The following is a 72089-nucleotide window of genomic DNA, read 5'->3' as shown; positions in this document are numbered from 1 at the left end:
CAAGTTGTTGCCCTCGATGCCGACTGAATATGCTCTTAAAAATGTATTGGAAGTAGTAAACGGATTAACTTGTCATCCCATAATCGTCCGAAACTCTCTCATCCGAAGCAGATGTCACGTTGTTTACTTGACAGCCGAAAGATCTCGTGACAGCTTACATACCTGTATCGAGACCAAGACGGGGGGAAACCATCCAAGATGATACTGGGACTTGGAACAACTAAATGCTACCCTGTATCATTGATCTTAGTGAAAGAGACAGTGAGGATTATTATATCAACCAACTGCACGAATTTGTGTCGCATTAAAGACTGTCTATGATATTGTGTTTTCCATTTTTTTCGCTGGCTATTCTAATTCTTGTATATGCTTACTGCTTTTTTTAAATTCTAATTACATTTCTTACAAAATATTTTTCATTTGTTTTCGGTGAAATGACGTTATATAAAACACGGGATTTCTACGAGAATGAATTTAATACAATGCAAATTATGGAATTTCGGTAAAGATTGCTATACGATAATTTTATTTTCATTTTTTTATGATTCATTTTCTTTCAGTGTGAAATGGATCACAACGAAACAGTATTGTCTATTAATTTTTTATTGGAGCAGTGGAAAGTGATCCATAAAGATAATTGTTTTCAGAACTGACGACTCATTTTGCGTGAAGGACAGATCAATGCAACATTTCTTGATCGCATGTTTATATGCATTATTTTTGCTTATTATAAATGTAGTATTCTTTTTCCAAATGTCCGTGGCGGCGTATAATCCAGAGATGCCAATTTTGCTACTTTGACAAAATAAATAGCATCGTCTAGTCCGCAATGATGTGTAACCTCCATGTGAGATATCCTTTAATCAATAATGAAATCTCAGCCCTTTAAGCGGCACAGCAGAAATTATTGAACACCCTGTAAATTGCCGTATAGTTTTTAATAGGGGAAACACGTTGAAAGATAGTGGTACAGGGGAAAGTGTTCTATTGAGAAATCTTCTTCACAAAATATGTTGGACCTTCAATACTAAGATAAGAGTCTTTCACGAAGGCGAGATATCTCTTCTGGTGTTTAAAAGGTTAAGGAATGGAAGGGGTAATTTGCTTCATTTTTGTGACACGAGCTTGTTCTTCCAAACACATCTATACTCTATCTATAAATGTTAAAACGATAATTTTATTTCTATTCCAATCTCTTAGAAACCAAAAATAAGCTGTATAATAAGATACAGCGATAAAAAATCGTTAGGATCCAAGATCGAACCCCGGCACAGTGGTGGTCTGCTGAAGTTGGTTTTCTGCGGTTTTCCAATTTCGAGGCATTAATGCTAGCCGATCTCCCATTTGAAAATGTTGTAAAAAGTAAGTCTGATCTGTTCATTGAAATAACGTTAAAAAGAAATGGGATTTCTATCAGAAGAAAGTTTTGCACGTAGGGAATTTTGACATTTAGTTACAAATAGAGCTACCTGAAATGATGATTTAATTATCGATGAAATGACGTTAGAAGGAAATAAAATCTGCGTGAGAATCTCATGCGATAGAAGTGAAACTTAAGGCGGATACACGCTACTATGATGTGACGTGTAACCACGTGACGTCAGATGGTGCGGGGTCATATCAGGCATTATATGGTGTGCACACTGGTGTGATGCATTAAGACCGAAACACACTACGATGTCGAATTTGTGAAATCTTATTCGTGGAAATTCTGTGACGTACATATTATGTGATGTGGAATTCCTACAACACAGAATATCCAAATAGGATAATATGAGTAATATATGTTATAATATATATCTTAAAAATAACGAATATATTGAATAATACATAGCTTTATTTTTGAAAAGAAGTGTAAAAACTACATAACTCAATAAATCTGTAAAGAGTTCTCTATAGAAAAATTCAGTTGAAGACAAATTTGATTGTTTTTCATTAAAAAACAACACGCGATAATTACTTTCGCGAGAAAACACGATAAATAATTTCGTGTGGATTATTTTAATTAATTTTCAATTAATTTTCCCAGCTTTTCTCTATCAATATTGTTATCTCTGCTTTTTGATTATTTCTAGAATTCGAACGACATCGTAAATAAAATATAACAAAACTGCGAAAGATAAAGTAGACGACAGGAGGGGGAAAAAAACACCAGAGACTGCACAAGCGAGCAAGCATGTCGAAGAAGTGAATGCCAAGCGAGTTAATAAATTTACGCAACTTAATGGATTACAGGCTTCTACGGAATGAAATCAGGAAATCAATTGCGAAACTACGTTTTTCCTCTCAGATTGGAAACAAGTGCCTCTCGCGTCTCTTCAATGAACTTCTTCGATGTATGTTGCGGGGGTGGGGGGGGGGAGGGATGGAACACAACAACACATACTCCCCACTCCAACCTTTGCTTAAATTACTTGCATCCAGACATTGGTGAAGTGAAGAGAAAAAAGAGATAGACTACTACTATATACAGCGAGCTATTACACACTACATACTAGGGCTAGCTAGCCCTTTGCTCCGAGAGCAATCAGCTCCCAGCGTCTATTTTCTTCACACCCCCAAACCACTTTCTCAACCAACTCACCTACCCTCTTAAGGTTTTGGTTGCCACGCACAAACTTCCAATCTATCACGAGGAAATAGTAGTAGTAGTGGTTGTGTTGTGTAGGGGCAATGAGAGAATGCTCTAGAAGATAAAAAAACAGAGAGCGAGAGAGAGAGAGAAAGAACTCTCGCTTCCGAACAAAATTTCATCGGCCTCTGAACTTCAAATCTATCGATCAACCGAATGAAGCTTGACAGCACTATCGGTGAAAACCCCACATGTGACCCCCACCCACACGTGAAATTAAGGGATGAAGGGGAGTGAGACTATCGCGTCTATTCCCAGGGTTCCTCGTATAATATACTTTTTTTTCCATGCTTGCTTGCTATATAGGGCTGTGTTTTTACTTCCCATTTTATTTGCGTTTCACAGTTTCCCCAGCTTACCATACACACACACACCCAAAAAAAATCCAGTATAAAGGAAAAGAAACCTTCTTCCATAGAAAGAAGTTCTGCCTTTTTCAATTTTGTTCTCTTTTTAATCTTGTTTCTAGTTTGGAAACAAGAACGCAAATGGGTTAAGGCAGATTGAAAGACAGAGGGCAAGTAAGTAACTGGACTGGATGGACTGTATCGCGAGTGCAAGTTGGCATGAAAATAAGGGAGGAAAATAAAATAAATGGACCGAGTTGAGGGCCTCTAGGGGAATTGGATACGAAGGTTTGGTTAATTGATCACAATCATTTATCAAGTTCAGTTGCCAATAACATCTTGTGGGTAGAAAACAAAAAAAGAGTCAGATCGGGTCAGGACAGGGTTTATTTCACCATTCTTTGCGTATTGTGTGATTACTTTCTCTTCCATCTATCTTTTTCCACCTCTTATATACTTTCAACAAGTCATTTTATTTCATTACCACCGTGAGTTCTTGTTTTACGTCGAATCAGACCTTTTCTTTTTAGATGCTTGAAGGATTGCTCAACTTCCTTGAAGAATGGCGTAAAATAACACAATGCTGTTACTTCTTATGCCCCAAGAGTATTTTTTTTTTCAGGAACAGCTTCACTCCAAATATATGCCGTCTACTTTGGAAGTTTTGGGATGTGAAAAAAATTTCCGGGGGAATCCAATATTATATATATATAGACAAATTTTATTAATTTATCTTCCGTGAGTTTTAATTCCGAAAGATGGCACCATACAGCTTTCTCTTTATTTAAAGAGAGGCTTCTGTATGATATCAGCTTTGCAGATTTCCCGTGCCATAATGCAGCTTTCGTAATAACATTTTCGGTCTACGATATTATATGATGTTAGACCTGGTTTGTCAGAACCACATTGTCTTGAGCGTCTGTGTTTTAATGCAGAGTAGGTCTGAAAGATGGAGCAGCTGACTCCCTCAGTAGTGATCTCACAGACTGTCTTTCATTCAGGAGCTATGGGATGGGGGTTGGGGAGATGGCAACCTTATGACTTACCAAACATAGAAAATGTCGTGAGGCATTGCATCAGAAATGATGAATAGCATTTCCCACTACCGTATTTTTCTACGATGAGTCACGAACTAATGTTTGTCATACTTGTTGATGAATCAGCTAAAAGTGATAAGAGTAGATTGATGCAATACGTGGTGAAAGTACTTGACCATGTGCTTCAGAGGGTGTCAGAGACAATATAGTCAGGTGACGGGACTCTTATATCCATCAGAACTATACACAAAAAAAAACGTGGTCGCAAATAAAGTTTCTTCTTTTTTGCAAATGACAACAAAACTGCATGCAAGTCAAGTGGATTAGCAGTTTGACGTTTTTTCCAAAGTTTGTGAAAGCCATCCGAAGTCCATCCATGGAAATTATTTTGACATAATGACAATACAGCAGCTAACCTTGCCTAAAAAAATCGAGTTTCTGCAAAAGTCAAGTATTCAGCTGGATGTCACATCCATAGTTGAAATGCGGCCTTGTGTTTTTTTATTACTGAAACCAAAGAATCTTAGAAAAGTGATCAATCTACTGTCCCAAAACATGCTGTCAGCACATGTACTATTCTGTTTACAGATCTGAAGAAAATATAGCTCTCTGTTACTGCTTAACCGTAAATGCACCTCGAACGTAATTGCTAACGAATCAGTATACGTCAGAATGTTCGTTCTGGGTGTATATGTGGCCCAAGCGTAGTTATATTGTCAGAATTAGGCATGTCGTGTTTCTCTGGTTCTGCCATCTGTCGTGTATATATCCAGCACGATGCTCACACTACCGAAAAGTGGCACAGCGCACTGCTGCAAGTATTTTCGTCGATGGAAATTAGTATTGAATACTTTAATAAATATCTCGAGAAGATGAAATCAGAGAGAGAGACCAAATCAACTGGCTGCATAGTCGATGTTTTTTTTTTAGAGCGATCCTTATAGAAGTGACCTAAATACTCATTTCTGACCAGATATCACCAAGCAGTGGTGTGGCCATGATATTCATCTTCTTTCAATGGCGTGATTTCTTCGAAATCCCCGTTGACTTCCGCGAGACATTGGATGAGCACTTATCATACTGCGAAAATGTGTATGTATGTTCTTTACACAATCTACGAACATTTTCATCATCCTTTACCCGGGACATCTAATGACGACATGCAGAAAATAAAAGCAAAGATCACTGCTCGTTTACTAATGCTAGCACTCTACTTCTATGTTTTCTATATAAAAAAATTGAGTGTCGAAAGAGCGACAAATGAAGATAATCTGTCTAGGGAAGCACGAGTAGATATGATTTAGGAAATAAGGATAGCTATAGAGACGAAGAGTTGGATTGATCGATAGTTAACTAGCGCTGTATATATGAGAAATTGATTTTTCCTGTAGATTTATACGTTTCGAATGTTAGCACAGAGACTGCATTAGCGATATAGACAGTCTATTCATTGTTGTTTTATCAACAACTACTATGTTGTTTACATGGTCATGCTAAGGTAATGCGGCAAATTTAATAAATTTTGTTCACACACTGATTGTCCTAGAAATTTGGATGCATAGAAAAAAAAACATAAAAAATTCACAGATTGAAGTACCGGGAAGGGGGGACAGCTTGCAGCCCCCCCCCCTTCCCAATTAGACTTGAAAAGAAGTCGCGAATACGAGCCAGTCTCCCATTTGAAAAAGAAAAAGAAGTCTCACCGCAGAGAGCTGGCAGACCTTCATTACCATTAGTACTTAACATGTAAATTTATCCATTGGAGTTTCTCTTCAGGATATCGAAGACAGATGGCAGCGGCAGTATAACAATCGTAACTTTGACAACACAAATATGTGTAAGGGCCACCCATACACTCAGAGCACACATTCTGCATGTACGAATTCGTTTGAAATTCTCCACAGAAATGTTTACGAGGTTCATGTACGATTAAGTAGTAATTCAATTAGCATGCGTGAAGTACTAGTAGTAAAAGTGGCGGACTATATAAGGCAACGTGGAGGCAACGCGTTACTTGCGCTTCCTCAGAATATTGCTCTTGATATTTTTCAAGTGTGGGCGTAGATTATGATGGCGTCACGTCGAATTTCTGCATTTTCATACGCAAGTGTTGGAAGATGTCTCTATAATACGCTCTCGTCTCATTAATTACGCATCGAACTGTCATCTATGTCACGAAAATTTCTCTATGATCATAAGCTAAATATTACTGTTTGTCTGATAATTGATTCCACTCGATGAAATATTTTCCCAGTAGCTGGAATTTTTCACTCTTTGCGAAAAAGGACTTTTTCATTCATTTGACTGCAATTTCATCTGCAGTTTAAAGTCGCTAACAAGTTAATAGTATCAAACTGAGAAAGAAAGACTTGATTTCGAAATTAAAATCTTACTTTCTATAATGTTTTAGATGTCGGAACCATCTTTGAACCTCAGCCCATTCTAACTTACATACACTAGCATAGTTTCCCAAACAATTTTGTCCCATCGCTCCCTTCTTCAGAAATTTTTTCTCCCATCGCTCCCCAACGCAATCTACCCATGGGATCCTCCGTTATACCCGTAGCTTCTACCGCTTCCCCGGAACTTTCCACCACCCCCAGAGAAGACGTTAACACCCACGTTGGGAATCACTGCAATAGAGCATCGTTTCTCAAGCTATGGTTCGTGTACCAGAAGTGGTCCTCCTTTTAGCGTCTTAGTGACGCTATAGTAAGACGCTCGTCTTCCACTATAAAGGGTACCATCAAGATACACGGGCTCTTTACCTACCGAGTCTGGGGCGATCACCGATATATAGACGATGCTTTAATTTCCCACCCAACACCACTGGTTGGAAATTGCCGTATGACGATATATGACCGGAGTTGGTGTGCGGTGAAGTGAAGTACAGGTGGCACACGACAGGGTGGAATAGGTGGTCCGCAGGCAGACTTGATAATTCTAACTGAATGAAAAATAAATTGTTGAATTGTTGCAATTTATATCACTAATATCCATATTGCTTCATACTTAGGTTCACCATATCTCATCAAGGAAAATTGGGGAAATTGTTCGATCCTAAATACGGGATATCACTGATTGTAGCTAAAATATGTAATTTATGACAAATACGCCAAATACTGTCAAAATTAATTAAGGGTGGCAAAAAAAAGAGCTGCTCCAAACAGCAATAAACAAAAATGCATTTGACGAAAAAACATTCAAGTAAATAGGTGACCCTATTTCATTGAGGAAAATAAGGGGAACTGGGATCTTAAATACGGTAAAAATACGGAACGGTGCCAATCGTCATCAGAGAAGTTGCCATAAGTCGGCAAAATCTCTAATTGTAGATGAAATCGTTGAATATTTACGGGAAAAAAAGTTAAACCTGACAAACACGTGAGATGAATATTTGTATTTATAGCCATAATTATTAAAACACTGTTTAGTCACGATTTTCATAAACATTACAAATTTAAATATGCATGAAAAACTGGGCAAAAGTATAAAAACAATTTGGAAAGACTGAATGGAAATAATGGAATGTCACGTAATACGCGGGACACAAGTCGTCCGTTGAACTGTTTCAGATATTTACTAGATTGAGAAACGCTGCGCCAGCGAATTAACAGAAGCACGTTCTGCTTATTTAAGTATTTTAAGTGAAGAAAGCAAGATAATATACCTCATCTAATATATAAGCTGGAGTGAGCATTTCGAAGCGCGTATACGAGAACGTGATGGCTTGTAGTGTAACAAAGATCTTTGGTGTGTGTGTACTCGTCAAAATAACAAAAAAGGAACGATACTTTCTGGAAAATGCTGAAGGAAAAGATGTCAAAGAACCAGGATTTATTTATTTTTTATGATTTTTTTTTAGCGTCCGCCTATCTTTTTTTCTATCCAGATAGATGCTGTTTTTTTTCTGACCTGTCTGTCTGTCCTTTCTTTTCTCTCTCTCCCGGTCAAACAAGAGCTTTCCTGTGAAATGAAGCATTCGTTCATCGGCTGACAGCGTGTGACTGATGCGCGAGCAAATTTCCGCGAGCAACGCTAGCACGATCTTGCACATATATGTTTTTGTATGTGTGTGTGCTTGTGTATATGCGGCCGCCGAAGCGGCTGTGAGAGCCTTTACCTACCACCACCAAAGACGACTACGACTATATACGAATATACGCCCGCGTCACAAAGAACATCGATTGTGGAACTCCAGTGTGGCGTGAAAATTGGGCTGAATTGGGCGACAACCTATCACATTATGGACGCTAGAGAACAACCAGAGAGAAGGGGGACATAACTTTCTCCCTCTTCCATTTCCCAGTGCCTGTTCCTTTCACTTTGCTGCAATGTTTGCTGTCAAAACGAGGGCGGGGAAAAGCATTTAGTATGACGGTTCCATTAGGAGGATGAGACTCTTTTCCCACGCACACATAGACAGAGAGAGAGAATCAGCCGAGACTCTGTTCCCCCCTAAGCTCTTTGTGGATCACGAACTTCTGTAGCATTAGCAAATAACATGTGTACATATTATACGTATGTATGTATGTATAAGCCTTCTACATTTTGAATTTGTTCCTTTCTTCGGCTTTCCTCTGCTTATTCATGTATTCATTCTCTGTCACTGTTGAATCTTGTTTTGGACGATGAGGGTACCACATGCACACATAGGCATGTTGAGACACTTGAGCATCAAGTGTTAATAAATGAGCTGATGGATACGCAACCTATGGGAGATTAACATGTGTGGCAATAGTAAAAATTCTTGCGTTTTCCTCGTTTGTTATTGTTGCTAGTTCCTCGGAAACAATATTTTTTCAAATTTTATTATTTATTACATGGCAATACAGTTTTTGCATTTGCATTAAGAAAATTTGTCTTGAACGGAATCACTTCAGCAGTTTAAGTGGTAACCCAAGAAAACCTCGTCATTACCTCCGTAAACTATTAGAATTCTCTTCGATTTCCACCAACAGTTGTTCTTTCAATTTTTTATTTGTTCATTAATTTATTTATTTTTCATTTCACCCCGCCGAACAATATACAGATTCAAGGAAACAGTTATTTTCCGGATATTATGCTGAGGTGAGCTCGGAAAGAAAAGTCATCACATCTCCGCCGGGACTCGAACTCAGGCCCTCTTGCATACCGGGCAAGCATGCTGAGGGCCTGGGGTCAAGTCCCGGCGGAGACGTGATGACTTTTCTTTCCGAGCTCACCTCAGCATAATATCCGGAAAATAACTGTTTCCTTGATATCTCTGGCTGAGAAAAAAGCCATCTATATCTCAATATACAGATTGATGGCCCTTACCACCTATCGTACAGAGTAGTCCTACCTCCATCTTTCTCAGGAAAGCTATTACCGAAGGAGGCTCATCATAAAGTCATGAAGGCGTGCGCACCCCTGGAGAATTTTAAGACATTAGTTCATTGCTTCATTAGTTCCTCTTGCCGCATTTTACTGGTAAAGAGTTGATCCTAGAAGCATACTTCCAGTTAGGAGAAAGTATCAAAATTCCGTGTAGAACTGCGATACGTCATTGATGTCGCAAAAAGTTGCATAATTATCAAAATATGAAAACTAACTTTTTGAATGCGGGCACTGTACTCGGAAACCTAATACAAAAGTTATTAATCTACCTGCCCTGAGGCCAAAAAAAAAATCCACGTTTCTAAGAGCAATATCTGCTTAGATATTTGAATTCTCTAAATTAGAAGAAACGTTTGGAAAAAACAGCATAAACAAGGAAAAGTGTTTCTTTCCCGCATTTATCCGTTTTTTCCTAACTTTTCTCCAATTGTTTTAATTCAAAAAATATCTCAGTGAATATTGCACGAATATAGAAACGTGGCATTTTTGTTGGTCTCAGTATAGAGACAGAGCAACAACTTTCTAATTCAGTTTTGAAGGGCAGGGTATCCGTATAAGAAAATATAGGCTTTATATTTTGATATCTTTGCAACTTCTTGCAGGGCCAGCCCCAAGAACTTCAGCAGCCTGAATCGAATAAGACCTTTGCCGCCCTTAAGATACCTTAAGATACGCCTACCTGAAAAGAGATTTATATCTTCACCGCTATTACCTTGATACAATGGTTCGTTACGACCCCCTTGGGGGGGGGGGGCAACGTTCATGATTTAAGATGTGGCGAGATAATTTCTTAAATAAAAACGTCTTGATGAGAGTAAATATATCAAATCGATATAATTTTCTTCTTTCAAGGCGGAGCAGGGGTGGGGTGGTCCCATAATGGGCGCACCTGTTTACATTCTCCCCTATGGGTTTTGGAGAAACTCTGTCGTTCTAAGGATTAATTGAACTATTTAGCTCATATACACTGAAGAGCCAAAAAAACTGCTAACCTGCATAATATCGTGTGGGGGCCCCGCGAGCGCGCAGAAGTGGCAACACGACGTGGCATGGACTCGACTAATGTCTGAAGTAGTGCTGGAGGTAATTGACACCTAATGAATCCTGCAGGGCTGTCCATAAATCCGTGGGAGTAAGAGGGGGTGGAGATCTCTTCTGAACAGCACGTTGCAAGGCATCCCAGATATGTTCAATAATGTTCATGTCTGGAGATTTAGGTGGCCAGCGAAAGTGTCTAATGTCAGAAGAGTGTTCCTGTAGCCACTTTGTAGCAATTCTAGACGTGTGGGGTGTCGCATTGGCCTGCTGAAATTGTCCAAGTCCGTCGGAATGCACAATGGACATGAATGGGTGCAGGTGATCAGACAGGATGCTTATGTACCCGTAACCTGTCAGAGTCGTATATAGACGTATCAGGGGTCCCATATCACGCCAACTGCACACGCCCCATACCATCACAGAGCCTCCACCAGCTTCAACAGTCCCCTGTTGACATGTAGGGTCCATGGATTCATGAGGTTGTCTCCATAGCCGTACACGTCCATCAGCTCGAAACAATTGGAACCGAGACTCGTCAGACCAGGCAACGTGTTTCCAGTCCTCAACAGTCCAATGTCGGTGTTGCCGTGCCCAGGCGAGGTGTAAAGCTTTGTGTCGTGCAGTACACGAGCGAGCCTTCCGCTCCGAAAGCCCATATCGATGATGTTTCGTTGAATGGTTCGCACGCTGACACTTGTTGATGGCCCAGCATTGAAATCTGCAGCAATTTGCGAAAGGGTTGCACGTCTGCCACGTTTAATGATTCTCGTCAGTCCCGTTCTTGCATGATCTTTTTCCGGCCGCAGCGATGTCGTAGATTTAATTTTTTACCGGATTCCCGATGTTTACGGTACACTCGTGAAATGGTCGTACGTGAAAATGGTCGTACGTCCCATTTCTCGTGCGCCGACTATAACACCACGTTCAAACTCACTTAAATCTCGATAACCTGCCATTGTAGCAGCAGTAACCGATCTAACAACTTTGCCAGACACTTGTTGTGTTATATAGGCGTTGAGGACCGCAGCGCCTTACTCTGATTGGTTCCATATCTCTTTATTTGCATACGCATGCCTGTACCAGTTTTTTTGGCTCTTCAGTTTATATATCATATGATATAACGCATTATAAATTTCTTCATAAAATTTACTAAAAGTAATTTGAAGAAAAATCTTAATCACAATGAAGTATCACAAATGTGCTTTTCAACTTTTATGAGAAAACATGAAAATTAATAAATTAGTATTTATTCTGAATCCAAGCACAAAATTCAAAGAATCACTCCCCCCAATTTCCTACTTTTTAAAATCGGGATTCTCCGCGTTATGTTGCTTACATGCTGTTATGTTGAGTAACACGAAGATTAGTTTCCCTACTGTTTTATTTATACGTTACTGCGAAATTTGCTAATGAGGTGACATCCCTGAGTCCATACGTCAGTGACCAGAGGCTTAATATGCAGGAAGGAACGTAGGGGTGTTTGTGCCCTCTACAAGGCGATGAAAAATTTAAAAAAATTTCTAATGTTTTGTAAAAAAAAAGTTAAAAATATCGAAAAAAAATACCTTTATACTGTATTATTTTTATAAATTTTTGTTAATTTAAAATGCTTTTTTGTAGGTTGGTAGCTCAAAATTTCTCCGGGAGAGATTTCTTGTACTCCCCCACCCCCAACGCAATGTGCCCCCTCTAAAGGGCAATCTTAAGGCAATCAAGGGGTGCAGAGCACTGCATTGTGGTAGGTTTTCCCATAGTGAAAATAGTGCAAATTATACCATTGCACCGCTTGATCATTATTTGGTGCAGCATGATCTTGATGGTCCTTGCACGTATAAAAAAACAAATTCCAATCCAATCCGAAGGTGCACATGCACCCTCGAATGGTTGATAGCACACATCGCAGCAAATTTGCCCCACGAATTCAGAATCACCCTTTACTTCATGTGAGAAAGATATCAATGAACTAGAACCTCTCTTTTGCCGCATATCAGATAGAACAATTACAATTCTTTGATTGAAATTAGTGACCGGATTTTGATTAATGTCTCGTATGAAAAAATTCAATATGAGTTAATATTCAAAAGCAGCAATAATAGTTGAATTATCAACTTTGCTTCGACATATTAGCAGTTATTATTTGTGTGCGATAAAACAACATTAGTAAAACTTGCGAATTGTAGGCGTCTTTGGCCTTCTTATTGTTTCTGAGTTGTAACTCAGTTGTTTCATAATGTTGTTTTACCACGCATAAATAACAACAGTTAAAATTTCGAAGCAAACTTGATAATTTGATTAATATTATTGCTCATGAACTATTAACTAATATCATATCATAATGTTTTTTTTCATATGGTACATTCAAAATTCGGTCACTAATTTCAATCAAAGAATTGTGACAGTTTTATTTGATACGTGGCGAAAGGGATAGTTCCCGGTAATTTGTGACTGCGAAAATAAGGTGTGTCATAAAATAAGAAATCTATGTCCCCCAGCCCTGTAATTCCCATGATGGATTGTTTTCATAGAATCTATATAGTAATACTTCATAGCTAATTAGTGTAAATTAGCGTGCGCTAAATTTATTTTTTGGTGCATTTATTTTATTATTATTTCATTTCCTCTTACGCTAATCTTGATCGTATCGTGCTCAATGTTTTCTGATGGACTGTTTCCATAGAGTGTATATATCTTTTAACTTTTTGAATAAATAGAAGATGCTCTCCGACACGACCCAGCCTCCTAGGAGGTAAAGAGAGGAGGTTGTCATACTAAACAGTTCTGGGCATGAGCCATCATCGATCAATCAATCTGCAACTTCCAATTATAATGTTTTGTCCTGTCTCTTCTGAGGCAAATAAAAACAATTCACGTTTCTAAGTGCAACATTTGCTGAGACATTTGAATTTCACAACGCATGAAACGGGGGAGGGGGGAGGAGAACTCCATATACCAACGTATTATGCTCTTTTTCCTCATTTACGTATTCTTTCACACTTTCTCTCCGATTTTCAAATTCAAGTATCTCAGTGAATATTACCCTTATCAATACGGGGTTTTTTCTTGTTCTCCTCAGGAGAGTCAGGGCAACAAATTTATAATTGGAAGTTAGAAAACGGGGGGGGGGGTTGGAGAGACCGTATAAAAATTTATATGTTTCACTTTATGAGACTATTTACACTCGAAACTAGTACAATAAATGAATGAACGCCAGGATCTCTGCCACCGGACTTATCCCGTTGCCGGTTGCCGAGATCTCTCACAGCCCAGCTTCGTGACAGAGTCTGGAACAAAGTGAATGCATCTAACAGTCTGAGTGTGTAGCTAGTGTTGTGTCTGATGTTTAAGTGCTGCCATCTATACTTCAAATTGTGAGTGAAGTGTAATGATTGAATATTTGTACTGTTGTAGGCCGGTTGCTCTCTGTGGCGAGACTTTTTAACGGGGAGATAGACTCGTATTCGCGCCCTGAAGTTGGGAACCACAGAAAACCAACTTCAGCCGACCATCACTGAGGCGCTGGTGAGGTTGGAACCCGGATCCTCGCGATGCGAGTCCGTCACTATGACCACTCGACCACCACAGCGGCTCGGAACTGGTACAAAGTGATTCCTGAAAAATCATGCGTTATCGCAGCCGAAATTTCTCTACCGTCACTGACAGAAATGGATTAAGAGAGAAATATAGGAGGAAATGGAAAGATAACATATGACCACACATTATCATATTGACATATTGGATTTTCGTAAATTAGAACCATACTTCTACGGCGCACGGGTGATGAGATAAAGGCCGCATTAGGACTTGCAAGACACCCTCATATGGTACAGTTTAAATAATTCTGATAGCGAAAACCATCATCGGGGCAAAGATTCAGTTGTTCCACGCAATTTGATTTACCAAAAACAGAACAATAGATCTCCACCGGAAAGTGTGTGTTCATGTATAGGCGTTATCGCACTCGAAATTTCTCTACCGTCACTGACAGAAATGGATTAACTCAGAAATATAGGTGGAAATGGAAGAAAAATAACATGTGGCCATCATCCCATTGACAGGAGAAGCAAAAAAAACAAAAAAAAAAAAAACACCGAGTCTCACGAGCTACCAGCGGAATAAACTCCCCTGTTGCCAGAGAGCAACGAGCAACTTTGAGTGGCAGGCACCACATGAACGTGATGTGCAATGGATTACGGTGCGCGTGCGATACTAATTATTGTATTTTTCGTGAGAAATATCCCGTTGAAGTGTGGGGGAGGAGGGAGAGAAAGAGGGTGAAGGAATCCATCATCTTTTCTTTTAATTTTTTTTTCTATCAATTTTGGCAACTGGGAAGCACGCACATGCACGATGCTATTCTGTCAATGCTAAAAATGGCAGTAATAGTTGTTTTTATGGGCAAGCACGAGCTTCTGATATTGCATTTGCGCTTTAATTGGAGGTGGCGAGAGGAATAGAATTGGGTAGCTTTCGGTCTCCATTGTTCGAACTCAATGGCGAAATTGACTGTCTTTTTCTGCAAACGACATGTGCGAGAGGAATTGGTTCCTATATGTATGTTTTTTTGTTTTTTTTGGTTTTTTGTCCATACTCGGGTGAATTAGAGCATTGAGTCTGACGTAATTACTTGATGGTGTTTCCATTCTTTTGATGAATGATGGCTGAAATGTTTGATTCATGGCTACTCTTTTTCTACTTCTCTTCTTCGCTCCAGTTTTTGTCTTCGATATGACGACCGAAAAAGAAATGTCTGTCAATATTTTGTAGGACTATTAGTTATTGTAGATAAATAATATTTTCTTTATCTATGAACTATGATGAGATATGATCGAAGCATTCCAACAAAGACAACAATGCCCTGAATTAGACATTTCAGACGGCTACGGTTTCTGTGAATTCCATGTGATTAGTCGATAGTTCTATTAATTGATTATAAATTGAGGAGCTTGTTTTCAAAATGAAAATTTCCCATTTTTCTTTCGAAATGCACTTTCTAACGGTTTAAGAATCTTTGGCATAGGCTCTACGAGATTATGATAGTAATTGCAATGTAAAGTTAGTCGTTTCTATTGAAACAAATCCATCTTTTTTATACATGTCGGTATATTTCATCTCTCTATAATGAACATCCATAGGATCGAATTTTGTCCGCTAAAGGGGAGTGTTTGTTAATGGATACGTAAGACACATTGTGAGCCCCGTCGATGTAATTAAGAATTGTATCCGTCAATGGAGGTGTGCAACTAACGGGAATGTTCGTCAATGGAGGTGTGAGCTAATGCCAATGCCCGTCACTGGAGTTGTTTGCTAACAGGGCTGTCCGTTGTGAGAGGTTACTCTTTAACATAACGTAAGGCTACCTGTCTGAGCTGGTGAAAACATCCATCTTGAATCGGCAGGTAACGTAGAAATTTCCAGTTGTTCACACACTACCAGCTCAAATTTTAATCAAAAGGTAACATTTTTCAACATTTCCCGTATAATTTTCTTTTAGAACGGAATGTTTCTATAATTTAAATGCGGATAACTCTCTTAAATGATGATAAAAAAAAACCAACAGACATAAAAAATATTTAAATATTCTTCTACCATTCCTATATGCTGCTACCTTTTGGGCTATTTTCTACTTTTGTAAAGGAAAGATTAAGTTACTTCTCTACTGTAAATTTATCAAAACTGGAAATGTTGTTCCCTTTAGAAAATAAGTTTTTCAATTTCAAAAACAATATGAAAATTCTTAATTCAATGTCGGAAGTTATTGATGTGATATATACGTATACATTTTTTTTCGTTTTACTTTTAGTTGCAGCTATTTATTCACTAGACAGTGCATCGCCTTTGATGTACAATAACTACCAACATGCAGTGGTGGTCAGTGTGAATACGAGGCAGTCTCCCAGTACAGGGAGAAAAATCTCTTTGCAGAGCTCAGGCTCACTTTCAACACACTATTTACATAACATGAAAGTTTCGTCCTTTGCCATTTTTCTTTCGAAATATGGGATAAAAAATATTTGCGCAGGTGCACAACACGAGCTCAGTTGGTAGAGCACTCGTCCGGCAAACAAACGATAGACCAGGGTTCGAGTCCCCGTGGAGAAGATTAATTTTCTACCTTGTAATCATCATCTCAAAAAAAAAAAAACCTGTCTTTCGAGAAATCTCGTATTACCACGTTGTCCCACGTCATGCCACATATTTTAAAGTAGGACTTGTACTAAATGTTGAAGTCGGAAATACTCAAACGTGGAACATAAAGTTGACAGATTCCCCGGATGAATGGGCATTTTTGGCTTTTACGCAGGAAGGTAGCATGTGTTGTTTTTATTTCCATTAAATTCAACCCATCTCACAACATTTTATGCACTCACCTTTCTCTCTTTCTCTATGTCCGCGTGCATGTTATACAAATACAAAATACAAACACAAAAGGCCACAACAGGCGAATTGCCTAACGAGTTGGCTGAAAAAGGGTTATGCCCATAAAATATGTGGTGTTCGAATATAATCAATATACAGCAACCCAATATAAAAGCATGTTTCGCAAAAGAAAGAACTGATAATTAATACGACTGATGGTTGGGGGACAGAGTACGGTGATGAAGGCGAATGGTTCGGGATGTCTTCGTTGGTCTCTTGCTCGATGGCAAGGTTCCGGCGGGTGATCCGCCCGTGTTCCTTGGCGGCCGGTGCAGGTTTCCGGGGGCTTTGGGGGTGTGATTGCCGCGAGTCGGAGGCGATGGGGGCCCCGGCGGAGTTGGGTCCTGTGTCTTACGGTCTGGGGGGATGCCTGCCGTGCACGGACATCAAGAGATTTTTTCTAGCATGGCCCAGCCGCTAGGTATTCTGCTTCAGAGCGGGGGTCATGTTAGGTGTTAGTGTTTATGGTCCTTTGCGTGGGTCGGAGGTCCAGTGGCACGATGCCGACCGGCGTTTGGACTGTGGTCTTGGTTTTGGCTGGCGGGGTTTTTTTTTTCAGCATGTCCTAGCCGTAAGGTAGCCTGCTTATATCCCGCAAGGGACAGAGCGGGGGCCATGTTTGGTGTTTGCATAGCTTAAGCCTTGTGTGCTAATGATAGCATGCGTAGCTGTTCTCTGCACCTCCTCTATCAGGTTTGTGTCCCTCTGTAGGCATGCTCTCCAAAACCTTGATTTATCGGTGCAGGGTGGTATGTAACTTTCTTGTCTTCGTGTCATGGAGTTTCTGCTTCAGTGTTGCGACTATTAAAAAAACATTCCTTGGGTTAATATAGTTTTCACGATATTACTAGGTTTCATCACAATTTTTTTCATAATAAATGCATACATAAAATTTGCCTTTCAAATATGCGTTCCCAATAGTTGGAAAATACGACTGTTTTCCCATGTTTAAAGTAAACGGTAAAATCATATTAAGCATGTGGGAGAAATATACATACATAAATACATAAAGAACCACTCCAAAATCCTGGTTGGAATTTTCCCATTTGAAAATATCAAGCGCAACTAGATTATGCTAATTATCGCATGATACGGCTCAATGATCTGAGGAGGGACTGAACAAGAAATGCTCGGTTTTTTTAAAACAATTTTAAGAATTCATAAACAAATCTATAAGCACCGTCCGTGAAATCGAATGGAAATTCATGGTGACGACACAAATAAGCATCTGAAGAAATGGAGGGAAAATTGGAGATTTTCTTTCCTCTATTCGTTTTCCAATTTTCTTCTAAAACTGTTTTTTCTCCTTAAAATAAAAAGAAAAAAAACGTTATGAAAGCGACAAACATGTCATTTGTTTGCAGGATGCAAATGTGAAGCAATAAAGCCTTTAGCTATGAATATGAAAACCTTTGCTAAGACATGCACCGGCGTCATTCATAATCGTCATAAAGCTTGTTTTGACAGTTTTATGGCTAAATTGAATTTATAATTTCCTGTTCCCTCCGATACTTCCGAAAAATTCCAGAGGATGGAGAGTGTTAAGTATCGATAAACGACATTCCCTGAGAGCAATGAGCTTCTGCCATCGCTCCTTCGCGCTTTCTTGATGTTTTTCTCCTCGAGATCCTTTCCGTCGTAAAAGCAATTTTGTTCGTTTTCCTTTACACATGTATGAATATATATATATTTAAGAAGAGAGAGAGAGCATATGTTAAATTCTGAGCAGAAGAACGGCGTATTTCTTCTTTTCTGACGATATTTTTAAAAGGACGTGCAACAGCATACAATTACACGATATAACACGCGGAAATACCCTTTAAAGCACCAAACTTTTCGATCTTGCACGGTGCGTGCATCCCGAACAACCTTGATAGGAAACAACGCGATATCATGACAAATTTCTCCTCATATTATTCTTGACACGTTGCGGTCGTCCATTTATAAAAACTGCTTTGGAATTTCTTTCAACCTTGTCATCTGAGTGAACGGAGTTCTTAGAGGTAACTTCTAGACGAATAAATTTGAAATTATTTTGAAATTGATTTATTTTTTTGGTTTTTAATTTGCTCTGGAATATAATGCCACAAATTATTGAAATTGTTATTATGTCGTAAGATTTGATTATATGAAGGTAAAAGCGCTGAATTTGCCTATCATCTATATTTATGGTTTATGGTAAATCATGTTTTAAAATATGGAATATATTCATGAAACTTCCAAAGGTATCCGATACATTGGAATATATTTTTTTTAATTTATATTAATTTTATGTAAGTGGAAATATGTCGTGATTTAAGTTTTTCTCTTGGTGTAACAAATAATATTTTTCATTGAACACCAAGAAAAGTCTTGGTCATTTGAATGTCTTTTGAACCGTTGGTGAAAGAAACAGTTTCTGAGAAAAAATGCTCAAGTACCATTCCATTCTAGATTTGTTACTCATTTTACTAAGGGCCTAACTTACATATGAATGCTGATATAAAACGTAATTTCTTATGCGGTCCCTCTGTCCTCTAACTACCAAACATGAAGCATACAGGGTGAGCGTGGCATGTTTTGACAAACGAAAGGGTTTGATAGATGAGCCCTAGTAGAACATGAAACACCCTACCAAACCTGTCCTACATGCCATAGCCGATTTACGGTACGGGTTTGGACTTTTGACTGCCGGGGGCCTAGGATAGTGACCAGATCATGCGACTGACAGACCGGGACAAAACCTGATATACAAAACCAATTTTTTTAAGGGGGCATTGTAGAGTCGAATTGTAAGACAATGGATACAATTTCCTGTTGACACTAAAAGCATGACCCCTGGGGTAGTTCAGTGTTCTTTAACCTTTTTCTCATTGCAAACCACTGAAATCAAGTGAAAATTTTCGCGAACCAGCATAATTGAAATAATTTGCGAACCGGTGAAAGAAAAAAAAACGAGGAAAATTTCCTAACCTTCCACCTATAATTTCCACCTATTGAAAAAAATGAAAAATATTTCTTACAATTCTCAAAATAAAATGGTTGTGAATTTTATACCGATGTGCAGTATGAAAATGCGCAACATGTGGTATGAAACTACAATTTATATATTTTTTATTCTGCATACCGTGTACATTTTGTGCACCAAAATACCGGGTATTATGTATTTTCCCCCCAAAAAGTAATGTAACGGCAAACGTAAAAATACTTATTAGCCGATATTTTGGCGCATAAAATTGATTACCAGTATGTAGTGTAGAAACAATTAATTTACAACATCATGACATATTTTGTCTGCTTTTATGCTGCATACCGGTTTCAAACCAACAACTTCGTAAATTATAACAGATGTGTTAGTTAATTTTGATAGTCCTATATTTTTGTGGATAACATTTTTTCCGATATTTTTGAGTAGAAGAAAGGAAGTGCAGAAAGCATAAATATTTTCTGCAATTTTTAGAATCGATAGCAGAATTTTTATCCCTTTCGGACGCTCTGTATACTGTATAACAGTGTCTCGTATTTTATAAAAATTTTTGAAAAAATATATTTTCATGTTTTTGTATATGAAAACTAAGGAGTATTTTATCTTCTTCCGTGATTATCATTGCGATACACGATTTCGCTGGAATGAGGTTTTCCGTTTTCCCCAGAGCAACCCAGTAGTAGTATATGAGAGCTCATGGCCGTTCCGGCTTTGCTAAATATTAGGACCGTGGTAATAGATAAAATAAGGTTGACAACATAATTTTGTCATTGCTACCAAAGAAAGCATTTCTGTGAAATTTTACGCATGTCAACTTTCTTGTGCCCGCAGTGGACATGTTGTAAAACAAAATCCATGCCCTGGTCAAGATTTTTACATGCCCCGGGCATGTTGGTTATAAATTCATCCAGCCTTGTCATATACCAATTTTCAACGAAATATATTCTCCAGAACAGGGATACATAGGTCTGGTAAGTGTCAGTTAGATAAAAAAATGCTCAAAAGGCATTGAAAAAAATTACGCGCTACCAGTTTTGAGAGTATGCCAAAAGTAAAAAAAAATCTAAATTGTTATACGGTCCCCTTGTCCTCGCACTTCCAATTAGAAAGTTTTTGCCCCGTATCTCCAGCAGAAAATTTTTTTATGTTTCTATGTGTACAATATTCGCAAAGATATTCGAATTTAAAATCCGGAAAAAAATTGGGAAAGGACAGCACAAATGAGGGAAAGACGCATTGTCCGTTAGTTTATGCGGTTCTTCCATATCTCTTCTGCGATATTTGAATTAAAATATTTTAGCAAATATTGCACTTAGAAACATGGACATTTTTCTGTTGGCCTCAGGCAATACGGGGCAACAACTTTCTAATTGGAAGTTAGAGGACGAAGGGACCGAATTAAAATTTAGATTTTTTTGGTTTTGTGACACACTGTATTTTCACTCTCACAACTGGTACTACATTGCAATTTTCAAACGCCTTTTCACCAATTTTTAAACTGAAATCATACCTCTATGACGGACGGCTGATGAGATAAAAGACACGTTAAGAATTGCAGGATACCGTGTATATATATACAAAATTCCACTAATACTAAATACACTGATTCAAAGAAAAAAGTGTATACATTTTCCAATTTGCACATAAACAAGTTAAAGTATTATAAAATGCAACGTTTTGTGAACAAAACAGCTTTAAAATCCAAGATTCAGAAATAAGAGAAATAATGGGATACTGTTTTTATTTCTCCCTTTTTTTCCACAAAGAAGAAACTAATGCGGAGGAAAAAAAAAAGAAATAATTTTCTTATAAATCGAAACCGGGAAAGAAAAGAAAGTTAATTGCGGGAGCAAATAAGAAGCCAAAAAAAAAAGGAAAAGAGGAGAAAAAAATTGAATTAACAGGCTAATTAATTACAACGTCTGAAAAATGCGATTCCTGTAAGTGGAAGAGAAAGAGGTCGGATGAGATAGATGGCTAAAAAGAAATTAAGCCTCAGTTCCGTCCTCATGAGAGAGTTAGGAAAAGAAGCTTTCTATCTTCTAATGTAAATAAGATGGGGGAGCAACACCCGAGAAAATAGGACAACGGCTATTAGAAGAGATCCGATCCCGTTAATAGCCACGAATACTCTCATGCATTACACATGTAAATAATTTCAATTTCAATCTAATGAAACAAATAATTGTAACGAACTCATTTATTACATTTCTACAAAATAATGGAAGGGCATGTGCTGGCCGATTGTTCAGCCGAGATGAAGTGTGCCAATTATGAGGAACAGAATAAGGTTAGTAAAAGAAATTGGGATGTAAACCATATGTGCACAGCAGCTATGTGTAGGAGCCTTCAAAAACAGATAACTAGGATACGAAAACTAGCACAAACTACGAATGCAGTTAGAAAATGTTGGATTAACTTTTTGATTGTACAAGTCCCACGAATTGTAGGAGTACCGCTATCATGTAAATATGTAAATAAATATTAAATATTATATTACAGGATATACAAGATCGTGTAACCCTGTAAGATCTTGTACAATAAATAACTCCCAGTCACGAGGTCGAGTGGGAACCCGGGTTGGGACTTCGCGTTAAGTTAGGTTTTAGGACTAATTGCGCTTATTTGAGTTGGGTCCTCCTCGATTAAGCAGGACGGCTTTGTTCCGTCCGATCACCGTAAGACGCATATCCTTCGGGACGGGTCGCTGAGTTCAAGTTAAGCTTCTACAAAATAAACATTCCGTTCCTACTTGCTATATTTCATATCAATAATTTACATAAATACATTTCAGGTTTGTCGTAACTGTTAGTAAATGTGATAAATTAGGTATCAATACATACCGGAATAACCGATTATCATGCATAATACCCAAGCATTTTGGTAAGGTTGATAAATTTCTCTAAATTTATCACTTTTACCGACGAATATACGTAGTACCATGGTACCTGAATGCCATTGGTAAATTTTATAAATTTCACTACTACTTAACCGAACATGCACCTCGTACACATTCCTCTACGGAATTTCTAACGAATCGGCACATGCCGGAATGCGTGTTCTGAGTGTATGCTTGACCCTAACGTATTTATGTTGTCGAGTTGCACTTGTTCAATGTTCAACTTGTTTCAATAATTTGAAAGTATTATATATTTTCTAGCACACTTCTGTTGATATATTTCATATTAAAATTAAAAAAAAGTATAGATTCTATTCCTCTTTCTCATTTTTATTTATCAATTCTTATAATATCATGATAGCTGTTTTACAAATGGGAACAATAACAAAGAATAACCATAGATGGATGTTTACAATATCTTCTTTCACATTCAATATGAACATCATGTAGAGAAAAGAATATTATACGTCTTGGAACTTAATGTACTCAGAGTTGTGACGAAAGTCTACTTGCTTCACTCGAGACCAAAAAGTAGCAACACTGGAGCCGGATGAAGAATTTATAGAACATCAAACGCGAAATCTATTTCTCTGGTGTTGATTGTGGTTCAGAGTCGACCCAGCCTATACTACTTATATGCAGGCTGTCCCCAATTGTTCGTGCTTATTATTTTGTTCGTACTATTACTTTAACAGTCTTTTAAATTTCCCGAGGAGCCATTTTTATGGAGAGAGATGAAAAACACATTATCTTTTTAAACCCTGTGCGTTAAACTTCCAATTGGAGAAATAGGAACCGGGCTATAAAAAGTCAGTTACAAAAAGTTCTATATTTTTAAATGTAATATTTATCGAGATATTGGATGAAAAATTACCATGCATTGGTTGAAAACATTCATTTTTGGAGACTGCAGAAAATTGGAATTTAATTAAATCATTGTTTTTTATTTTATTGCGTATTTTTTTTAAAAGAAAATTGTTTTTTTTATTGCGAGACAATTTAAATACTTAATGGAAAAGTTAATTATTCAAACATTTTGAACACTATGAAGTGAATTAATAATGTAGAAAAAAAAAAACCATTTGTGTAATAAATCTCTTCGGCAGATAGAGGCAAATACAGGAGTAACTGGTGGTTCCTACTTCAAACTATTGGTGAGAAACGTTAATGAAAAGGAGGTTTCGTTGTGAAACAACGTGACTTGAAAGGCTTCATTATTCAAATTATTAAAGTATTTTATTTTTTTAGTCACCATGACAATTACATTTTTAGCAATTGGAGTTTGACATACATTTTCAGTAGTTGGAGTTCAATTTAAATTTCTTAAAATTTGAAGTTTAATTTCAATTTCAAAACTTGTAGTTTAATTTACATTTTTTTAAAACTGGGAGCTTAATTTACATTTCATAAACTCTTAGTTTGATTTACATTTTTAAAACTCGTCGTTCAATTTACATTTTAACAATTTGTGAATCACGCCATCAATCTTTGGCGATAAGTGTTGAAATCTCGAAACTCAAATATTCCAATTGAAAAAATGGAGTTTTTTGTAAATATTGCTTTTCTCGGAGCTGGCTAAATATTCTACTAATCGGAAGTTTTATCACACGGAGCCTTTATAAAAATTTGATTTTTATATGTTTTAATTTATACGAGAGCTCGGGAAACTTAAGACATTTCGAGTAATCGCATGTCATAAGAAAAAACAGTCAATTGGAAGAACACTCTTCTAAAGTGAATGGATGCATATATATCCACTGTGCAAACAATTGGGGACAGCCTATATTGAGACCGGTAATCTTCCGAAGAGACATTTCACATCAACTTCTTGGAATCGACGGGATGAGATTCACCAGCCAGAATTTGTTTAGCAAGTAACCGTGTATAGACATGGAAGAAACGTGAAAGAGTTAAACAGCGTCCTATGTACAGTCTGGTACTGTATAACATTCCCCCTGTGTGCGACCCCGTCTCTTTTTCTTTCCTATTCACAAATCATTACTATTTACGATTCCACATGAATATTCATTTCCGCTGCAAACGAAATATACATAGCTTATCGTTATTTTATCCGTTATCTGGAGTGTTCAGTAACTCACTTCCGATCACTTGGCAATTTTATACGGAAATTCTCCATCCAGAATAGTCGAGTATACTCGATATTCTTGGTGTTTGTCTTGGGAAATTAGATCTATTCCACTGTTTTCGCTAAGGGCTATGCCGTTGTGTGTGTAATTATAGTCTTCTAAGATTAGTAATTCCGAATCGAATTCCAGGAAAAGGATCAACGGATTCAGAGGAGCTGAAGTGTAAAATGTTATGCTCAAAGGAATAAGTTGATACATCTACATACATAGATATTCGATTAAATTAGAAGCTTTGATTTTGAAGTGAGATTTTATTTTGGATCTATTTTTCTTGTGAATCGTGTGTGTACATTATTCCATTACTTTTTTCTAGAAAATTGAATTTTTTTCTCTTTCATTTTAACAAACAATTTGCAGTTTTATGTTGACAAAAAACAGTTTTTCAAGTTAAACTCCGTTATAACGACATAGACGGAACCGCAAAATTGGGTCTCAATAATCAGCATTTATGGTTTTAAGGTACTGCTCTAAAATATGCAGGGCTAACGAAATTTAAATTTTTCCAACTCGGAGGATTATATAGTGCATTCTTCAGGTAACAAACTTACGGGAACAGGCAGTATAATATATTATTAACACCTGAGCCAAAACTGAATATTGAAAAAAAATTATTTTGATTGAGTTGTGTTCTTTATATGTCAAGATGTCCTTTAAAAAGATAAAGATAATAATGACTTGTATCAATATCTTTACTTGGACGTTTGGATTTAAGTGCTTCAGGTCTTAACTTTAAAAAAAAATTAAAACCAATCAAAAGTATTTAAAGCCGTTGAAAATGAGTGTACTTTGGTAGTGAAGAGGTTACGTGTGATGCAACTTACCATTTATTGCATAAGTGCAATCACTGTTTTATTTTAAGCAGAGGTGAAGGTTCGCGGATGAAGTCATTGTCAGAAAAGTTATTACTCCCAAAATTCTTGCCAAAACGAATTGTCACCGAAAACTCTTCCCCGAAAGGGAAGAGTTGACGCCTCCCCATAAAAAGCATTGAATAATTTTTTACAAACATGAATGTAAATCGGTGCTGTTATCACATTTCTAATTGAAACAAAACATCAGCACAACAATGTGATTAATAATAGTCGATTCTTTAATCAGTTCAATTAAGAGGGTAATACAAAGTTTTCCTTTATTTTTAATGTTATCTATATAAACAGATAAAAGTTTACTTGGCAACGTTGAATAGCTTGTTACCGCGAATTTCATTTCTAATTCCCTCAAGTGGTGGTGAACTTTTGCATGTGTCTGAACACGCTCTCAAAAAATAATGCCGACAAGGAATTGACTTTTTCTAGACCAAAAAATAAAGTATCGCACTTATATAGCCGTATTTTTTTACTGAAATGACTATAACATATTTAATTTGCAAAATACTAAAAGAAATTGCTATAATGTGGGCATTTTTAACCATATATTCGCTATGTATATTCAAATATACACACTGGTCGTAGAGCAGGGGTGGCCAACCTGTGGCAAACTTGGTATCGGGAACATCAAGCGAACGCTTTAAAAAAATAAATAAGTAAATAAAATAAAGATATTTTTTCTATTTTTCAATCAAAGAAATTCTCTCCAACTTTTTAAACATTACTTTTCATATGAATGATGGTCTTGTAGGTTGCAAAATCTACATTTAGTATGGCTGGCATGCTTACTTAAAATAATGACTTTGTGATGACTTTCTGTTCGATGCGTTTATGTTTTGTTTGTCATCTCTGAATATGGTTGCTGGAGGTCCCTAATGCACGAGGTTCAGGATCGTCCACACGGGTGACATGGATTTTATAATACAATTCCATTGTATTTCCGTGAGTTGTTGAGGTGGAGAAGCGGACTAAACCCTCTGACAAAGTTTATTGAAGTGAAGTTGCAATCACCCTGAATCCTCATGTTCTTATGTCTATCCTCGAGTCTATGCCCAACATGGTGTAGGTAAGACGAACTTCTACCGATATACGTACATACACAATCTGCCAATCTGCATTGCGATAATCGAATTTATGACTCGAAAATAAAAACAATCTAGCACTCGAAACAGTAGAAAACTGAACATTTTTACGAAAATAAGGAAATAGTGGAACTATATTTTGCAGGATCGGGGACAAAGCTAAAAAAATAAAGGGGTAAATAGGTAATATAAATAGGTAAAATATAAAAAATATAAATAGGTAAAAACGGGACGTATGAACTGCGTGCTAAAATTCGTAGGGCACGCGTATCGAGAATAATCTTGATTGTGGCACGGCTTGGAAGGATTGGACACCCCTGCCGCAGAGGGTTAAGAATGGTTATCAAGCACTTGCATGTGTATCCATGTATTTCTCTTGAGCCCTTATTAAATGCTTTGTTTCCTTTATTTGCATAATAATAAGTAATAAAATACCAAACAATTTGATTTGAATTAGTATTTCCTCGCACAAAATAGGAATTCAACAACATAAATTATTTTTCTCGTGTATACCAGTCATTTACATATCCTTTAAAGATTCAGATTTTTCAGCGACTTTTCCGTTTTCCGCCACCTCATTCTTATTCCAAGATTTTTTTGGGAAATACTTTGAATGTAATGGGATACACTTCGCCAACAACACACATGTGGAAAAAAAAATTTTTTTTTTCCTCCATTGCTTTGAATACGACTATTGTTTGAGGTAACTCAAGCAGACAAAAGATGGCGCTCTATTTCAGTTTCCTGGAAAAGCGAACAGGGAAAAAATTCCAGGAATAAGGAAAAGAAAAGTAGAGAGAGAGCGGTAATCCCCTATGCAAAAGGCGGCATCCTCCGAAACGGATGCGTTTTCTGATGCAAATTTCTCAACAATCGATGGGATTTAAGAGTAAACCCAGGGCTCTTGAATTTTAACGAAGTTTTTCTACGCGTCCATGTATCGCGAGATGAGAGAAAAGTGGTTTTAAGAGGCCTCAAAACTGCAGAGAGGAAAAAGATGTGGTGTCCTGGCGGGTCCCATTTCCCCCCTTGACTTTTAAATTGCGGCCTGGGGGCAAAACAAAGATTAAAATAAGTATCCTTTCAATGCCCTGGGTTTCGAGAGCTTGTGTGACGCGTTACTTTATATCCCACGCTCTGGTGTCATACGGCTGACACGGCGAAAAAAAGATTTAGGTCAAGTATAATTCCATAAAACTCTATTTTCTATTATTTTTAAATGAAAGAGTAAGCAATAATGTATGAATATTTTAAAACGAGTATTCTCGTGCTCTTAAAACGATAGAAATACAAGCACACGGGGATTCGTTCATTCTAAGATTTTTAAAAATAAAAAAAAAAACCCGAAGGGTATCATCAACAATTCCAGAATTCGTCGCAAATGGGTTTAGAGAGGGTTGAATAAAAAAAAATAATAATTCGTTGCAATTATTCTGTCACCGGTGCTTGTAAGTTTTAATGGCAACTTCAAGAATAGCGTGAAGTGTCATTTATTTAGTTTGAGAGTGATCCTCTCTGGTGTCGCGAGTTACATTATCTGAATGGTATAAAAAAGTTTTAAGTACTATTTTTGTTCAGTCGTAGGGATGGGAATTGAGATTGTGATTTTCCTTTATCTGAGCTTCTGTCATGGAGTTTCAACTCAACTTAATCCATGAATTGTCATAGTGGGGTTGTCTGAAAAGCGTGTTAAAATAATTGCACGTTTTTGCTTACATTGGAGTATACAATAACATACAGGACACTTGAATAGCCCCCTATTTATTAATTGAGAGAAGACGGTGTAATTGATTATTTTGAAGTTTTGAGTGCTTGGAAGATCCAACTATAAGTAGAGTAAAATAGAACTCTCTCTCTCTCTCTCTCTCTCTCTCTCTCTTGTAGTCTCCGATACGTATATCACTTGGGATGAGCCCATAAAAAATCATATATTTTACTTGGTGAACGATCGTGAATGAGCAACCCACACTTTCCAACATGAACGTTTTAACAAAAGAGCAGATAAACCTCTTAATTAAAATATTCTCTGTGACAAAAATGAAGCTCTCAGCCCGAAGCAGTCTGATCACTCTTGTTCATGGCAGTGACCAGCAAGCCAGTACACAAAATTTGTATGCACCAAAAAACTACTAACAATTGGAGAATCTGAAACAAGAACCAAATAGCTCTCATGTTTTAATATCAAGTTATATAATATATATACATATATATTTTTTAAATCAATATATAAATAAATATATAAAATTTCAAACACAACTCATGTAAAAACATACAAAAAAATAAAAAGACAAACACTATGCATAGGTTGTAAATATTTATTTCAGTATGCATACGTAGAGCGGTTAAAATTCCAAAATGTTAATTTTTGCAATATAATAATATTCACAAAATAATTAGGACCACATAAAAAAATACATTGCATCAATTTATCAAGCTTCTCAAGCATCTGTATTTATTGCCTAATAGCTTCATAGTTTGTCTCTCTTCCCTGAAACAAGATGGGGAAATGAGAAAGCTGGCATGAAAGCATCTGACACGTAAGGTCTACATCCAGCAGTGGATTGAAAAATATTAGTAGTTATTGACGGCGTCGACATTTGCAAGAAGAGGGTTATCTCAATGTATTTTGAAAATGGTATTGAAAATCGTTCAACTTCAACCAAAAACTTCCTTCCTGGAATAAACGTTACTGCCAATAGATGACCGCATGATTACATGGACGCCAAATGCACGAGCACCGATTGCATGTCCTCGCGGGTTCTGTCTTGCGAGTGAGGAGAGTAATTTACCATCACTTTAATGGGTTTTTCCAATGACTTTCATCCTCGATAGCACTCAGAGGAGATTTCGCGCGTGCATTATTCATTCGATGTTGTAATTATGAAATGTAATATTAGGTTTGAATCTCCGAAATGACGAAGCCACGAGAATCAAAGTCATTAACATGATTCCCAGTCGTGGATGCCTCTGGCAATTCGGAATCAACGACTACTTCTACCACAAGCCATGATCAAATTCTCAGAAAACTTCAAAGTACAATAGACGGAGAAAATTATATTTAAAAAAATTCAGTTACATTCAAACCATTTGTATATATATATAGGTACTTTTAAATAATTATTTGCATCATCATAACATACAGTTACGTGGATAAACGTATAAAGTAATAATATAACTGAATACACTGGTGTTTCCAAAATTAGGAAAAATAATCATATTTATTATTTTATATTTCATAGAAAAAAAACAAAAAACGCAACAACTGGCGGGTATTTTCTAGCAATTGGCTAATTCGAAATATTGATGTTTTTTTGGCCCTCACCGCTCTTGAACGCACCAGTTCAAGTATTTTGGATATAGATTTGGTTTCTCGATATTGCTATGGAACTCCGAGTGCTACTACTACTACTAAACCACACACACACACACAACTCCTCCACATTCCTCTGTAGAACTTCTAAAGAAATGGTGCATGTTGGAATGTGCGTGTATGTGTTGCGGAGCCATTGTCAATTTTTATAACTATGACTGAAGTATAATGATTGAGTAATTGTATGGTTGTAGACCTGGGTATTCCTCCTAATCAGATCATGGCTCGCCGCTTCGTCTCTATGAAGAGATTTTAGCAGGTAGTCGAAGAAACGTAGGTAGTACTGGAAAACGTGTGTATATGCGTTGTGGACCTAACGTAAAGCCATATATCACCATACGGCAATTTCCAACCATTGGAGTTGTGTGTGTGTGCGTGTGTGTGGGTAATAAGGCACTATCTATCGGTGGTCACCGCAGGATCGGTAGGTATATAACATGCTTTTACTGTTCTTTCCCGGATTCGAACCCGTGGATCTGGACGGCAACGTTCATAATTGAAGAAGATCTTCTCACCACTGTGCCACTCGTGCGCTTAGGCCTGGGTACTGTGAGAAGAAGCCGAATGAACTGTAACTTGGCCAGATTTAAAGTATATGCGAGTCCAGATATTGCCTAGATATTTCGCGAAGTGTCCATACTTCAACGGATGTAGCATATATACAAACAGATAATGAAATATCACATGTTATTGTTCAAGCATCTCAAAAATAGATTTCCTACATCAGGTATATATATATTCTATCGTTTTACTACTAAGTTACTTATTACTCTCATAAACCGATTTGTATTGATTCACTCAAATTTTTCATCTTTCCATCCAAACACTAGTTATTATCGATAAGCTATGGATCATTCGTATAGGTCAAGGTTGTTCACGAAAAAAGAGAGAAAAAGGAAGAAAACTAACGCTGACTTAAACCTAATGCAAACAGCAGCGTTTGTTTGCACCATCCGTGCTTACTTAGAGCTTATACCTCTTTCTATCTAACTTAGCCCGGAATATTTTTTTCTCCCCTGTAGATGTTCTCGTATCCTTCCTATGCTTGCATCAATCCGTCAATTTCACAAAACCTTCCTTGCCTTCCATGGTCTTCCACATGGACGCAATTTCTTCTACCAACACACAAGTCCCTTCATATTCTTTTCATTAACGTCGTTGAGGCATTTTTTTGTTCTCCCCCCCTCAGCCCATCTCTCTTATTTCCTTTACTGCCCTTCTGGTTTTAAGGGTTTTTTTTTTATTCTTATTTTGTTCCCTTTAAGGAAATAAGAAGGATCCAGGCAGTTCGTTTTTAAGCAATCAATCACTTTTCCAGCGCTTAATACGTTAACCCTTCAATTCTTGCCGTAAAAAAAAAAAGTGTATGAAAATTTTCTATTTCAGTAATGTATTTTAAAACTGGCTCTTCTTATCTTTTCAGTGCTTTATTGAAACGTGGACTTGGCAGGAGTAGTAGTGTACCTTTCTCTGGCCACCCTTGATGATGATGGCGGTGGTTTTTCTTCACTGGCTAAATTATAACCGAATTAAGGAAGAGCGGCAGGACAGGATAACTATAAGGGCAATAAAATATCTTCTTATAACTTGGTAATTTTTCTTTTTTTTTCTTTGGGTGTGGCTGATGAAGAATTTTCTTTTCATTATGTTTCTTCTCGTTCTATTATTTAATTTTTTTTAAGACCGTACGAAAGATAAGAAGATGTGATTTATGGAGAAGCTAATCATTTCTAATTTCATTTCCTTCTAATTAAAGGCTGTTTTATATTCAGATATGCCACCGATTGCAACTAGTAATGATCTGGTTTGGGTTTTTTTGCTTTTTAAATTATGAAGTATGAGGCAGAAGATGAAATTTGATAAAGAACGATGTGGGCAGAGCCTCTCTCATAAATCCGTGGCTCTGTTTGAAAAATATTATGGTAATTAATTTCGATGTGTATGTGTTTGTATATGGAATATAAAAGGATATAGGGAGATAGGATTTCTGGAGAAATATTATTAAGCAGGATGAATTACAAATATGAAGGGTATGTGATGTTTTTTTCAGAAATCCACGTCAAAACCAAACATTCAAGAAAAGTTATTACAGAACATCAAAGGAGAATCATATTGACATATTTACACGACCGAGAACTTCATATAAGATGATACGAGGTGCTAGTCATCAGTAGTCTTTAAGGAATTCTTTTCCAGGCGAAGATTTTCTAGATAATGAATTTTTAACCTTTCAGACATCCCGTGCCAAACTGAAACTTCCAAAGGAGCCCACGGTCTACCAACTCACACTGAGATATTTAGAGCTTTTAGATGGAATCGAACTTTGCAAGTGCTTATTGTAGTCACATCTGGCCAGATGAGACGGAGGGGCCCTCTAGTTTGGCAGAGGGCCAAAAAATAATAGAAAACTTTGTTTGCTTTTTTTTTGTTCTGAAATTATTTTTTTCATCATCGATGCATCACCGTGGTCACATGCATCACTTCTGGGTAGTGTTTCTGTTCGTGCATTTTATGTAAATACTGTACGCTTCTTTGTCTTAGTCCTTACGAAGTTTCTATACTGGGTTTGAAAGTGTGGCCATAGAAGATGCGTAGACATAACTAGTACAACAGATACCAGCAGTACGTCAAAGTAATATTTATGATGATTCAGAAAGCTACCAAAAATCACTCAACCAATATTTTCGGAAGGAATTCAATGCAAATAGAACTCGTAAAAATCATTGAAAATATTCAATATTTGAAACTAAAAATATTTAAATAATTCACGAAATATTCAGAATTTTTTTTTAGTGCTTGAAAATTTAAATATAGAACAGAATACAAGTGAAATAAAAAAAAAATTGCTCTTCCGAATTCATGGTTAAAAAAAACGGGGGGGGGGGGACAAAGAAAGTCATGAGCAGGCATTCATGGATGTCAACACTTTGCATTTGAATACCAAAGGCTTTTCCTCGAATCACTGAAGAAAGAAAATCATATAAATAAATAAAACCGAGAATTTTCTAGAGTTTTTCATCCTCTCTACCGAATCAGTTCAACCGTGTGCTATAAAAAAAAATCTTACTCCCGTTTTTTTTTTTTTTACGTTTTCGGAAACGGAAACAAGGGTCAAGCAGTTCGTGGAAAATCTGCAAAAGGGCCCCCAAGAGATTTGGTCCATTGCATTGTGTTTGGTCAGCAGCAAAGTCAGTACCGACCGAGCGACCGGACGGCGACAGTTCAATTCAAACGGAGTAGCGATGGTTGGGCGGTAGTATACACTTTGTTCCTATTTTTATATACGGACCGAGACTCGGACCTTATTTATATTTACCTTGCAAAGCTTTCTTAAAGTTTCTTTCCGATTCCTTCTTCTTTTTTTTAGCTTTTTTTATTTTTGTAAGTGCTATCTCTCTTGACACGACACGAAGTTGTTGTACCTCCGCTGTGAATACCAGGGTAAAAAAAGGAATAGGAAAACTTTTCCGAATCACGTAGATACTCTTTCCTATTTCTCTATTTTTTTGCTCCTTCCACTTTTTTTAGTATCTCGTAGGATCTAGAAGTGTACAGAACACTCAACACACGTGTACAATATGTATTTTTTTTTCTCTCTCTGTCCTTTCATTTTAGTTTACTACACTTTTGTGGAGCTTTTTTTTTTTGTATGTATTTTTCTCGTGTATTTTTTTTTGTACGTATGTATGTATACACTGAAAGGAAACTACTCGTAGAGACTGGATTTAGTTAGAGGCCATATAGAGTTGCTGTTTCCTTTACCCCTTCCGTCTCGACAACGAAAGGCCCCGTTGTTACTACTTCCACTAACAAGTTTCGGTTGATGTTGTTGGCAACACGCCGAGTCATCCTCTATAGTTGAACCTTCTGATTGTGATTGCTGTTTTCTTTTTTTTTTTTACCTAGGACAACTTTTTTTTTAGTTGCATGGATAGACGTATATAGAAAAAGAGTTGGTCAAGCTTATATATATGAAAAACCAATAATGCATACCGAGTTTTACGCAAAGGTCTGAACGGAATAAAAGTTCTATGGCCGATATATATATAAACCATAGTTTTTGGTTCTAAGATTTGGAGAAGAATGGAGCGGTGGTAATTTATATAATGCAAAATTATAATTTTTATTAAAAAGAAACAAAAATTTATTTTTTAAAGGCTTCCAATCCAAATGATATAAATATGGAAATTGAACTTTGTCCCCTTTCAAAGAAAATTTTCGTTGAAATACCAATAGTTGAAATTCTTTCCATTTATTGGGAACGCTAAATCAGCGTTTCCTCAACCACCAGTCATCTCTCAATCATACCATATAACATTAGTACTGTCAATAATAAATCTCATGGACTAAGGTACCTGTAATAATTATTTGGTCGTTTTTGATCTGTTACATAATGTGCTGCTAGATACTAATCATATGAATATTTCGTACGTAATTCAACAATTTAATATTCGTTGATTATTTATTACCTCAATTTCAATTCACAGGCCCTTGGTCTCAGAAACGTTTAAAGCTATTATGATAAATGGCAATCTCAGATACTTTGGTCGTAAAAAATCGTCGAAAATCTTAATTTTATTTGTCAATATCTCGATGAGTTTTCATTCAAATTGTACGGGAGTGCATTTTTTTATGAACAGTACAGAATAACGTGCAAATCCGGCCAACTGGCATCCTTTTGATTGGAGGTCTCATAAAAATTTAATTTTCGGTCTCCTGCCCCTTGATAATGCATAATATTACGAGAACGAAAAACTATAACGTTCTATTTTTTCCCAACATTTTTTAATCGACGAGTCAATAGGTTTGGACTTGTTTTGAAAGAAAAAATATTTAAAAAATAGCTACTAAAGACAAATATTCGTCTAAAAGCATTTGGAAGAGAAAATGCCATTTTTTTTAAACTTCCATCCATTTTACTTTCCTTTTTTGTGACATCCATGTTACGAATAACATATCAAAATATGCTTTATAAGCTTGACAACCTCCGCACCACTGAAAGTGCCCATGCAAAAATTTTATATTAATTTAAAAAAACCACAACTTTGAAATACTCTCTCTTCAAGCAGTTTGTCTATATCTTTCAACTTTTTTCATATTTTTTTCCTTCAAAACAGGTCGACACTTGTGGACCAACCTGTACATTTTTCGGGGACTGTCCGTGAAACACTCGGTGTAATTTGCACCTAGTACATACAGCTGATTGGTTTTTGTTTTCTCTTGGTATTCCAGGTATGTGTGTGATTTGTATGTCCTATCACGTTCGAATTGTCATCACGATATTTTTAGTCCTAATGTGGGTCTAATAAAGAAATATTTAATACGAAGTGCGAAGATTATTGGCCATTTTGGAATGTGAATTAATGGCTATCATCAATAAAGTTGATTATATCGAGGACTTTCATGAGTCAGTATAGATTTATTATCATTCCTATCAACTTGATTGAACAAAAAAAAAAGTTCTTGGCAATCGTCACTGATATTATGATGGACTTAACAATATTACAGATTGTGATAATGATATTGGGGGTATGTGTGTGGTTGAATAGAATATTAGTATTTGTTCTTCTGCAGAAATGACGCTCATTTTCGTCGTTGCGTAAAGTATGAGATTTTATCAAAGGTTCTCGTTATGTTTCTTCTGGGACCGTTCATGTAATGGATTAGATGGTAAATTCCTCATTTTTTTTTTTGGCTTCACTTAACGCTAATGCTGAGACTTTTCTATTGTTTAAGGTGATTGAACTGTTATGATGCCTTGAGCCAATTTGTAAATTTCATGCACGTAGTAGCACCTCTGCACTACTTTTATGTATTGACATCCAGGTGAAACACCCCACCGACAATTTAAGGAAAAGCGGTTAATAGGAAGCACTCATTTTCTGGATCAATGCTATTTATATTCGATGCGTTAGAATAACGGTATAAATATTAGGCGAAAACTTATTTTAAACGTTCTCCTGAATTTAATTCTTCAACTTAGTTCTACATATTTTCATCATTAAGAAATCCAGTTTCAGTGCAGTTCATTTCTACCATTCAGTTTTTAACTTTTTTTGTAATTATCAATAATTTTTGCCAAAGAAAATAACATTTATTTTATGTACCTCTTTCATTTCAGAAACAGACTCTGTGATGTCACAAAATCCCTTTCTCACACGATGTCTTATATTTGTAGATTGTGAGTGATATTATATTGCGCTTAAACTCGATAGATGTATGCATAGTTCATTCATACAACTGAACTCCGATATAAATGAATGCGATTTAATTCTTCTTAACGTGTTTTTTAGAAGTCCCTGTGTGTATATTTGTATTTATCTCAATCTCGATATAACAATTTTCCTCGAGTTGATGAAAAAAAAATGTCGATATTATCTGAATGATATGAAGGTGATTCCTTTGTGTATAATGGCCACTTTGCATAGAAGTAGACGGTTGGATATTTAAATATGTACTATACATTCAACTGGTTGGACTTTTGTGCGGTTTTAATATACCTATAATATACAAACTTTTCCTCCTATACTTATTGAATTTAGTGAAATTTCCTAGGTACAAAATAAAATTACCATTCAAGAGATTTATTCCAAAGAAAGACTTGAGATTTACTCCGAAGCAATTATGGATTAAAAACAACCGTTATTTTATCTAACGTTGCGATAGGCAAACTACGGCCCGCTTAGAGGTTTTTTTCCGGTTTTATTAAAATAATAGAAATTTTTAATTTCATTGTTTAAAAAAAATGTATTTAAGGCTATAAAAATATGATTCCCTTTATTGCATATGGAAAATTCAGTTGTGAGAAGGAGGAGAAATAGGAATTGATTTAAAAACTTTTGCATACGAAAAAAATGGAATAAATATGCATAAAGTTGTTAAAATATACTTATTGTAATCATTTCTTCCCAGTTATAAATTTTAACCTACATTGTCTTATTTGTAATTAAACCGTGGTAGTCTTCAAAGTATAAAACGCATTCCGCTGCAAAACGGTGAGAAGGAGAGCACTCCGGAATACCCATATTTTCCGGCATGCCGGTAAATTTGGTTTGAAATCCTTTGAATTGCTAAATGCAAGCTGCGATACGTATCAAACCTCATTTTTCTCGGCATGACGGAAACGGGCCAGAGCCTAACATTAAAAAGTCGATGTTCGTCTAGTTTTACGGTATGCGGCTAACGCGGGGGAATACGGTGTGAATATATCCGGCCTACCAATTTTTTTTCTTGCCAAGTACTGATGGCGAGAAAATCCATATCAGATTTCTTGTCTACATCCTTTACCAATGAAATCAATGGCGATAAAAATGCTTATTTAACTACTCCTGTAAAACCCCAGTAGATGATTCTTTGCAAAGCTATCTCTATTGCAAAGAAGTTGCACAGCAGTATAAACAGGGAAGTACCTTTCCAGTCCGCGTTCTAGGCATGCGATATTTTTGTTGCTCGTGAGCCAGAAACTTGTACATATAGGTGTGACCATAAGAATCAAGAATCGAATTTCGTAATTTTTTCCGCCGAAAGCTTCTTATAACCCCCCCCCCCCCCGTATTTTCAACGAGCCAGGCTTGAATTTTTACTGGTTACTGAGATCAAGATTTAAGATTAAGATAAAAAATTCAAATCTTGTACGTCAAATACGTAAGCGTACACGTGTGTAGGCAGAGCCAGTAGAGAAACAGGCTTTATAAGCGCGCGTAAGTTAAGACGCATTTCGTTCGCTAGCACACCTCGGCGAATTTCTTGGTGTTATTTTGCAGCAATCGGTCAATTTCAAATTGTAACAGTAAAAATGAGTAACCGCCAACGTTTAGATGATGGAATGAGGTGGCGAATTGTGGAGAGGCTAGAAGCAGGCCAATCTCAAGTCCAGATTTGTAGACAGTTCAATTTAACGCCCAGCATCATGTGTAACTTATGGAAACAGTTCCAGGATACCGGATCCATCGAGAGAAAGCCTGGGCAAGGTCGTCCAAGAGCTACGACGGCCAGAGAAGATCGCCATTTGTCGATTATAGCGAGGCGTAACAGGAGTGCTACAGCTTCTCAGCTCTCTCGTGACTTGTATGCAGCCACAGTAACCCGTGTAACCCACAGTAACAGACTTCATGAGAGAGGGTTGTTTGCAAGAAGACCTGCTGTTTGAGTCGCGCTCACTTCTACGGGCAGGAGAATCCGTTTATCATGGTGCAGAGAGCATAGAGGTTGGAGTATGGATCAACTCGTTTTTGTTTTTTGTAGTTTGTTGTATTTGTGTTTTTGTATTTTTCTTTTCTTGTCCATCTCTGGAATTGGGCAATCCTTGCTTGTTGAGACGTGAATAAATAAATGTAAATGTGTCTGTTTTTTTTTATGATCCGTAGTAGCATAAATCAGAGAAGGCAGTTCTACAACACAATACTGACATAACATGAAAATTCAATCATTTACTATCCTTACCTGAAAATATGGAAAATATATGGCAACACTATTAAGCACGCAAAACAAGCAAAAGTCTAACACCATACATGAGTTTGGACCATACACTCACACAACACGTTCCGACATGTACCGATTCGTTCGAAATTGCACAGAGGAATGTGTAGGAGGTGCATGCTCGGTTTAGTAGTAGTGGTAGCAGCATAAATCAAGTTTACGGAAAAATATGGGAGCTAAAATCGCACGGCTTTTCAAGCTCCTAAACATTTGTCATGTAGAAATCTTGTTCGATTTGGATGACCATGAGGCAACAAGAGCGCTCTCTTTCTGCGATAGCTGCGTTTGTTATTATCGATAGAAAGAAGTTCCTCGTTGTGAGTGTTCATAGTATTGAGCAATATTTAGCTGATCTTGAGATCAAACCAAAGAAGAAAAACCTTCTCTTTTTTAAGCAATCTAAACTGAATGAGAATTATATACCACTGGGTAATTCGTGCCTGATATATTCCTACGTATTCCAATCATTGCTCGCAATTGAATCGGGCGATAGGCGAGATGAGATCGAATGATCGAGAGCGGGGCGAGGTTTCTATAGGATTAGTAGATAGAGAGTGGGGGAGAGAGAGAGAGAACTTACCCGTGGTTATATATAGGATTTTATGGTAGTCGTAACACGCACCCAATTAAACAGTAAAAGCTGCTGTAATCCGGGCAGGCTTTGGTCGAAGCACTAAATGTGATTGATCTGCGTTTTATGCGGCCGTGCACTTTGTTTTAGGGTTTGCGCACGCTTCTATCTGTTTCGGCCGTTTGCGCGGTTTTATGGGACGTAAAATAATAGATTCGCTCGAACATTTTACGCACAAGCAAACCAGATTCCTTCCAAGGTGGGAAAGTTACCAGAATAAATTCTACGAGATAAAATCACGCAAGAGATTTGCAGCAGCAAATACGAGACGTACGGTTACTGAGCTGCTCGGAATTTACATGCACAGACGCGTGTAATTGGAACCGTGGAATAACTAATTCATTCACTGATCAGTGTACCTACTAGGATAAATATGATTAACAATGGATTCAAGACCCTTGGGATGAATTCCCACTCAATGTCACCGAACTATCATTTCCATGTATCGAAAAATCTAACTAAATAATTTGTTTTCGGCAAAATATGAAATTATTGCCCGGGTATTTATTGTGCTGATGGGCAAACTTTTTTAAGAGCGGACCAAAAAACAAAATAATTTGTTTGCCAATGACATATTATGAAATTGATTCATAATCGGAATTTTACATTTTTATGGTGGAATGTGCTGTATTCTTTGAAGACTGCAACGGCTTTTTAGTGCGAATGAGGCAGAATAGTTTATTCTTTACACCTGTGAAAATAAATATACGAATACAACGCCACAACTGGAAAAATGGTGGACGAGATGACTGAGAAAAAGATGCCCCTGAGAATGTCGTAAATGTTTTTCTAAAATACGGCAACCCAATTAAAAAAATTCAATTACAAAAACTAGAAACAAACACAAAAATTTAAACAATGATAATTGTATGCATATTTATTACGGAGCATTTAATTTTTCCCATAAGCGAAAATTTTCAAATCAGTTTCTGTTCTAATTCTCACAGCTATATTTGCAAAAAATGGATTTTTATCAATATATTTTCATGCAAAACATGAATTTTTTTGAAACACTGAAATTGAAAATTTCTACACTATTATTTTAAAATATGCGGAAGGCCGGATAGAACCTCTAAGTGTCTTGCCGCATCTGGTCCAAGTGCTGTAGTTTACTCATAACTATTTTATTATCATACGCACTTTCCCCACACTTTTCTGGGTCAAATATAGTGCTGGCCAAAGTTCCATAACACCTTTCAAAAATGTACTTGAAAACAATAAATTGGGGGTACGAGAATATGATGTACATTAAATGCTTGTCATTATCAAGAATTTTACTTGATGTTAAATAAAATACTTCAAAATTCCACGCATAGACGACACTGTACGATTTATTTATTTTTCACCTGAATATTCATGCCTGAAGATAAGGTGCCTAATGATACGAGTAATCGAGTATCACGAATTTAGATGTGGATCGGAATACAAAACATGAAAATGGTTGAAAAAGACATACTTGACAACCGTAGCAAACAAAAAGCACTCAAGTGTAGTACATAATATAACTGTTTCAGCAGGGGTTGCACAGATTCCGGTCGGCCAAGGTGTTTCATCCGGCATACGAAAGGTGTTGTATTAAAAAAAATATCGGTAGTAAAAGGCTGACAATATTATTTACTTCGTATAAAAATACGGGAAACCGGGATCCATACGGGCTTATCGCTAAAATTGTCAAATTAAGTAATGCTGTTAATTGTAGTCAAGTAAATTGCCGCGGGGAAGTCACTAATTATAGCCAAAGAAATTGTCGAATTTCAGTAAAGTTGATAATTATGGCCAAAAAAAAAAATATTGTCAAGGGAAATGCACATTACACATAGCAAAGACAATGTTGAGCCGAAAAAATTGTAAAAATGAGTAAAGTTGCCAACTATTATTGAATTCACTGAATAATCGCAATAAGAGGAAGTAGAGATTTACCGAAACTAACTGAAAATTTAGTTCCTCCCCCCAAAAAAAAACATGTTTGACAAATATGGGAAATTAATATATTTCTCTGACAGAAATTAGTTACTTTGACATTATATGTTATACGACAGACATCGTATAACTTATAATGCCATTAATTAATGAAAGTAAAAAAATATAAATTCTAATAAAATTCATTGAAAATTGGTGAAAACGCCAATTTTATTGAGAAGTCAGGACTGCAAAATTACGGATATGTCCTGCAAAATGCAGGCATATGGTAGCTTTATATGTTCCAGTTTTTGGTCTACGCACGGCAGAAATGTTGATGGCTTTACTACGATTGAAAAATAATCATTACCTTTTCAATTAGCGAATTACAATTTAATTTTATTCATTCATTGAAAATACTTCGACACCGTGAATTACACTAAACTCGATACAATTTACATGAAACATTGGACACTCTCACTCCACCAAATTAAACACAAAATAATTATATATATATAGTTTGAATCACTCACCGTCATCTCGGGGCAAGGTTTCTTGCGTCCCCTACATTGAGGGATCTCGACCCGGGGTTAGAAGGGGGGAGAAAGAGTAACTTCACGACTCTTCAAGCGCGACATGTTGGTCGTCCAACCTTCAGCAATACCTCTCTGTCTCCCTGGCTAAAGCCTCGTGTGTTCCCAAACCAAGTTGGTGAAGACCACTGCTATTGGTCAAAGGCAATCGCCTGATTTCTGTGAGGGGTTTCATTGGCCCAGAGGCACAATGTCTGTCAATCGTAACAGAAATACCAAACATCTGTTCCACGGATGCAAAAGCTTGTGCATCTTTGTGATTGAGTTAAAATTTATTAAAAAAAAAATAGCGATAGAGATTATTTTCATGATGTTCAGTAATATCAAGGCCTTTTTTCGTGACTTTTCAGTAATTTCGAAGCATTTTTTCATGATTTTTCAGTAAGGTTGGGGCACTACACATAACAAGTATTTCAAAGAAACAAGCTTCACGTTAGGTTCACAACACGTACACGCCATTCCAATATGAAAAGTTTCGTTTCAAGTTCCGCAGAGGTGGTTCATATTTAGTATGTATGTATGGCATATATTTAGTTTAGTATTAGAAATTTTGACGCATTTTCATGATTTTGACAATTCAAGCAATATTTTTATATTTTTGAGAACTATTTTGCATATTTCAGCAGAACAATGTGAAAATAGATTATTTTTCGGAAGCTTACTTTTCACTCGTTTCATTTGCCACACTAGCAATATTTCGACGATATTAGCAACAATTAGCGATTTTGTTTGTACGTTCGACATCATTTTGAACAATGATTGATCCTCGAGGGAATACGGCCAGCCTGAGGAATATTTCTAGATTTTTACAGCATCATTTTTTTTATGGAATATATGCATTTTTTTATGAAGCATATGCTGTCCGTTTTTAAGTCATAAAACTCCTAGCTTTACTAATTAGTCTAAAATGTGCCGTGGAATTTTCCCTCCCCCCCCCCCCATATTATCTTCAATTTTATTTTCCAGTTATCTATCTTTCTGCAGCAATATCACTGTTAAAATAAAGCAAGCTTAAGAAATCAGAAATACAGTGGAACTTCGGATAACGAGCAATTCGCATAACGAGCAAAAATTTTGAACAAATTTTGACTCTGTTAACGAGCCATGGTTCACATTACGAGGAAAAATTTGCGCTTTTTCTATTTATTTTCACGTTATCACAACTGTGCTGATGGTTTTGCTTTTGCCCACACACGTGTTATGGAATTTTGGGTAATATTCTCTCCTACGATCTCTGGTAAGTGTACCTGAGTCGGAAATTCAACACGCGCGAGTGTGAATATTTACCATACGAAACTAGATGCAGCGTAGCAGCGATGCGTATGTGCACTTGGAGTTTTTTTTTAAATTCGTCTTGGAAAAATTGACTGTATTATTGAACGTGATTTTGAGGCGGGCTAACCCATGAACAGAGCCACTACTGGTGGAAGAGATTTTGTGCTTGGGGAAGACTATGCACTAGAGATGCATCAGGATGATATTCAAGAACTAAAGGTGAAAAATGTCTAGAAATTAACGGTAGATGAAAAGTGACGGATGAGATTTGCACGCACTAACAAGAGTTTATGGACGGTATCTCGTCTGAGGAAGAGATAAGCAAGGAGGAGTCCCTCACATAAAATGAGATTAGAGAGATGTGTATAATGTAGAAATCTATACAAAACTCTGTAGAAAAGGACCACCCAAATAAAGCTGTAGATATGTGCAAGCAATGAATCTCTCCAAACGAACACTGCAATTTACCATTTCCCAGACATCCTAAAACAGAGGCAAGTGTCATTGGATAAGGTTTTTTTCAAAGTCACGCAAAAAAGAATTTTGCAAAAGTTTGCAAACAACAGTGAGTCTCTAAATCGCCCTAAACGATATTGCTCCTCATCCTATCGTCGTTTAGAGTAAGTAAATTTGAAAACATTATCATATTTTTGGTATATTTATTTATGGTGTTCTTTATATTATGTATATTTTATTGCATTGTGTGTATAATTATTATTGCGTTTAATTATTGATTGAATGCCGTTTTTTTATTAGTCATTTTTATGTGAATGAATAATTGTTTAACGAATTATCCGTCTCCATTATTTCCTATTGGGAAGTTGAATTTGAATAACGAGCTATTCGGATAACGAGCACGTTGACGGAACGAATTAAGCTCGTTAACCGAAGTTCCACTGTATATAAAGATATATATTTCAGTCATATTTCTTGCATTAAAAAAAGTAGGCAATTCTTAAGAAAATTTGCTATCAAATAAAAAAGATAGAATAAGATATGTATAAAATTGCGTAAATCGCTTTTAGAAAATAAATAATAAGTATTCAAAATTTAATTACAAATATAAGACGGATTTTACTCTGCATTCACTGATTCACAAGAAGAAACTATAAAAGCCAAATAAAAACTAAGGAAGATCTCCCCGTGGAAACCTCTTTTTTCCTTAAATGTTTAAAAAATAGGGAAAATAAACCGTGGGAATATGTCCACGTATTTTAGTTCATGTGCTTATATGGAATTCTTACCCCTCTAGAAATAAACTAATAAATATACCGTATTTATTTATTTTTTTATAATGCACATGTTGTTTTATCGTCTTCTATACTTGGCCTTTTAAGCTTCAGCCTTAGCAATATACGAGCAGGAAAAATAAAAATATGTTCGAGAAAAAACAAAGAAACGAGAATAGATTATCACATACACCCTGGAGAAAAATTATTCGTAACCGTGGACTTTGTAATTACATTTCCATAATAAATAAACGGTTTAAAAGAAAGATAGAAAATAAACAAAATTATCTTCCTTTTCGTTGTTGCATACTCGTAAGTTACGAGAGTATAAAGACGGAGAGACTAATTAAAAATGCATTTAATTTTCATGCGGAAACTTATTTATGAGTTTCGGATATTTTTACTGCAGGGTGTAACTTATTTTCATTATTTTGTTGTTGTTGTTGTTGTTCTTCGATATAATTTCAGACGTTGTGGATATACATTGCGAAGTATTCAATAAATTTGGCGATAGATATGCGTTTATTTCAAGCTCTGAAGGAAAATGTAGTTTTTTAAATGTGTGCAATTCGACTGTATGTATTAGAAATGTTCGTCACTATTATAGTCAATTCCTGATAAGTCCGAAAATGTGAATATCTGCTTAGATTGAAGATTTCTCACCTCTCAAAGACCTAAAATAGTACTTTGGAGTTAAAACATTTTCTTAAAGGACGTCTCACAACCCCTGAAGTGAAGTATTCGAAAATTACTTTTAAAAATATTTCATTTAATTGCAAATCTAATGCAAAATAATGCATTTATTGTCAATCAATTAATTTATTTAAAATAAGAGAAAGTAATGAAATATAGTGAAATGTATACAAGAGAAAAGAACTGAATGCGATTATCTCAGATTGCAGTTTGTGATTTCTTCCGAAACATTTGAAAGAAAAACTGCTGTAACAAAAAATTCTGAAATTTTGCAGAAATGTTTATTCGACATGTGTTGGTAAAATGAACTTCCGATTTTTCAATCGACCAACGACAAGAATTTTCAAAACAATGTTGAATTTAGATTTATAAAATTTACATATTTTTTTCAAACTTTGAAACTTCATGAAACTTTCACGAATGGCAGATATTCAAGTTTGGGGTTCATTTTACTAACACATGTCAAATAAACTGTTAACTCCTTATCTCCAAAAAGATCAGGAACAAATCAGAATGCCAATTTTTCACAACCTTTGTCCAAATCGTGCGTAACTGGTTAGGATTATTGCACCTTCAACGAAAGTAACTAGAAAACACTATTTCAAGGCAGATTATCATCAAATATTTATTGTCAACTAAAAATATTTTCGCTCTTTTGATAAAGCCATAAAAGAAATCCATTCCCGGGAGAGATATATTGACGACATTCATCCTTTCGCGTAGAGCAAACAAGAACTAAAATTTCCCACTGGCGTACATAGATACAAAAGACGGAGAAAAAAAAATAGAAAAAGGAGTATTGATTCAGATTATCTCTGTCTCCAAGTAGGTATCTGCGATACAATAGGATCACTAAAGCTGAATTGTAAATATTTGATTATGAGAAATTGCGAATGCGATATAATTGCAGTGATGAATGGACTCGTAAATGAATCGATGCATTTCTGGACAAGATGCTTTGCAGATAAGTCTGATTGCCGGTGGTAATTATTTCGAGTGAAACACTGGACGACTCTCAGATGCTCCCATAGCTTCAACATGTCCTAGAGACCTGTTAATTAATTGTATTCGAATTGCTTGTTTAACAACTACGGGTGGAAATAAAGGTTTTGGATGCTATATGTGGGTAACCCCTCACTCTAATTTCAATGAGTCCGTTGATTGAGCACATTCACTTGTAACTGAAGAGTTTCGTATGAAACTAAAACTTGGTATCACTGCGGTAAGCATAAACATGGATAAGGCGATATATACTTCAGGGTTCCTAGGCCACAAAGTATTCAAGAGTAATGAATTGTACTCAGAGAACACAACAACACAACGCACTCTTCTGCACCGCATCGACAGGGAATCGCTCCAATTTTTTTCTTTTTATGGTTTTCTGACGAGGTCACGCACTTGTCGCTCCCAAAGTCGGGTTGGATTATCCGCATTGGTCAAAAAAAGCAGAGAACGCTGGGTCTGGTTCATAAAAGGTATCTATGCGTTCTCCTAGAGAGTCATATTTCTGCTTTCCCGACGTTTAGTTCGTCTTGGACTGGATGGAGAGTACCTTGCAGTTTTGAAGACCCAATCTCTTCAGAAGGATTCAGTTTAAGAAGAGCCGTCAGAATACTAGCGGCGCTGCTGTGGTGGTCAAGTGGTCATAGTGACGGAATTGTATCGCGAGGTCCCGGGTTCGAACCCCACCGCTGCCACAGTGGTGGTCGGCTGAAGTTGGTTTTCTGTGGTTCCCAAGACGCTAATACGATCCGATCTCCCCGTCGAAAAGTATCGCCATAGGGAGCAAAAAGCCTGCAAACAGTAAAAAAAAAATATTCAATCACTTCACTTCTGAAATATAAATGACAGCACTGAAAAATCAAAGACAACACTAGATACGCACTCAGACTGTTAGGTACACACACTTACACATTCGGCACAACTAACTAGGTATTAAATTGCTCATGACGATCGACCTGAGTTGTGCTCGGTTTGAAAGAAAGAATACTAGCGGGTATGCACAAGGCTTGTGCTATGAGAAGAGACTTTATTTATTGAATACGTTTCCTTCGGAAGAGCGTAGGTTTCGTAGAGATATGTTTGAAGTTAAGATTTTCCATTAGATCGATATGATGGACTATGGAATAGTGTTACGCCATCATTCAACTGCTTCGACTTGGAGACACCAGTTTCGGTTAGTCAGTCCCTGGAATTCAAACTGCAAGTTGTGTTTTAGGGAGGATGTGTTTTTTTCTAGTATGATTGTAAATGCATGAAATAGCTCACCTTCTATTGTCGTTAGTTCTCCCACTGTAGACATCTTTGAGAGGAAAAATGATGAGCTGAATGGAAGTGCTCGAGAAGCTACCCATACTTCAACGAATGACAGCGATATTTTCATGGGCATTTTATTTCAATTTTTAGTTTTTTTCTGATTTATTTCTATTTGGTTGTTGTATTTGGGCTGACAACCATATTTGTTATAGCTTATCTTTGTAAAAATATTTTTTTTATATTTTGGTTTTTTATTTTTTTGCAACCAAATTTTTAAGCAATTTTCCTGTTGTGGGTTTCTCATTTTGTATTTCTTTTACTAGCGGATAACGTTAGAGGTGCTGACATCTAGCATTAATTATACTCCATCGCTGTTTTTGGCTGATTTGATTACAGGAGTTCTTAAGAGAATAAGGCATCCGACTACGTTCGAGAGCTTTTTTTTTTGTAAAATGGTACTGGGTTGAACTTTAATAGCATTTTTTAATAGAAAATGTCCCAAAATTGTGAAAATAATAATAAATTTTTCTCTTCCTACGTCATTTTTTATGAAAAAGTCATTAAATGCCAAATTTTAAGTGAAATTCATGCAATATTTGAAACACGATTGCAAAAAGTTCTATGACTGGAATGTTTTGTTATTTTCACTGTAGATTTAACTAGTAACGGTGGAGTTATGAACTAAAATTTGAGTGATCATATGATATGCTCATAAGTTACACTCATATCTTTTACTGTACGTGTCATATTTTTAAAAATTCCTTATATTTATAGTACATAAAGCACTGTAATTGGGCAAATACATATGGCAGACCTTATATTTTTGTTCTTAATGTTTACAATTCATAACAAAATATCGTATTAAAATTTCGTAATGATAAATGGAATAGATTTTTATAAATCATGTTTCAAATTCAGGTCAAAAATTAAATTTTTTGTAAAACGCGTTTTAATTACTGTTTACTTACATGTGTGTAAACACTCAACACTAAAGACGTAACTTCAGTTCTAAGAGACATAAAAACAAAACCAGACCTGTTTTGGAATCACATAAAACAGGGCTGTTATAAAAAATAAAAATCGATATTTTCTTCCAAGCTCAGTTGCATACCTTAACTGTTCAAGGATATTGTTGAAAACGAGTATTATGTTGAAACGAGTGTTATGCATAAAAAAACTGTTTGATAATCCTTTTGTTGACTTCTTTATAATGGCAAGTGTCACTATATTGATCAGAGAATTCCGTCTTGGAACATTGGGAAATATTACTATGGGAAAAAAACCCCTCAAAAACCTTTCTAGAAGTATATGGAACTAGCTATAATACACACCCGGCGCTACCCGGGGTTTCTTCAATTAGTGGGGGGATTGAAAATGGGACAATCCATTATAAAGGCATATGTATGACCTGAAACGCATTGCTAGGGAACCACGGTAACCAAAGTAAACATTCCGAAAGTGATTGTTGAGGCTGAGAAATCATTGTTTCCCGACAGTTTTTTGCCTATTTCGGGCATTTGCCCAGCTCTGCAAAATTTATTTGCAATAATATATAATATGCAAAATTTAACGACGATCGATCTAAAATTGTACATTTGTATAGAGCACACACAAACGCGTAGAAAATCAATTTTATATATATATACATAGATTAGCCCTGGTGGTCAAGTGATAAAACTACAGACAATCATACCAGAAAGCCAAGGTTCGATCCCAAGAGGAGACGACCTGTTCCTTGGTTTAACTCAGTTTCCAAAACTTTCCGTTCCATCGCTCCCCTTCTTCAGGGAAATTTTTTCTCTAATTGCCCCCGAATCAAGCGAACCCATAAGATCCCATGTTATACCCGTAGGTATCTATCGCCCACCAGGTGGCGATATTGCCCACTTCGGGTGTTGCCCACTTCTGGTTTAATTTGATAGCGCTGTGGATATTGTGTGAAAGGTGTGCATGAATGACGATGCATTGGATTGTATGAAAGGTGTAAATGTTTCGTGGGATTAGATACTTAAGAATAGATATTCTGAAGAAAGTTAATGTTGGACAGCGGATGATCTCATCGAGACAAATTTAACGTTACACCATTCCGTGAAATGCGTCTCTCCGCTTCGGTACTAAACTGGCCAGTTTTTTGTCAACAGCAAAATTGTTTGACCGTCTACTACTATTGCGAGGAGCAAAGGAGATATATTCACATTCCAAACTTTTTGATCGACTTAAATGCACTGTTTAGCCACGAGGGTATTACTCGGATCACCCCAATTTTCATAAACACATTTTGAGAGTACGAAATTTGTGTGTACTATACACAGCAAGAACAAGAAATCTTTGGATAAGGTAACAAAAATATTAAAAAATATATAAAAAAAACTATTAAATATTTTTAAAATAGATCTGAAAGCAAACGAGGAACTTCTAAAACTGTACAGGCAGTGTATATGCGTACACTTTTGAATAATAATATCAAATAATTTCATATAATTCATAATTTACGTATTTTTCATATAATTGCATTTTCGAAATATCTTGAGGTACGCACGCCTGCCCAGTTTCACATAAAAATGCCACGGAACACCTTCTGGAAATCACTTCAATTCAGATCTAATACATATAATTGCCATAAAATAGAATTAATTAGGCAATTAATGAGAAAAAAAATGTTAACGTGGAAATATAAAATCTCTGATGCATCGTAATTAATTTATTATTTATAAATAATTGAACGTGATAAATTATTCACTAATATGGCAATATTTTCAAGTATAAATCCGATTTATATCACACGTTAATTTAAAATCGCAATTAATTAATTAATTAGTATCCTTTAAAGTTTATTCTTTCATATTCTTGAAAAAAAAATTCTTTAATAAAAATTTGATCATTTTTGTCGCACCATGGTCATTTTCTGCACACGAGGGCTAATTATACCGGGACCTACAATTTATTGCCGATTCCGAACGGCAGGCTTGTTTTTTATACTCATCGAGAGGTTGGTGCGCTAACCCCTCGATGGGGGACTCCCTGGGGTAGCAATTTTTTGCTGCGGTCAAGTCGCCGTTTTTTGTTGTACCCCCTGTGTCAGGAAAGTTTTCTGACAAGGACGAACCGGGTATCGAACACAGGACACCTCTAAACATCCTTTGGTACTTGAGGTGAGCATTTTATCGACCGGGCTACCGCGCCCCTTCAATCAAAATCATTGGAAATATCCATTACTGTATTTAAATATATATTTATTATCACGAAATGAGAAACTTTGCCTGGTTTTTAATTTATACAAAATTGCCACGTTTTTAAGACAAATAAATTAATAAATTAATGAATAAAATTTGTCTTAAAAACGTGGCAATTTTGTATAAATATATTTATTTACTCTCTTATATATTGTAAGAAATGCATGGAATTTAAATCTTAATTCTAACTAATATGAATACCCATTAAATGTACAAAAGTTGTTAGAAACGACTTTAAAATGTATAAATATCATGAAAAATTAATTTGGGATTTGCAAACGTAAAATTTATAAAAAGTTCCGGTTATTATAATAATGTAAGATTTAGGTCTGTTTGGAATTACTTTTCTTATTCCATTCATCAATTCAGCTCACTGAGAAATTCTTGCAATACATTTCCTATAAATTTCTATCTCTCTCTCTCTCTTTTTTTCTTTTAAATATATTATCAGTCCTTTTGATGCCCTGCAGACAAAGGAAAACTATCGTTGTAGAGGAGGATCATTGTTATATCCAGAGGTAGCATTACCATCAGGCGCCACCAAATTCACGCTGTTGTTTGCATCTCTCCTGAATTATCGTTGATAGTACTCTCAGGATACGCATTTGTAAGTATTTATTCACAGCAAAAAATTCTAATTGATATATTATTGAATAAACTTCATTAGTTGTTCTATTCTGTGAAGTAGTTTACTGTTTAACACTTTTGTGTATTACACAGAAAGTATCTTCATCGCAACTTCATTAGTAGTTTCGGAGGGTAGATAGTGAAAAATACTGATGTTATTAAACACCCTCAAAGGGACAAACACTGATGAGGAATTATATTCCTCACCGTACTATATATGAGGAACATATAGTGAGATGTTTTTGAGCGAAGTATACAATAGATCGTTGCGTTGTGGTGGTTTATAGATATCCTAAAAAATATCGTTGTAGAGGGATTTATCGTAGTCAGGGACGCATCTAGATACTTTGTCACCCGGAGCAAGCTGAAATTTTGGCGCTCCTTGCATATCAAGAATCAGTTAAAGGATGAATTCGGCGTCCCTTCTGGTAGAGCGCCCAGGGCACCTGACCCGCCTAGTTGCATCCCTGATCGTAGTAAAGGATATCGTTGTAGTGAGAGGAGTTTAACATTAAAAATTAACTTTGCCTTAAAATTATAGGCAATTCCAAATAAGAATTGAAGAAAAATAACGTTGTTGATCGGTTTATCGTTGTATCAAGTATCATTGCAGCGAGGATTCACTGTTCTTCAGATATGTAAGAGTTATTAGAAACTTCTTTACAATATATAAATATCATGTAGAATTTATTTGAACTTTAGAAACGTAAAATCGTTAAAAAAAAATCCCAATCATTAAAAAACACAAGACTTGAATCTCAGGAAAGATTTCTTTGGAGAATTACTTCTCTCTTCCCTCCATTCATCAATTCAGCTCTCTAAGAAATTCTTGCAACATTTCTTTTATAAATTTCCTTCTCTCTCTATTTTTTTTCCCTTCTAAATATAATATCGGGCCTTTCGCTTCGCTTTTTCTTTGTTATTTTCGAAGAAATATGACGAGTAGCAATTTTCGGATCTATACGGATAGGGCTAACAAAAGCAAAACCTATCAACTCAAGAACAACAGCAAGGTAGGTATGAATGCATGTATATGCGCACATCTTTCCCTCACTTTGGAATACATGAACGAATAAGAAAAATCTTTGAAGAAAATTTTGTTTTTTATTTTCTTAGGTAGGTGGTAAAGAAGCGGTTTCTTCCCCGCATTTTGCACTTTTCCGAAGGTGTCTTTTCTGAAGGCAGCCAATCCGTCACCTTCACTACGCGGATGAAGAAGCTTCGAGCAGAACAGACCAGGCACTCTTTGGAGGAGAACAAATGCATTAGGTGGGAATGGCGCGAGGTACGTTGAAGTGAAGGAGAGAGAGCAGCAGCAGCTTTCACGTCAACGCTTTCCTTTTTTGATCAATGGAAAATCTATCGATATCCAATTTACAGGAACATCGATTCGCTATTCAGCTGAGACCACATTCAACCGAGACATATACACACACACGCGGATATAGAATTAAGATGAATATACTTTTCTCTCTTCCCTTTCTTCTTTCCGTTATCCCGTAGGGAATCCATTCAGAAAGTGTATTCGATGTAAATTTTATTCACTGAGAAAACAACTTTACCCGTGCGTAATTCGCTCTTTCTCGGTACGAATGAAAAATAGTATCAACTCGGAGTACAATCTTGAACAAATCCAACAGCAACAGGTAACGTCAAGGTAACGATGGATGGATGTGGTGCTTTCGTTAACCTATCTGGATGGAATTACCTGGAGAGAGACGGGAAGATCTTTTTCGACGGTTACACAAGATTTTTCTTTCAATATTTGGAAAAAAACAAATTATTCACTGTGAATATTTCTGATAGAAAATAATGTCGAGCCAATGAAACTGACATTAGAAATTAAATTGAATAGCTATATTGGTAATTTATAATACTGTTTTGGAGGATAATTGGCAAATAGTTTTCAGTGGCGTACGCAACAAGAGCACAGGGGGCGCGTACCCCCACCAAGACAAAAATTAAAAATATCAATAATTAAATATATTTGTAAAAATGATTAAAAATCAAATAAAATGCTTTTTCATGGTATTCTAATAAATTTTTCTTAATTGAAAATTATTTTTCAAGGTTGGTCACCGGGAATCGTCTGGAAGAAAAATTCCTTGTTCTCCGGAATGTTTTCTCCAATGATCAAAATCCTACTTACGTCGCGAATGGTTTTGAGAGAACGATGCTTGTGACGAAATTTCAAACTTTTAAACTTATAATTGGCCATTTTTTCACTTGAATATTTACGATATGAACTTTGATATCTGCGATTTGAAGTGATATTTGTGTTGGTGCTTTTGTCGTATAAAATATATTGAAAAGTTCAAAGTTTAAAAAGAATTAAATTTTTCATTATCATTTTATTTCTCTTAGAAACGTAGGACTTTTTCTTCTTTTCCTTTTTTGATCTCAGGAAAGACTACAACAACTCTTTAATTTGGTTTTTTAGGACAGGATGCCCGTATAAAATGTTACAATTCCTTGTAGTACGAATAATGTATCTGAAGTCTACACGTTAATTGGACAACTTTTCTAATTGAAAGTATGCCTCTAGAACAGTGATTCCCAACATGGACGTTAACGTCCCCTGGGGGCGATTGAATGTTCCAGGGGGGGGGGCGGTAGAATCTATGGGTTAGATTGCGTTGGGGGGAGCGATGGGAGAAAAAAAATTCTGAAGAAGGGGGTGGTGGGACAAAAATTGTGGGGGGAGGGAAACTATGCTGTAGAATCAAAGGTTCGCCAGCAATTTGTGGCGAGAGAAGTTAGCTATGCACCCTGTATACGTACAATGCCCAAGTACAAATATATGTTCAAATACAAGCATATATATGGATAAAAACATATAATACATACAACTATGCGACCCCAAATAACTTAGAAAGCCCTTCCAGCATGTCTAAAGTGGTTTTATTCAGTTATCTTGGTTAATCAAGTGCCTGATGGGTTTTTAATTTTTTCCTGCACAGAAAATTTCAAGTTTTACTTTTAGACTTTCACATTATATTCATATGTCTATGACTAGGAATAACAATGGGTACGATTTTACGTAATAGGGCACTCACAGAAAACGTTTTAGCTTAAAATTTTTAGTTTAATTTTGCTCCACTTATTACTCTTTTTTGAAATATTAACAAATAAAAAATTGAAACATTCTTATCTGACTTTTTTTGCATGTAATATAAATAATATAGTTTTTGAAAAGATTGTGAATCTATATAATTGGATTGGAAGATTATGTGTGTCTAGATATCATTATATTGCCGTTGCATGAAGCCATATCGTTTGTACAGATGTAGTTAAATTTTTAATTTTCGTCCGCGCCATCTGGGGCCAAAGATCGCAATGGCCAACTGCAAGTCAATTTCGGGAAGAAGCTCGTGCCCATGTCTGGTACGGGCAAGTGAGGCAAGTGATTAAGCAACAGCCTTGTTTTTGTCGTTTGTACTGGTTGGTTGTTACTTTAAAAGCGTTTTTTTTTTCATTTTTGTCTACGTAATTGTGCTTAAATTTATCATTGAATGGGATATCTTATTTAGTACATCTCCTCGTATATAAAATCGAGCAGTTTTAGAGGGCCGTGGTTGCGTGAGCACCGTGGGTATTGCGAGCAACAGACTGAATATTCATGAGCTATATATCAAAAAAAGAAAAAAAAAGCCAACGCCTACAATGATCTGAATAATGAAATCTACTCTTAATTACATCAGTAAAACTCTAATTAAACTGGAAGCTCTAACAAAAGAATTGATTGCATAATTCTTACACCATCATCCAACAATTCTAATTGCAAGACAGAAGACAATTTCCTTTGAATGCAATACAGTATGATAATATTTGCTTCAAAAAAAAAAAAAAAATACATATATATATATATATATATATATATATAGTATCTCTATATCTTTTAGAAATCACTTTGAATTCATCCCCATATCCTTCCCTTTTCTTTCACTTTAAATACCGAAAGCATTGAAATGTGTTTAAGGGACATTACCTCGACGCTATCAATCCCAACTTCCAACCCACCTCCATAACATATATCTAGACAATCTCTTCTCCGAAAGTGTTTTACTCACATTCGCTTTTGGCATCTCGGTTCTCACTTTTATTTCCATTTCTTTTTTAAACTTTAGGTATTTTTCCTCTTTTATAAACACTCGTCACAACTATCTTTCTCTCCTCTTCTATCTATTATCATTCTTTTTCCTCAGTCTTACAAATGTTGCACGCTAGATCGCACGGCCATTGTGATTGCACATCTCTCTCTCTTTTCTCTCTCTCTCTCTCTCTCTCAGTGTCCTTGCCCTTACGCAACTGCTAGTCTCCTCCTAATGATATGCGCTATTTCAACACGTGCAGCGCTCACTCCTCTTGCACATTTTCTACCTTCTCTATTTATCCTTCTATAAGAGTTTTTTTTCTTCTTTTTTTTTGTATTAGTATTATTTCTGTCTTCGAAATGCAATCTGAAGAAAAAGAAAGTCTCTTACAAGAAATGAATAAGAAAAAAAAAATTGTACGAATCATGGGAAGCACGGAGACAATTCTCTTGATAGTTCTGCTCCGATGCCCCGGGACTGCTAAGAATATAAGGTAAAGGCCCATCCTCTCCTTAGTCTTTCCTTTCCATTTTTGCTCGGAGATGTATAAAACATTTCTGCGTCAAAGAATTCACTTTATTCATGAAACGTCGCTGCATTGTATTGTTATGTCAAACTCGATATCGAACACCGTAAAGTTAGAGAAGACAGTGGAAAAAAAAATAGAAATAAAACAAAAATTGGAATCGTAACGGTGCGCTTGTGCAACACGTTGAGCTTCTCATGCGGTGTGTATTTATATGTATATATTTTTTTTTAACCCGTTATTTATTTATTTTTTTATTTATTCTTACTAAGTAACTGTGAGTAAACTATGTTTGTGTGAATCTCAGCTCATAAATACTTAAAGCTCGAAGCAGAATAATTTCTTCTCCTCCATCTTCTACCATCTCTAGAAGTAAGAAAAGACGATATTGAAAAGAATAGAAGTCTGATAGCTCGTCGTATTTATTCGCTTGTATTCATTTTTTTTCATTTGCATTGGTGTTATTTTAAGTTTATTTTTTTACTCTTTGAAAGCATTTTGAAATATTCCAAAGATTGCCTCGTTTTCTTTTCAAATGTTTTATTGTTCGATAACGTATTCCCATATGAATTAACATTTTTTACGAGAAGTTTCACCACCAGACAAAGAATAAGATTTTGTTATTTGTTCACAGGTGGGAAAGCCCTTGAAACTTTTCCGAGGGCCCCCACGGGGTCTGTGGGTCCATGCTGATTATTTTGCGGTTTTTATTTTAATAAATATAATAGTTTATGTCACTTATGAACATAGTGATTGATATTATGTTATTTCTTCTGTCTGTATCCAATTATTGGAATTATTATTATTTTAAAATAAGTAAAAATGAAATCTTTTGAAAGCAAAATACACATTTTTTGAAAGAATGGAAATCAAAAGAATGTATAACTGAAACTAAGATGAATATTCACTCAAGAAACTTGTAATCATTGATTGATTGAAAAATTATGACTCTTGATTCCAAAAAATATCCACCTTTATGCGTGCAATATTCACTGAGATACGAAAAACGGAGGAATAATAAAAAAGATAAGTGGTGTACGATGATTGTATTGTATTGAGCTTCACGAAAAGCAACTTAATTGTGAACATTATTCAGATATATATAGATAAGCGAAAATACATTTGTGAACACATATCTAATACATATAATAATGCTGTTGCAAGGGAAAGAAAAAATATTCTATAGCTTATTCCTTTAGGACTGCTGGAAGGACTTTTCAGTCCCTTGAGGCTACAAAGTGTTTGTAAAATGCTTGAATCCATTTTTTTTTTTTTTGTGTATTATATATTTGTATTTGTGTAACGCATTTCTAGATTTGTGTACTACATACTTGTATTCGTGTAACACATGTCTGAATTTGTGTATTACATGTTTGTACTTGTGAAATTTAAAAAAAAAAAGTTGGAGGGGGGACAGTTCTCGAATTGTAAAAAACGCCGTTTTAACCACATTTAACACTGTTTCTTCCCAAATTTTCTCCCGTTTTTGGAATTCGAATATCTCAGTGAATATTGCACTTAGAAATGTGGACGTTTTTAGTTGGCATCAGAAGAGACAGGTCAAAAACTTTCCAATTGAGTTTCGGGGTACATGGGGACTGTATAGAAAAGTATTTTTTTTAATTTTAACAATAAACCCTGGAAACATGAATGACATATTTGGGAAGTATACCTCTAGGATAAATGGTTCACTAGTAAAATGTCATACGCCCTATTTGTTATGTACCCTGTATAATGATATCATACAAGATGTAATGATGATATGATATATAATGATGTTATACATATATTTTATTTTTACCTAATCTTTTTTTTTTTGGTCTTGTAAGTAACTGTAAATAAACTATGCGTGAGTGAATCTCAGCTAATAAATACTTAAAGTTCGGAGCAGAATAGTAATTAAAGAAAAGAAGATATTGAAGTCTGGGGCTGTACTACCTGCTCATGCTTATTCTCATCGATCCGAATTATAAGCACCGGTTTATAAGCATGACGTTGAGAATAATCCGAAAAACGATACCAAGGAATTATCGTTAGGCTCACTCCTTAACGTCACGTGACGTGAAAGAGGGAAAATCAAAGAAATCGCTTTCTACACAGGGAAAAACTATTTTTCCCCTTTGGCCGATCCACCACTGACCAATCAAAATTAAGCTTGGGATATACAACTGCTACTATACATTTACTGAATTTTTTGTTCGGTGACGGTGGCAACGCAATTCATTTTTAATGCACGTGCAGAACATTTGTTGTTGTTTTCTTTCCACATTCTTTAACGTCAAAAATGGAAGGTGTTAGCGGGCTCTATCGGCTAGATACTTTTTTTTTTTTAAATGGGGAGGATGGAAAATAAAAGGAGTATATGTGTGTGAAGAGTTATTTCTATAAAATTAAAATATATTTTACAGAGTCTAAATATTATTCAGAGGGATATTTCAGCATTCTAATTTATTTGTTGAAGTTCTTTAAGTCGTACTTCATAAGAAACTACGAAAATCACATTGGAATAAAAATGTATTGTTGTCCTCCATTGCCTATTTTGATGGACGTGGGTGATTATTACTTTGCTTCATTTATTTTATATATATATATATATAATTTTATGATAATATAATTGTATCATCGAGAAATGTACCGTGAAAAAAAATCTCGCGAAAAAATATAGCTGTAGAGGGAATTATCGTTATATCGAGTATCCTTGTAGCGAGGTTTCACTGTATATATCTCGTCTAATATTTATTAGCTTATAAATGTATTCATTTTTTTTATTTGTATTGATACTATTTAAGTTTACTTTTACTGTTAAATTTTGTTTGAAATATTTCAGAGATTTTTCTTTTTTCTTCTCGTATTCTGTTTTTAATATCTTATTATTTTTCATTAACGTATTACCCTAATGAATTAATACTTTTTTTACTAACAGTTGCTCCACGAGAGAAAGATGTTTTTAGTTATTTGTTTATATGGACCTTCTGAAAATATTTCGAGGGCCCCCCCCTACGGCATCATGCGTAAGTACCTCTCGCGCTATTGTATATTATATATTTTGATAAATATAACAATTAATGTCACATATGTGCATAGTGACTGATATTCACTATTTCTGTTTTTATCCGGCCATTGGGATTATTATTATTCTTGAATACTAATGGATAACATACTTTTTCAAAGGCAGTGTACATGTATTTAAAAGAATGGAAAGAGACAGAATATCTAATTAAAACTGAGGTGAATATTCAATATAAAAAAAGTTTTAATCAATGAGAAAAGGAAAAAAATTAAAATCTTTAAAAAATTAAAAATCCTTAATCTAATTAAACCAATTGCAAAATTGAAGGGCTAAAAAAAAAACAAATAACATATTTCAGTTGTAAACACATATATTTAGGAAAATTGAGATTTTTTTTTCGTTTACAAACTATTTTTTTTTTTCGCATTGTTTACTTGATATAATTATATTATATAAGAAAAAAGGCATTATGGAATTTCTAAAAAAAAAGAAAAATTCGATATTATCCATTATTTAGAATTCAACGAAATCAAAAGAAAAAGATTCTCAACTTATAATTTAATTAATAGTGCACATGTATTCGAAATAATTTATCCATTCTTATAGTAATCATAATATATATATTCTCTTCCCTGTTGAATTGAAAATTTAAATTAAATTCCCTCCTACTGGTAATATCATTTCCTATTTAATTTTTATAAGTGAATATAATTAATAATCGATCAGTGAAAAAATAGTAAATTATTCCAGTCATCTCATGAAGAAAAAAATTTTGATTATATTCTTTATTATATTTTCCAGCGGAATATTTTTTAGACATTAATGCACATAATTTGAATTTCAAACATTGCGCAATGTATGATTCAATTTGTGTAAAAAATATAATTTATAAAATTTAATAATTTAAACAGAAAATTTCCTCGAATAAAATAGAAAGCTGTCTCAGTATATTATTTTCTATTCATTCATAAACTAGAAAATTTATATTTGTAGCTTTCCTTTTGTATATGTATAGGAATAGGTGGAATGACAAAAACTGTAAAAGACTCGAGAGGTAACGGGGAATGAAATTATTTTCTGGGAATATATTATAATATGTCTTGAGGAAATATAAATGTATTGTTCAGGGAATATCCATTGGAACAAAAATGTAAGCCTGCAAACTCTCGAGATAATAACAATACTTGTTCGAGTAGTTGCATTTGGAAATGAAGCAAATACCTGAAATAAAGGAACAAAGGGTATTAAGAGCATTGAGTATTTTTACGTATTTATACTTATGAATTTCTAATACTTTCATAATTTTTCTTGATATAATAGTTCTCAAGTCTTGATTTCACAAATGCATACATATCTTTCGATTTAAAGTTGTTAAAAAATATTGAAATCGTTCTTCTGTATCAAGTGCTTTATCTATTCCTTATTATCTGATGATATCGTTATCGCAAATACCGTAAATGAATACGATCAATCTATATTTATTATCGCCTTTGCATAGTTGCTTTATTTAAATTCTTGCGAAATTCGATGTATGTTTCCCTCGTTTTCGCGATGAGTTTCCGTGTTTGGCATATCAGTGCTCCATTTTGTTGAAAGAATTCCAATAATTATATTTGACGTATGAGAGGAAAATATTTCCCTTGATGTTTTCGGAATATTTGCCTTGACAATGTCATCGGCAACCAGTTTTAATTCCATAAAATGTTTCGTCATCTTCGCTGTTGTCATCATCTGCACCGTCTTACCTCCAAGGATTGGGGCACTCATTTCTTCGTTTCTCTGTGTTATCTATATATGTATGTGTATGCCTGCGTAAGAAGAACGAGGCGATTCCGTCTTTCTCTCCCAGACCGGCAAGAATATGATCCGTCAGCTTTGCAGATCTTAATGAATGGAAGCAAAGCAAGAATCCTGTGGCGATGGTGGAAGACGTGAAGCGGTTTCGTCTGGAGAGTTCCGAACGCGAGGCAGAATGGGAAAGAGATGGGTGGAAGGTTGACTCTTGGAAACTTCCCCAACAGAGTCTTACCGCTCAGGACACGTACAAATCCCAGGCAAAGATTCGTCCTTCCGTAATGGCTTTATAGCTAATGAAAATGTTCCTCCATTACCTCGACATACAAGCATACGTTTTGCTCTTTCTCTCGATCCCTTCCGTACTATTTCTCTTAAGGTAATCGCAGTTTTGGCAAAAGCACGCTATTCCGTCTTATTACTTCAGGCAGAGAGTAACAGCGCGAGCGGGAGAGTTCAGATAGAGAAAGAGCTCTCATACACACACACACAAATGTTCCGATTGCTTCTGTGGAATGTTTGAAAAGCATTGGTCGGGAAAAGGATAGAGAAAAGGCAAAGGCTATTGCTGGCACAGATTAGCGAATGACGCCCTGAAATGACCAGCAGCTCCCTTATTTCCTGCACGCTCTTTTATTTCTTGTAACAACGTGGACATTTTCGTTTCTATCGTTTTCTTTTGTTTCATTCATTTATTTTTCGAAAAAGAAAAAAAAACTTTTTCTTAGTTCATCTTACACGTAAAAGAGCAAAAGTGGAAGAGAAATTGATGCCAGAAATAGACATAACATTAGAGCGGGGTTTCTTTTTTTTCCTTGTTTTTAACCTCTCCTAATTTTATGATTTCTTTGGTTAACTTTATTTCACTCTCATTCCGAATCTTTCTCTTTTTTTCAAGAAACTTTTTCGTAGTTTTCATTTTAGAAGTACATTTTTTGAAAAGTAATGAAATGTGCATAACCATTTCACACGTAATTGATAAAACGTGTATGGGATGCGCGCAATGTGAACAATAAGTTAGATTGAAAAAATATCTACGTATATGGGGGAAGAGAAAAATGCAAACTAATCATAATTCACTGCTGAACTAAGTACTATGCAAATAAAGTGTATGGATATCAATGATTTTTTGCCGCATGTTTGATCCTTACTGCTGTACAACGATGGACACAAACGAAATGCGATCTTTCGATATTTCATAATGAAATACTGTAAATGTTATAGGTGTAGAAAACTTACATGATTATATAGAATGTATCATTTTTAAAGTTTTTTCTTCACAAAGTTGTTTTTCTAACTTGAGGTTTTTAAAATAAAATGTAGAGTTTTATGAGAAGCCCTTGGTGTCAACAGCAGATGTCAATGCTATAACCCAGTTCTCGCTGAACTCTCCAACATTATCAGCTTGACAGGATTGCTGTGGTCTCATTTTTCAGCGGAGTTAAAGTTTCAACTAGTATGTACGGCGATACTAGCCGCCGTCCGATACTACCGGACCTTCCCCTACGTAAGAAGCAAAAATTCTATGTTTCGTCCTTGATTTGACCCTACAGAATAATTCCCATTAGCATGCCCAAATTTTTTTTGGTAACTGCCACAGTGCCATATTTACGTCTGTCCAAAAGAAATGGCAGATCGCCATCCAGTTTTTCACCAAATCCTGCATACGCCACTGCCACTGGCGTCATCTTTGACTGAAATGAAATCAGCAAAGTCTTTGTTGAGTTTCCTATTCAGAGTAACGAATACAGGGTAGATACTATCGATCATCCAATAATTGCACAGACGATTGCTTGTGGAAAAACTAATATGGTAAAGGGTTTTCAGATTTTGATTCGACTAATAATATATGGAGTTATTACGCTTTAAAAATTGATTACGTCATTCCAAAATCTGCTAAATTCACCAAACTTACACCAAACATATTACTCTGCATTTTTGAAGCTGACAACAATGTAACCCCCAGAGGAATCACAAAAGCTAAAGATGTGCAAATCAGTTCCTCCACCTTGCGCTTTCCCTCAAAACTTTTACTTAGAAGTATATTTTATTATTATTATTATTATTATTATTATTATATTTTATTTTTATTATGAAGAATTGAAAATTATCACATTTTTGAAAAAAAGTATTGATTTTGGGGAAAAAATTCTAATAGATATCATTCCGCTAATACTTTGCAAATCTGAGGATAAATTTGTCAATACAGTGAGCGAAGGTAACTTGCAATAATGAAGTTATCTTGAAGAAAAAACTTAAACTTGGCAACTAACGGGGTTGAATAGTTTAGTTCATTTTTGATCATTTGCAACCTGCTATAGGGAGATACGTACTTTGGCACCTAACTGACCGTATTAAAACTAACACGCCACAAAACTTCAAAATGTTACAACTCTCAAAATATTTGTACGATCGAAAAAAACGGAGAATGTTTTTCTTTACTAGTTTTTTACAAGGAATCACGTGTGTAGTTATTGGGTAGTGGATATATATATATATATATATAAATGTCCACCCTGTATTTCTTTTATGACTAATCTGGGATATACAGCCTTACTTCATCAATGCTGATGAAGACACCCTCCGGGGCTTGGCGGAAAAAAAACAAAAAAAATGAATATATAGCATTGATACATGCCAAGTGACTAAGTTTTTTTCGTTCAAACATTTATATTTTGCTTTGAAAATCTCAAAGATTTATACTGAAATATCAAAAAAGTAATTGTAAATTGCTTGTAAAATATTGAAGTTGTCTGTTTTTTGTTTTTTATTTCCCACCAGTTATCAATTGTTTGCGTGAATTAACTGATTGCAAAAATCAAAATAGTTCATCCAATTATATTAGTTTTGAGCTAAAAATTTTCAATACAGCAAAAGGATGACTCGGATAATAGGTATCATTACTTGTCTTTTATAAGATCACACATTAAATGAGTCAGAAATTTTCGCAGTTAAACAACCAAAAAGGAATTCGTCATCTGTGCTCCGAGATCAAGAACAAGTATGCATAACCATACTGATGTCGCTATGGTGAATTGAAAATTAATTTGAAGTTCTATTCAACCCTAATAAGAGATCACCAAAAAGGAGTTGTTTCTCAGCTTACAGTCTAAATATGCCTGGGAAAGTCTGGTTTAGTATGAATGTGTAGTAATTGTTCAACACATAGGTGATTTCAAGGAAACAGTTATTTTCCGGATATTATGCTGAGGTGAGCCTAATAATAATGAGGTGAGCCTCACCTCAGCATAATATCCGGAAAATAAATGTTTCCTTGATATCTCTGGCTGAGAAAAAAGCCATCTATATCTCACATAGGTGATTCTTTATAGGCTTGAGAATATTGGATGGGACAGAGCTGAAGAATCATGGAACGTTGGTATAGGGATCACATAAGTTACAGAATGCAAAATTTTTAAATATTTACTGAATAAATTTTTTGCGGTTTGTTTCAGAAAAACAAATTAGTGTCCTGTATAAAATATGACCTTCAGACCGAATTCTTCATAGGAAAAATGGGGATTTTCAATGCATTCACTTTACGGAATTCGTTGTATAACACCTCCTTTTTACATTCTAAGAGATTGTAATTACTCTTTGTGTCGAAGTATGATACTCGAAATGTTATCGCCATTCAAGCATTGAAATATAAGTATCGTAATCAGAAATATTTCGTCGAGTGGCATCTTTCCAGAATGAAATGAGCAGAAAAATGATGTGCGTTGCATTTATGGAGTCTTCCTGGCATTTTAATACACTCAATAAGCATCTCAAGAACTGTACGGAAGCTAATTTATGTTTATAAGCGAAACTTTGATGCGTCCTAACCTTATCATTGATGAGCTAATGCAACTAGTCAAGCAAATGGCTCCTGAGCGTCCAGTTAAATAGTTAAACTAATCCTCTCGCCGGTACATTAACCGCTTAACTGTTCATCCGGGTAAAAGAGGGGATGGGGAAAACTTCCTTTTCTTGGGACTCGGCTGAAAATTATTAGGAAATTGGGCAGAAACCGGTGGAATCCGCGCTCTGTGTGAGAGAGTGTGCGTGCGTTCCCCACGACGTCGACGACTACGGCTACCGTGTAGCTGTAGTGTTTAACGATATTTCCATTATGGTGGGCACAAGGTTTGCCCTAGAGCTTTATTTAAAGACTTTTCCTCTACCCCTAGCTTTCACAGCAGCAGCACCAAACCTCAATAAGCTCAGCTTTCCCGTTATTACAATAGCCTCGGAGATGGTGAAGGCATCAGTGTATGTATGTATGTTGTTCGGGCTACAGGAGAGAGAGAGAGAGAATAAGGATAGGTTTAGCGGCAGTAGAGAAACAGCCAGTAAAGCACTGATGGAGAAAGTGAGGTAGAGAGAGCTGGGTGGCTTTATTGCGGTACGGGATCGAGCTCTGGGAAGATGGTGGGCAGTGGCGGAAGGATTGCTTCTGCTGCTGCTGCAGTTGTTTTCTCAAAGAGAGAGAGAGAATGCTTTCACACCATAGGAAGAGACACATGCCTCCTAAAACGGATATTGCCAGCCCGCGATGGCTCTGCGTGCCTTATAATTCGCTTACAGAGTGGGTGATAATTTAAGGCGAAAGGCCGAAATTTTCTCCCATTTTCTTCTAGCGAAGGAAGATAAAAGCTTTAGGATCAAAAACGCTCGGCTAGATACTGTCTTCCTCTCCCCCTGTTTCTACTGGTTGGTGGGTAGATGGAATGGGATGAAATTGGTTCTTGTTTCGTAGATGCGAGGAGAAGAACAACAACAACAGCAACGACGACGACGACGGCAGGAAGAAGAAAAGGAGATGGTAAGTGCTAGGGGTTTGAAAAACTTTTCAGATAAGTTTAAGACAGTTACAGTCACTGGCGAGCGATCAGCTGTGAATACTGCTAGACCTTTGCCATTTTTATCTCCAAAGAGAATAATATATATATAGCTATACTTTCATAGAAAGATAGGTGTTCCGTGAAAGTATATTCATCTCGAAACAAGATGGGCATTTAGAATCCTAGGAGAGAGAGAGAGAGAGAGGAAATGTCTCGAAAGTTATTTTTGAAAGGAAAAGGAAAAAACTATCAACGGCATCATCCAATAGATAAAGCTTATTACAGGGGTTTTTTCCCCCTTCCTTTATATCTTATGAAAGTAAAAAGAAAAAGCTTGAATATTCAGTTCCACAGACACACCGAAAATAGAAACCATGAGCCGTGGAACAATCGGTTTCAAGTTGAACTACTATGCAGTATCAGTTCTAATTTTGGAGATAATATAATTTAGATAATTAGATATTAATGATATAGATTTTGAATTACAGAATAAATTTAGATTCGATTTTGATTAGAGGTTTTAATATATAATTCGAATGAGGATCACAAGCGTACGCAGGGGAGGGGGGCACTTTGTTAACCCGTGCCTCCCCCACACCGAAGTCAATGAAAAATTAAAATATTTTTCAACAGCTATCTAATCAATTTCTGTTCATTTAAAATGTTTTTGAAAGTTATTAACTGAAAGTTCCTTGTACTTTCCTCCAGACTCTTTTTTTCCTTTCTTTCACACCGAGTACAACTGAGGTCTATCACTATCTATGGGCAATTTACTACCGAGTGAGTTGCGCCGGAAGTGTGAGTGGGTGTACCTAACAGCCTGAATGCGTATCTAGTGTTGTGCCTGTTTTTTTTCGGTGCTGCCAGCTGTATTTCAGATTGTGAGTGAAGTGCAGTTATTGAATGTTTGTACCGTTGTAGGCCTATTGCTCTCTGTGGTAAGATATTTTAACAGGGAAATTGGCTCGCAGTCACGCCTGAAAGTTGGGAACCACAGAAAACCAACTCCCGCTGACCATCATTGTGGCAAAGATCGGTCCTGCCTACGCCTCAGGTGAATCATAAATCCAGTGAAGCTCTGCGAAATTATTATGGCATTTAACTTGCTCAAGAGTGAATTGAAGGACTTGATTGAGAGGTTCTTACGGAATAAGGAACTACGCCCTTTGTGCCATGTATGGGTTACAAACTTTATTGAAAAAAGTCTTGCTTTTCTTTGCGAGTTTATTTTATTCATTTTTCTATCGATGTTTGATATTGGTACCTATTGCACTTCGAATTTGATATGATGCTTCGATTCACATCATTTACATAACGGTGGTCACTATGTAATATCAGAAATACTAATAAATTCTGCTTTACCGGAGATGCCAGTGTACCCCCCCCCCTCCCATCCGGGGAGAAGCGCTTATGTTGCTTTTTGCAGCAGTGCCAGGGTGTCTCGCGGATTCTCCCCTTTCTCCAGAGGTCTAATAACGCGGAAAATCAGCATTCAAAATAATACCAAATTTGTGCGGCATCTTATTAGGCGATGAATGAATTATAGTTACAAAAACAACTAATTGACAAAAAATTACTAGTATAGTTCTTTCTGGCACTGCATATTCAAATTTATTCCGAATATAAGATACTTATCATAACGTGTTGACATCATTATTATTCAACAACCATTAGGAAAAATCGGTAGAGAACATTGTCGATTTTGATAATACTCTAATTGTTTGAGCGTGCTTCACAGTTGAAGCTTTTCTACAACGTATTTTCATTTCAAAATTACTCCATTTAAATTCGTATTCAGTATTTCTGAATTATTTCATAAAAGTTTCAATGTACCATATCGTCAGTGATAACTTTCTGAAATGTCATATCTGCTCCTATAGCAGTCATTCTTATAACTTTTTTTTTTGCAAATCAAAAGTCATTTTCTTCTGATATGAAATGCATATTACAAAGTTTGATGCTGTTTGGCCAACTGATTCCCTCTCCATAAAGTTTAAAATACGGACAATTTAAAGAAATTTAAATACATTTACTTTGGTGCTTTTTCTTCGATTCGTGAATATGCATAATAATGCATAAATATGACTATTTTAAGTAAGAAAAAAATTTCATACATAGAATGTATTTTCTTTTTACTTTTCCGTTGTGTATAACTTTTATTCGTTTTTTCCCAGATGTATCAATCATTAAAAAAAACCAATTAAGGATTTAAAAACCTATATAGGTGGAGAAGTAAACATTTCCTATCACTATCGGTGGAAACATCTTCTTGCTATAGACCAAAAATTACGTGTTTTATATATATTTTATCCATAATCACCCTCATTAATAAAGGAAGCATTAGAAAAGAAATCCATATCCATGGGTTTAACCTTATTAATTTCCAACATCAGATATTCTCATTTTACTCGTTATACAGACATCATAATTCACGGAAATTACACTGCTTTCATCAATCAACACTATCGATATAAAAAATACAGATATCAAGGTTCTTTTCTCGTAATCGAAAACGCAACATCAAACTTCCCTTGTATTTAAAGGAAAAAAATATATAACTAATTTTCTGTAGTTTTTTCTTATATCCATTTCATTATTAGGTCTCTAAATGAGATAAGATAAAAAAGACAAACATAAGGAAATGACATTTCTTGTTCTTGTTAGAGCGTAAATGAACAGCGTTTTAACGGGTAATAAATAAATACAAGGAATAAATAACATTACTCTCGTTCCCTAAAGATGTCCGAAAAAAAAATTAATAAGAAAAATACAAGAATCGCCTTTTCTCGTGTTTGTATACTGCATGCTAACATCAAGTGCCATTTCTCTCATTTTTTCAGCTCGTATTTGTTATAAGAAAGAATCAAATTAGGCGCAAATTAAATTCTTCGTTTTTGGCAGCAAATAAAATACCATTAAAAAAAAAGGATAAATATATAAGAAGAGCTATTAATTTCAAGGGATCACGTATTGAATACGCTAACAAATTACACAGGTTTTTCATTATGATTCATGATTACACATCAAGATGCTAATGGTTTGTTTTATTTCGCTTTTTTTTTACGTATATGGAAATAATATGCGTATTCCTCAACATTTTTCACGTCTTTGTGCATTTTTGGTTTTTAATATTTTTTCTTCGGAAGTTTTTCACTAAGTTTTCTATACTTTCGTTTATTTGTGCATTCGTCTTGAGAATTGAACTTCATTCTTCTCTTTCCTATATTATTATTATTATTATTTCTTTTTTTTTTTAGAAAAAGGAAAACAGCAATGTGATGCATTGCGGGTATAAAGTTAGAGATGCATTTCTATTTTTCTTAAGATATATTTTTTTCTTTGTTGAAGGCCAAGCATTTTCTCTTGGTCTTCACTATTCTATTTTCTTTTATTATCATTTCTGTTTCTTTGCTTTTTTTTTCCTTTTGTGTGCGTGTGTGTGGGAAAATAAATTCTATTTGTTCACCCGGAATACGAATGCGAGCTGCATGAATTTCCAGTTGCGAAGCTCCGATCTGCATGCATAAAACTTTAACGAGCTTAAAATTCGAAGCTCCTTATCTACTATCTCCCTAGTGAGAATGGAAAATGAACTTGGAATTTATTATTTTATGCTTTTTTTTTGTTTTCCGTTCGAGTTTATTTTTTCAGAATCACCATTTCTTTTTCATTTGTTTATAAAAGAAATGAAATTAGCGCATTACTGCACTTTTTGTAATTATTTGTTATTGTGTAGACAACTTTTTATGACGGAAATTTTGTTTCTCCTCTTGAAGTTTTTGAATTTTTGTAATCAATATCGGGAGTCTTGATGAATTCAAAAAGAAAATAACTTGCTGAGGAATTTAGAATAATTTCTAGTGACATATAGGTCTATTAATGAGTATTTTTCAAACTGAAAAATACCAGAAAAAAATGATATTAGTTTTATTTCTTGTTATTCGGTTATAAAAATATAAAAATATTCTTTTCCTGAGGTGTGTGATTCTTATTTTAAAACTACAGCTTATAGTCAAAATTTCTAAAATGCTTTATGGAATTTTTCCTCCCTTTCCCTAGTTCCAGCTCATAATATGTACTTCTATGTATTATTATATGTAGCCTACAGGTATTCAACTCGATTTAAAATTCTCGAATAAATTCGGCACAATTACAGGCAGGCTCGTCATTTAGGCCTGGCTTTTGGAAATACACTAAAAATGGTGTGTATATATATATACACACACACACACACGAATATATAGATACATACATTGAGTACATGTGCTTTGCTCCTCCCCCCCCCCCGGAGAAAGTTGAAATGACGGCCCTGAGATTACAGGAGAGAAAACATGCTATGTATCCAAAATATGTCAATGTTTGAAACTGAAGCAAAGTAAAGCAGATATACATGCATCACTTTATAGTATAAACATAAAATTTGATTTTGTAAGCTTACTTTTGTCACAGTTATGCATTTTTAGGTCATTTTTGTTCCGTCTTTAACTGAATAAGCTATATCTAGACTTTGAAGATACAAAATAAATTACTACTGACTTGAATTATTCATAAAGAATCTATTAGTATTTCTTTCTGCAGTAAAACCTGTCTCCAATGGAATCGTGGGGACCGAGACTTTTTTCCCGTCGAACACAGGTATCCACTTAATAAAGGTTCAATTGATATAAAGTGAAACCAGTCAACAGACAAATAATATTCCATTTTAGACAGATTTTCGTTTTATAAAGGTGCAAATAAAAGCGCTAATTATTGAACAGACTATAATTTTATTCCGTTTAAGACAGGTTTCCGTCTCATACAATGTCCGCCTTAGACAGGTTTCACTGTAATGTGCAAAATTATGTAATGATCTCATGTGAGATTGAAATAAAATAGATAAATCGAAGATAAAATAAATAATTCAAATATAGATAAAATAAATAATTCAAATATAGATAAAATAAATAATTCAAATATAGATAAAATAAATAATTCAAATATAGATAAAATAAATAATTCAAATATAGATAAAATAAATAATTCAAATATAGATAAAATAAAACAATAAAATATAAAATGTTGACCTACATTGTTTTCTTCCAAAATAGCGACATTTACATTCGTTTTTACTTCGTCAAAAATATTCAATTAGGGTGTCAATATCTATCGTGTAAGGTTCGGTTTCTACATTATCGTATATTTTTATGAGCAGCATCAAAGGGCCATAACTCTGAGAAGAATTTGCGAAGTTTTAAGAACCATGCGAGGGAAGAGAGACAGAGCCCCTACCGCTGTAAAATTCGATGATTTTATAACGGTGTTTTTGTCACCCACTGAAAATTTTTCACCCCCTGAATTTCGCTGCCAGGGTAGTTGCCCTTTGCCCCTCTCTAATTAATTCCGGTCCTGCACAGCCTTGCGATCACCGAATGTACAAAGGTTGCATACAATTTTGTTAGTCTTGCATATGATTTGGAAATTCAACCCTTACACTGATTTCTCCCGTGGATATGCCTTCTTTTCCGAAACATTTTGTTGCAATTTCAAAAAGAAACTGCTTTATTACATATGGCTTCTCAAAATCCACAGTATCAATTGCAGAACCGAACTCACATTTGCAAGCATAGATTGCGTAAAAAATTGCGGTGGACCACTTTAACATTTTGTATGATCCTTTGGTCACCAAACGCTCACAGTGTTTGTGTGCAATTTTCCGTTAAAAGACACAATTTTCCTTTCCGCGTGTAAGACAAGTTCCGTGTAATCCAGATTTTGTTGTTTGGAATTTAAATCACTGGACCACGATTTTTTTCCATTAAAGACAAGTTTTTACTACTTCACCAAACACCAACCCTGGCCATATAGCGCTATATTTCAATTTACTGCCATTAATGAGATGGGTTGGTAATGAAGGTGCTGTCCATCGGTGGTCACCTCAAGTTCGCTAGGGAAAATATCTTATTTATATCCTCCCCTGTGTTCGAACCCAGGACCGTGACAGCAGCCTGGTAGACGAGTATCTTACCACCACGCCACTCGGGCGTACCCAAGACAAATTGTACTGGTATTTCAAAGACGTTGTTTCGATACCTATGACGTCTATTTTTGCATCAGGCAGATCAAAATGATGAATTCGAGGAAATTCATAACCATATGAAATATTCAAGACCATTTTTCCAGTTATTATATCCTTCTGAGCTCAGAAGGAAATACAGGGTGTTACAAATAAACATAGCATTGAGCTTTTTAACGCATTTATTTGTATGCCATGATCCAAATATCGTATACACCATTTCAATGAAACATGCCAATCGCAATGTTCGCTACATAGGTCAGAGTATAGTGCCAGTATAGTTTAACTCCCACTACTAAGCTTAATTATACCGACACCACTCCGACCTATGCAGCACCCGTAGTGGTGGACGCATTTCATTGTGAAACTTGGTATATACATCATTTCAGACATGGGAGGTATAATATAAGAGGCGATAAAACGGGCTACTTCTTTCACCTTCTGGTGAAAATTTTAACTATTTTATTCAACCTTTTTGTTTCTCCCCCCGGCCCATATAACCTATATACCAAGTTACATCAAGCATCAAAATATCTCCATCAGAAGGGGGCTACACACCTCTGAGTAGTGTCAGTTTATTTACCCCCTGTACAAACACATAATTGCTATCGGTTCACTGGCGGTCCAGTGATTAGGGAGCTAGCTTCTGACTGCGTAGGTCGGGGTTCGAATCCCGGTTCGGAATGGACGTCTACTAATACATTAACAAATTCCA

Source organism: Pholcus phalangioides, unplaced genomic scaffold, assembly GCF_987345545.1.
Source record: "Pholcus phalangioides strain wild (caught in Gottingen) unplaced genomic scaffold, Ppha-v1.0 ptg000013l_1, whole genome shotgun sequence".
In the NCBI taxonomy this organism is placed as follows: Eukaryota; Metazoa; Arthropoda; class Arachnida; order Araneae; family Pholcidae; genus Pholcus; species Pholcus phalangioides.
The sequence above is the reverse complement of the archived record's forward strand: the minus strand, read 5'-3'. Positions refer to the sequence as shown.